At 48.4% G+C, this 68,843-nt stretch overlaps 5 protein-coding genes across 6 annotated transcripts in view; 4 read left to right on the forward strand and 1 right to left on the reverse strand.

Moving 5' to 3' along the window:
• TMEM50A (transmembrane protein 50A) overlaps positions 1 to 356 on the forward strand; it is a 4,263-nt gene extending 3,907 nt beyond the window's left edge. The window contains exon 7 of the mRNA XM_079325461.1: positions 1 to 356. This exon is cut by the window's left edge and continues 21 nt beyond it. Within this exon, the coding sequence (XP_079181587.1) occupies positions 1 to 25 (25 nt within the window). The 3' untranslated portion in view covers positions 26 to 356.
• A 239-nt stretch (positions 357 to 595) lies between these two features.
• Positions 596 to 6,871, reverse strand: RHCE (Rh blood group CcEe antigens; the record flags this gene model as incomplete). Its single annotated transcript, XM_079325482.1, has 10 exons — positions 596 to 1,418; positions 1,707 to 1,780; positions 2,763 to 2,842; positions 3,154 to 3,299; positions 3,506 to 3,643; positions 4,055 to 4,212; positions 5,615 to 5,756; positions 5,837 to 5,987; positions 6,162 to 6,348; positions 6,736 to 6,871. The coding sequence occupies 10 exons, from the start codon at positions 6,869 to 6,871 to the stop codon at positions 1,392 to 1,394; spliced, it is 1,239 nt and encodes a 412-aa protein (XP_079181608.1). The 3' UTR covers positions 596 to 1,391.
• Positions 6,872 to 11,338: 4,467 nt separating this feature from the next.
• On the forward strand, positions 11,339 to 39,535 carry MACO1 (macoilin 1). Of its 2 annotated transcripts, none has more exons than XM_079325446.1 (11): positions 11,339 to 11,631; positions 18,544 to 18,685; positions 19,445 to 19,571; positions 21,055 to 21,178; positions 21,367 to 21,545; positions 21,910 to 22,408; positions 30,488 to 30,646; positions 32,025 to 32,207; positions 34,131 to 34,251; positions 36,907 to 37,081; positions 38,724 to 39,535. In XM_079325446.1, exons 1-11 carry the CDS (start codon positions 11,552 to 11,554, stop codon positions 38,924 to 38,926), a joined length of 1,992 nt encoding a protein of 663 aa, XP_079181572.1. In that variant the 5' UTR covers positions 11,339 to 11,551; the 3' UTR covers positions 38,927 to 39,535. The 2 variants fall into 2 exon arrangements, with proteins under 2 accessions (XP_079181572.1, XP_079181573.1); XM_079325447.1 differs by having other exon boundaries at positions 11,403 to 11,631; positions 21,913 to 22,408.
• Positions 39,536 to 44,342: 4,807 nt separating this feature from the next.
• On the forward strand, positions 44,343 to 54,453 carry LDLRAP1 (low density lipoprotein receptor adaptor protein 1). Its single transcript, XM_079325735.1, has 9 exons — positions 44,343 to 44,437; positions 45,610 to 45,752; positions 46,343 to 46,455; positions 46,925 to 47,039; positions 49,590 to 49,662; positions 49,907 to 49,990; positions 50,506 to 50,633; positions 51,931 to 51,965; positions 54,165 to 54,453. The coding sequence occupies exons 1-9, from the start codon at positions 44,353 to 44,355 to the stop codon at positions 54,307 to 54,309; spliced, it is 921 nt and encodes a 306-aa protein (XP_079181861.1). The 5' UTR covers positions 44,343 to 44,352; the 3' UTR covers positions 54,310 to 54,453.
• Positions 54,454 to 59,755: 5,302 nt separating this feature from the next.
• Positions 59,756 to 68,843, forward strand: part of MAN1C1 (mannosidase alpha class 1C member 1) — a 45,613-nt gene continuing 36,525 nt past the window's right edge. Inside the window, exon 1 of the mRNA XM_079325753.1 lies at positions 59,756 to 60,336. Coding sequence (XP_079181879.1) covers positions 59,773 to 60,336 — 564 coding nt within the window. The 5' untranslated portion in view covers positions 59,756 to 59,772. The remainder of the gene's footprint in view (positions 60,337 to 68,843) is intronic.

Below are 68,843 nucleotides of genomic sequence, written 5' to 3' on the forward strand. Positions count from 1 at the left end.
TCGTACAGAGGATTTGTGGCAGTGAACCCCCCCTGGCTTTACCTGCACCCCCAGAGTTTTGTAAAAGCATTTTGTAAAACCTTCCATTGTGTCTAAAGAGAAATCAAGGATAGCTGGGAGCACTAAATCCAGCTCTATTCTGGTGATTTTTTTTTACTCTTGTACGTCCACTTGAGTGTTGTGGTGTTTTTGGGAGATGTAAAATTGCTGTGAACAAAGTGGGGTCACTTTTCTAAAATGCTGTTTGTTACAAATGAAAGGAGAGTGGAATATGGATGGAGGTAACCAGCTGTTTCTATGATGTTATTTACAATCCAAGACTTACTAAAACTGCATTAAAACAACCTTTGAACAGATATTTATTAACTATTTCCTATATCTGGGCAATATAACCATTTCTTCAATTGCAAAACTTGCTGGTGTCTGGCTTTTCTTGTGTAATTCAGAACTGGGGTGGTTTGGGATTTTTTTTTTTTCCCCATCCCCTGAATATTTAATTTTTCTTGGTGATAAAGAAGAAGGAACTCACAATTATGTGTAGAAGGTTTGGGCAGCTGCTGAACTGCTGCTGGAAAAAGGAAAAAAATAAACCAGCCAGGTTTTCACTCCTTTATTAGCTAAGCACTGCTGGAAGATTTTCTGTGTCAACTATTTTTGAAAGGAAGAAACACTGAGGGTGACAATCCAATTAAAAAATAAAGTTCAGTGGCAGAGAATCCAAGTCCTTGCATTTCCAAAATTGGCTGCTGGCTCAGAATTGGAGCACTGGGCTCATTCCCCCTGAGCTCTGCTTGACTTTTACATTTGGCAGCCCCCAGGGGTTTCAGGAGCACCATCCACAACTAAACTATTTTATTTTAATTTTTTTTTGCCATCTGAACCTCTCAACACATCCAGCCCCAGCCAAGTAATGCCAGATTTATTTTATTTTTTTCAGTCTGGCAGGATGCAGAGTTCTGGCCCTGCTCCAGCTTCACTCAGCAAATCCTGGCTTGTCAAGGCCTTCAGCAGAATCAATTCAACTTAAAAACTTGAGAAATGACTTTCCAATCCATCCTTTTGCCTTGTAAACTTGGGAGCTAAAAATAATTTCATGTTTCCAAGCATTGGGGTTGATAAGCCATGAATGCAGCCAGATTTTTTTGTACATGTCTTACAAAAAAATATTTAAGGTAAGGGCAAGAAAGCAGAAAAGCTGATTGCATCTGAAGTTTGCAGCTGTGAATTCACACTCTGGATATTCAAGAATAACTGGAACAGTTCAATTTTTGAGTGTCCATTTGGCTTTTGAGGGCCTGAGAATTGGTGTTTCTCTGAACACACCACAGCTGTTCAGTTTTTCTGGTGATAAAGAGGAAAATCTTATCTTGCTCCTGTCTGGGATCCTCCACTCAAAATCCAACAGACAAGTGAGGAAACTGTGAACACAAAACATCCTTGTATCAGAACACATCAAATCATCACAGGAAACCCCCCCCAAACCAATGGAAAAGCTGATTAAAAAGCTTTTCACCCATTTGTTTTTTCCTGTCATTCAGACTCAGCCTCACATCAGCACCTAAGGGTGCCCAAGGATTGTCTGTGCATCAGAATGTGCTGGGAAAAGGAATAACTTTTTTTTTTTTTTCCCTTCAAATACCTGGAGTTCTTCATCCAGGTGCTAAATGAATTCCCCCCAGGGAGTCTGAAATCATTTGGAAACTCACCTCCCAATAAAACTGATCATCAAAGTACTTGGAGACATGCACAGCTTTAAGCAGTTTGATGTTTAAGATTAAACCTGTTGGTTAAAAAAATCCAAAATAAACATAAACACCAGGGCAAGGGGAGGGTTGTGTGCAGCAGGAGTTTCTTGGCAACATTTGTGCAAATATAACAGCTCAAAACACAAATTCAGACCTAAATCCTCCAGCAGAGCCCCCTGACTCAAGCTGGCCTTAAATACAAAAAGAGGATTGTCAGGATACTAAAAATGAATTACTTTAGGTAAAAGCCCATTAAACAGCTGCTGGATTATGAAAACACAGCAAAATGATGAATTTCTTCATGAGAAGTGCCTGTATATTTAAAACAATCTGTGTTGTTAGTTTGGGAATCTCTGGATTTGTAAGCAATTGAATGTTTTGTTGTTTCAGCTGGATGTTTTCTAAAAATCTGTTCCTTCTTCATGACACTCCAAGTAATGCAAAGGTTTCAATCAACTGAAACACTCCCAAATCACTGTAGGGTGTGTTTCCAGCAATTTTCATTGCCCATTTCTCTGTTACTCCAGGCAGAATTTGGGGCTGGGGAAAAGCAGAGCATCCCATGGGAACCACGTGAGTGCTGCTGCTCCCAAAGCAGCAAAAAGTCCCAAAAATCCCCAAATCTCCTGATCAAAGGGCTGAGCTGGGCTGAGGCAGCTCCTGATTTATTGAAACTTTGCTCCAAATGGCCTAAAAAGTGACAAGCCCCAGATTGGGGCATCTTCTGTCACTGAGACAACATCCAAAAATGGAAATATTTTCATCTTCACACTTCTCCTGCCTGCAGGTTGAAGGCAGCTGTTAAACCTTGGTTAAAATAAAACTCCTGCACTGAAAGAATGGTGCTGCTGGGTTATTTCTGTGCAAAAAGCTCTTCTTCTGAAGCCAGGCTGGGGAGAGTCCTGGCATTTTGTTTCCATTTATTCCACCAGTGATTTACCCACAGAAATCACTGCTCCCACAGAAATTCCTTGCTCCAAGGAAATAAAGGAATTCCTGGGATGTTTCAGTACTGACCTGTAATCAAACCTGTTATCAAGGCAGTGCTGATGGTCTGGCAGAAGGCACCAACTTCAAAAAAGATCAAATAACCCAGCCTGAAAAGCAAAGAAAAAAAAAAAAAAGTTCACCTTTTATTTAGCATCAACACTATGAATGAATCTGCATCTATCAAAGTTTCTCATGGAAATTTAATTCCCAAATCTGCAGTGAGATGTTTTAGGAATATACCAGAAGCCTAACGCAGAATTCAGAGGATTTATTTATTTTGTCCATCCCTTTGGTATTAAAACTTCATTAGATTTGTTTCATGAAGAACACAATGAGAAGTGTCAGGCCCCCATGCTGCACTCTGATTTCTCCCTCCCTGATTCTCCATCTTCATTATTTCACACAAGAATTTCTGTACCTGGGTAAATCACTCCATTGTTCAACCATCCCTTGTTGCACCACACGGAGAAGAACAGCAGCCACAGCTCCAAGCACAGCAGGCAAACCAAAAGTGAAATGAACTCCAGAAGTATCCTGAAGCTTCAAAGGGGGATTAAAGCACCTCTGGGAAGGAGGAAAGCTTGAATTGACACCCAGAAACACAAGGTGGTAATTGCAGATCAGCTGCTGCACACACAGAGGATGGATTTGCTCTCGGGAGCTGCAATCCTGCACTTTGCTCAGAAAAAGAGATTTCCCTTGGGATATCCTGAATAGGAAAAGGAATTTATTCAGCTTACCCAAGAACCATTCTGGGCTTTGAGCATTACCTGTAGGCAGTGAGATCCCAGGATGGAGATGACACTGCCAAGCAGCCCCAAAATCATGGCAATCCAGGGGTGCTGGATGATTTGTGCTGTGGAGCTCATGGTGACCCCTCCAGCCAGGACTGCACTGTGGATGTGAGCCTGTACAACAACAACAGGGGGTTAAAGGGCTTTTTAAAAAGGGATACAACAGGGGAAATGGCTTTAAGCTGAAAGAGGGGAGGTGCAGGTTGAGTATTAGGAAGGAATTGTTCCCTGTGAGGTGGGAGGGCCTGGCTCAGGGTGGCCAGAGATGCTGGGGCTGCCCAGGCAGTGTCCCAGGCCAGGCTGAGCAGGGTTTGCAGCAGCCTGGGACAGTGGAAGGTGTCCCTGCCATGGCAGGGATGGGGTGAGGTGACCTTTGATGCCCCTTCCCATCCAAACCCCTCTGTGAGTCTGTCAGCCCCTGGCCTTGGTGGCAGTTCACAGCTGTTGTATTTCCAGTATTCCTGAGGGAACCAGAACATTTCCCTGAACAGAAAAAGCCCAGGCAGGGTTTTCCCTGGTCCTTACCATTCTGAATTTGCCATCCTTGGAGGTCAGAGCAGACAACATGAAGGCAGCCACAGCACTGACAGCGAGGGCCAAGTAGGTGTTGAGCACTGCTTGCCACCTGGACTCAGCCAGGAGGGAATTGAAGCTTGGCCAGAACATCCAGACAAACACAGTGCCTTGGGGACAAGGACAAGAGACCCTCAGGAGCTGCTCTGGAGCACAGGAGCCATCCCTGCCTGTCTGGAGGGCTCCAGGCTGCAGTGTGAGTCCAGAGCTCCCCCAAGAGCACTCCCAGTGAGCACACAGGCTTCTCTAACAGGATGAAAACAGAAAACAGCTTCTCCTGCTTCTGTGCCCCTCCCAGGCAGGATTTGGGAAGGCCAGGCTCCCTGGGGGCAGGCCCTGCCTGCCAGGATGCAGCACCCAGTGCTCAGAGGCAATTCCAGCCAGCAGAGGGACGTGGTGGCCTCAGAGCAGCTGGGGCTGATGGCACAGACACCAACACAGCACAAAGCAGCTCCTGGCCATTCCCCAGCTGCTGGATTTTGTGTCCAGCCCACTCCCATCACTGATGCTGTGCCCCCCACCCCACAGAGGTACCAGACCCTGTGCAATCCACCTGGCAGGGACACTGGTGTGTTCCTGTCCCAGAGCCCTAACAGGTGACACAGGCATTGTCACTGTGAGGCACAAATGCAGCTTCCAGCAGCCCTGGCAGGCACTGATTTATACCAGCTTGTCTTGGCTCTGTGAAATCCAGTTTCCATTGCTAATATCCAGTTTCCATTGCTAATATCCATGATTTCAGTGCACCAAGGCAGAGACAACCCTGCCTCAGACAGGAGAGGCCATTCCAGCAACTCTAAACTTATGGTGGCACTGAGGACCTGTGAGATGATCCATCCTATTCCCATGCTATATAAATATAGATCTAAAATCTACTGAAGCATTCTTATGAGTATCTGCTCAGCTCTGGAAATAAGCAGCAAACAACTCCAGGGACACAAAAGAGCAGCATTTAAATTTTGTATTCCCTAAACTGGGCAAAGACAGAGTGAGAATGATCTCTGTGGACTCAGCTGGTGGCAGTTGGGATAATAAAGCCACCAAGTTGCTTCCACAAGGAAAGGAGTGAAAGCCCCAGACACTGAGCCTGTTCCCCCCAGCTCTTGTCTCCTGGGCCTGCCTGTATCACACTCCCCACCCTCCACCAGGCTTTATCTTTTTATTTATGTCAGCAGCAGGGACTGCCCCTTTCTATCTCTGTGCACCACCTGCAGAAACAGCCTGAGCTCTGCTGAAATACAAGTTATGAGCTCAGCTCTGGCACTCAGCCCCTGAGCAGCAGGCCTGGGGGACAACTTGGCCAGGAAAGGGAGTGGTGACCCTGAGGGAAGGACTGTGAGCCTGGAGCAGCCTTCATGCTGAGGTGACAAAAGCAAAGTGAGCCCCCAGTGTGGCCTGTGACAGAGCAGGAGGCAGAGCAGCAGCTGCTGTGCATGGCTGCATCAGAGCTGCATTCTGCACTTCAAGCCCTGCAGCCCCTGGTGCAGCTGAGGATCCCAGGCAAGCACTCACCCAGCACTGAGAACAGCTCTGACTTTGGGCTGCTCCTGTTCTTGTCCAGCCCTGGGGCAGCCTCAGGGAAGCGGGAGGTCACTGCCAGACCAAAGTAGGCTCCAAAGAGGTGCACGTGCATCAGGGTGAGGTTCTGTGGCACCTGCACCAACACAACATTCACCTCTGGGGCTGCACAAAGCTCCAATTCCCCCCATATATCTGAAAATCCCACCAGGGTACCTGCAGGACTCTGATGTTGATGCATCTGCTCAGGTGGAAAATGATTAATTCCACCAGGCTCATCACAATTAACTGCACAGGATTGGCCTTCCCCAGCACAGCTCCAGTGGAGATGACCACAGCAGTCATGCTCATCACAGCCCTTGCTAGACTGCAAGAAAGGGAAGAAAGAAAAACAACTCAGTCTCAGGGTGACAGCAGGGCCAATAAAAAGGAACAACACAGAATAATGCAATTAAAAACCTACAGCCCTCCAAAATGGCTCCAAATGTGCCTCTCTCACCCCCAGCAGGAGCAATCAGCAGCTCTAACATGAACTCATTACCTTTTTATACCAAATTCACTGGGCTGTATGTTAAGGAGATCTAATAAATCTTGTACCAGCACAGAGCACTGGACACCAAGAACAATGAGCAAGAAGTTGAATCCCGTGCTGCTAAAGCCATATCTTCTCAGAACCATCAGGAAGAAGCCAAATCCAAAAATCACCATGTGGTTGACATCTTGAAAGACTGCAGGACAGAAAAGAACAAGGCAGCAGTGAAATTATTACTGCAGATTTCTGGTTTAAAAAAATCAATTTAAAATTACCATCAACTAAGAAGCCTTCAGATAAAAATGTAAGTGCCACTATAGTTTAGAGCTTGCTAAGAATTCCAGAGCTTTCTTTCCAATCTATAACCAGAGAAAAAACACCCTTAATGCCGAATTTATTTATACAGTGATCTGAGTGGATGCCACAGGATGAGGGGTCAAAAAAATCCAACAGATACAATTTAGTCTCAGATCCCCATAAAACCTGTGATATTAAGAAACTCCTGGGGAGTTCAAAGAGCAATCAAACCATTGATCTCCTGAGCGGGGATCACCGCTCCTTTCCCAGCAGGGTGCAGGCTCACCTGGGTACAGCTCGGATGGCGAGGAGCTGGCGGGAGCCCCGGGGAAGGCAAAGAAAGCTCTGGCGAGGAGCAGCGCCTGCAGCAGCAGCAGCAGCCAGGGCAGGCGGCAGCGGGAGCTCGGGTAGCGGGGCGGCATCGCGGCGGGACAGCCCCGCACCGGCACCGCACCGGCACCGGCACCGGCAGTGCGCCGAGAGGAACCGCCCGGGCAGCGGCGAGCAGCTCTTATCTGGGCTGGGACACACAGCTCACTGCAGCGCCCCTGGGCTGAGCTCTGAGAGCCTGGGGGCCAGCACAGACAGCAGTGCTGCAGGGACAGTCACACTGCTCCAGGGACAGTCACACTGCTCCAGGCACAGCCAGCACAGACAGCAGTGCTGCAGGGACAGTCACACTGCTCCAGGGACAGCCACACTGCTCCAGGGACAGTCACACTGCTCCAGGTACAGCCAGCACAGACAGCAGTGCTGCAGGGACAGTCACACTGCTCCGGGGACAGTCACACTGCTCCAGGGACAGTCACACTGCTCCAGGTACAGCCAGCACAGACAGCAGTGCTGCAGGGACAGTCACACTGCTCCAGGGACAGCCACACTGCTCCAGGGACAGTCACACTGCTCCAGGTACAGCCAGCACAGACAGCAGTGCTGCAGGGACAGTCACACTGCTCCGGGGACAGCCACACTGCTCCAGGGACAGTCACACTGCTCCAGGTACAGCCAGCACAGACAGCAGTGCTGCAGGGACAGTCACACTGCTCCGGGGACAGTCACACTGCTCCGGGTACAGCCAGCACAGACAGCAGTGCTACAGGGACAGTCACACTGCTCCGGGGACAGTCACACTGCTCCAGGGACAGTCACACTGCTCCAGGTACAGCCAGCACAGACAGCAGTGCTGCAGGGACAGTCACACTGCTCCAGGGACAGTCACACTGCTCCGGGGACAGTCACACTGCTCCAGGTACAGCCAGCACAGACAGCAGTGCTGCAGGGACAGTCACACTGCTCCAGGGACAGCCACACTGCTCCAGGGACAGTCACACTGCTCCAGGGACAGCCACACTGCTCCAGGGACAGTCACACTGCTCCGGGTACAGCCAGCACAGACAGCAGTGCTGCAGGGACAGTCACACTGCTCCAGGGACAGTCACACTGCTCCAGGGACAGCCAGCACTGCTCCAGGTACACCCACACTGCTCCAGGTACAGCCACACTGCTCCAGGTACAGTGACACTGCTCCAGGGACAGCCACACTGCTCCAGGGACAGCCACACTGCTCCAGGGACAGTCACACTGCTCCAGGGACAGCCACACTGCTCCAGGGACAGTCACACTGCTCCAGGTACAGCCAGCACAGACAGCAGTGCTGCAGGGACAGTCACACTGCTCCAGGGACAGCCACACTGCTCCAGGGACAGTCACACTGCTCCAGGTACAGCCAGCACAGACAGCAGTGCTGCAGGGACAGTCACACTGCTCCAGGGACAGCCACACTGCTCCAGGGACAGTCACACTGCTCCAGGGACAGCCAGCACTGCTCCAGGTACACCCACACTGCTCCAGGTACAGCCACACTGCTCCAGGTACAGTGACACTGCTCCAGGGACAGCCACACTGCTCCAGGGACAGCCACACTGCTCCAGGGACAGTCACACTGCTCCAGGGACAGCCACACTGCTCCAGGTACAGTGACACTGCTCCAGGGACAGCCACACTGCTCCAGGGACAGCCACACTACTCCAGGTACAGCCACACTGCTCCAGGCACAGCCACACTGCTCCAGGCACAGTTCATGGATCCATGGCACAGTGACACTGCTCCAGGCACAGTTCATGGATCCATGGCACAGTCACACTGCTCCAGGTACAGCCACACTGCTCCAGGCACAGCCACACTGCTCCAGGCACAGTTCATGGATCCATGGCACAGTGACACTGCTCCAGGCACAGTTCATGGATCCATGGCACACACCATGGGCTGGCTGGGTGGGAAGGACCCTCAATGGCACCAGTGCCCCCCTGCCATGGCAGGGACCCCTCCCACCATCCCAGGCTGCTCCAGCCCCATCCAGCCTGGCCTGGGCACTGCCAGGGATCCTGTGCCAGGGCCTCACCCCCTGTCAATAAAGAATTTCTTCCTAATATCCACTCCAACCCTGCCCTCTGGCAGTTCAAAGCCATTCCCCCTTGTCCTGCCACATAAAAATCCCTCTCCTCCCTTTATCAGCCCCTTTAGGCACTGGAGGAACATTTGTCCCTCCTCAGTATTCACTGTGCCTCTGTGAACTGAGCCCTCAGTGTCCGGGCAGCTCAGATTAAATGAAAATTAAAATTGAAATTAGAATTAAAATTGAAATTAGAATTAAAATTAAAATTAAAATTAAAATTGAAATTGAAATTAAAATTAAAATTAAAATTAAAATTAAAATTAAAATTAAAATTAAAATTAAAATTAAAATTTAAATTTAAATTTAAAATTACACCTCAGGCTCTGCTCACAAACCCAGCTCTGAGCTGGCACAGCACAGAAATGAGGAGGAACTGCTCAGAAAAGGGGATAAAGCCACCTGCTGGTGACAGGGACATTCATCAGGCAAAACCACACAGAAAACTCCCAGGTCACTTAAATCTGAGGAGATTTAAGTGCAGGGCACAATAACAGTGTGCAAAACATCTGTGCAAGGTTTGCATTTGTGGTGATGATGAACCTTCCTCCCACCCAGTATCAAACTGCTTTATTATCAAATCACTTTAATATCAAAGCCTTTTCCTAATCTAACAAAAATATCTCTACACCCATTGCAGAAATTCATAAATAACATTAAAATAAAAATATTTCCTAGCCGTGCCAAGCATTGCCCTGGCTTCAGGAAAATCCTGCTGCAGAAAGATCTACATCAGGTCCTTTTGCTGGGAATTCTGAGGAATTCAGACAGAACCAGAACTTGGTGAACTTTCTCCAGACTGGGTAACAGCTCAAGGAGCAATTTAAGAATTCTGATAATTGATAAATGATTCGTGGTAGTCGTAAAAGTTTTGGAGTTTGTATAAACCGGAATACTTAAAATAATTAAATAACATGGATCTATATAAAGGGAAATATATGATTAAACCTACTCTGTTTAAATCCCCCTGTTATGAATATTGTGTATACCAGTTTGTAAAAAAAAAAAAAAGGGGTTTCCATATTCTGAAAGGTTTTTTTTTTCAGAATCCGATTTCCTGCCTTTGTGTGATCAATCACAAACTCTCTGCTAAAGGTCAGAATTACAAATTCTCCTGTTTTTATCTACCCAGACCAGATGGTTACAGGACAATTGTCCCAAGAGCTGTTCCACAAAGTTTGTTAGTTTCTTTGACCAGCACTGCTGACCTTGCAGAATTACTACAACAAAATAATCACAATTATTGATTAATATAAGGAAAACCAGACTATGAAAAGGGAGCTGCAAACCAATTTGGGTGGAATCGTGGAGCGGGCCGTAACCCCTCTGCCTCCCCAACGCTGCATTGCTCTGTCTATATAAAACAAATCTAAATTGTGCTGAATATCGAGTTTTGTTTCTCATTTATAACCACTCACGGCTCCCCCACACCCCATGAGGGGCGGGGGCTCCACAGAGGGTGCGGGGGGGGGCTCAGCCGGGCGGTGCCGGTGCCCGGCCGTGACTCGGCAGCGCCCGGCGACGGCGACAGCGACACCGACAGTGACAACGACAATAACGACGACAGTGACAACGACACCGACAACGACAGTGACAGTGACAACGACAGTGGCACCGACAGTGACAGTGACGGCGACAGCGACAGCGGGACCCGCCCAGCACCGCCCCTCACAGAAAGCCCGCCCCCTCCCCACAGGCCGCCCTTAGGGACTGCGCTCCCATTGGCCGAGCGCAGCTGCTGCCGGCCTCTGATTGGTCTATCCCCAGCCCCAGCCGCGCGTCCTGCACTGCGATTGGTCCGCTCGCATGTCACTCAGCGCCGCGCGCTGTTCATTGGCTGGCGCGGCCCGTCAGTCACCCCCGGGGGTTATTTTGCCCTCGGGTGAGCCGGCAGCGCAGGCCGCGCTGTGGGGGCGGCAGCGGCCCTCACGGACTGTCCGTGCCTGGCTTTGCAGCTGAGACATCGCGCCCCCGTCCCCAGCTGCCCATTTGCCAGCGAGGCTGTCAATCAAGCGGGAGAGGTGGCACCTCGGTGCTACGGTGACAGAGGAAACTGAGCCCTCCTTTTTCCGTTTCCGAGTGGATGGCTGAGCTGTCCTTTTATTTTTCTGTTCCTCTTCCATTGGGCAGTTTTGCTGTCGGTCACCGCGAGGGGCGGGAAGCAGGCTGCAGCGCAGCAGGCGGGAGGAGACGGAAATGTGCATCGTGATTGGTTGTCAGGCCATCAATCACAAATCACGCTCTCTGATTGGGCTGTAGGGCTGTCACTCACAGCGGTGGGCGAGCCACGCGCCGGCACGAGGCGGGCTCAGCTTTTCGGCGCTGCGATTGGTCCGTTCCAGCGTCTGTCTGCCTTTCCCCGCTAGCGATTGGTCAGAGATGCTGTCATTCAAATGGAGTCAAGCGTTTGATTGGCCGGTGTCGGGGAGGCGGAGCACTGCGCGGCGGCTGCGCGGGGGACACGGCGGGGAGGGACGGACCAGGAATTATTTTTATTTCTTTGTTTCCCGGGGAAAAAAAAAAGGCAAAAAAAAGGCAAACAAGCAAAATAAACCAAAAATAAAAAAATCCCCGCGCTCGGGAACCCCCGGCGGGGGCGCGGATGGTGCTGCCGTGAGCGGGGCGGGCCGGGCCGGGCCGGGCCGGCGGGATGAAGCGGCGGAGCGCGGACTGCAGCAAACTGCGGCGGCCGCTCAAGCGGAACCGCATCACCGAGGGCATCTACGGCAGGTACCGAGCGGCCGCCGCGGCAACGGGAGCGGGCGGTTGGCGGCCGCGGGGCCCCCGGCGCCCCCCGGCCCTGGCACCGTCATGGCGCCCCGGCTCCCCTCAGGCGCTGCCCCGCCCCGGCTCGGCGGGCCCGGCTGCTGCCCGAGCTGCTGGCCAAGGTGCTGCCGCCGCGGGCCGGGGCTGCTCCCGCCGGCAGGGCTCGGTCTCTCACCTGTGTGTCCCCGCGGAGCTTTGCCCGGGTTTTATTGATTCCAAACGCTTCAGCGGCCGGGCTGCTGGCTCGGCTCCTCGCGCAGGCTTTTGCAAAGTTGGTTTTGCCGTGCTGGGAGAGCCGTGGGAGCCAGGGGGGGGTTTGGGAATGCGGTGGGAGCCGAGTCAGCCGCGGCCTGGGGGCTGAGGGAGAGCAGCGGGAGCTGTTGGCGTGTGGGATGTGGCCCACGCTGGGCTGAGCGCTGCCCGTGTCCCCGCGCCGCTGCCACCGCTCCCAGACTATTCCCACCTCACCCTTGGGGTGCAGCGCCATCGCTCTGCCTCTCTCCGTCAGCAGGGCTCGGCTCAGCCAGCCTTGTGCCAGCTGGAGGAAATGTGCTGCTGGCCCATTTCTGTTTCTAGTTCAGTGGGGTTGATGAATGCAGTGCCCTGAAACCTGAGCGAGCTCGTACAATTCAGATGTTAACTTTGCATGAGGGAAGCAGCTGCTGGGGAGCTGTGACAGAAATAAAATTGTCCCAGCGTGCTGCTTATCCCTCTTGTAGTGAATCTGGGAGAGAAGAGAGCTTTTCTGCTTTAGACTTTCAGATTTTGGGAAAACGCTGCCTGGAATGGTAAAGACAAACATCTCTTGTGTAGAAATGATAATTCAAGGTGGAGAATAATTCAGATATATCAGGAATTGCTTCAAACTGGGTTGTGTGCAGCAGGAGGAGCTGCTGGAATCTGGAACTTTGCTTCTCCTGGCACGTTTGGGCTCAGGAATGGCATTTTCAGCCTTTGTTTCACGTGGTGTTTTGCTAAACAGAAACAATCAGTGTCCTCAACGTGTTATCCCACAGAATGGAAATAGAAATAGTGGGAAGGTTTTTCCCTTTGGAAATCTAAGCTGAGATGAGATCCAATATCTCCTACATAGATTTGGGATCTTTCCCGTTTTTTGTTTCAATATTTTTTTTCACTCTCCACTCCATAATTCAGTGGTTACATACAGGTAACGTCTCACAGTTGTCTAAATTCTTGTAATTACTGCAGTTATTTATTCAGCTTATCTTAATTGTCCCCATCAGCTTACACAGGCCCAGTAAATGCATTTATCAGGAGGAAGCATCCTGGGTTTATGGGCAGAGCAGCCAGGCTGAGCAAACAGCAGGATTGGGATACTTAACTCTTTGTTTTGTTTGCTCTTTAAATTAAGCCTGATCTTAAATTAAGCCTGGTTCCCTGTCCAGCCTGGGAGTGAGGGCACAGCTGTCACTGGGACACGTGGGGTGGGTGAGAGCTGGGAAAATTTGGAGCAGGGAAGGGATTGTCCTGCAGGGAAGCTCTGGTGGCATGTGTAAAACTGGAGATTCTAAGTGCTAGAAAAGCAGAACAGAGTTAGAAATGTAAAATCCTGGGCTGCACTGAAAGGTGTGGATGATCTGGATCTCTGAATGCTGATTTTTACAGTGATTTGTGCTGTTTAGAAGTATTGCAGGATCTGTGGAAAGAACTTTATTATCATTTAAAATAACTGTTTTCAACAGATCTCCAAACCCACTATGCTCACAGCAGGAATTGGAGGATCTCTTATTTTCACAGTTTATATTTCAAATTTTGCCTTCTCCCTTGTAAAACAATGGGAACAGTTTAAAAATGCTGAAGTGATTTAACATCTACCTTTGGCAGCTTGCATGTGTTAAACCCTTAATTGTTTATTAAAGTATTCATTGCAGCTTGTCACCAGTTCAGCAATAGAAGTTTAGATTTTCCTAAGTTTTCCCAGTCCTCATCTTTGATCTGGTTCAAATAATCTGATTAAAATCCTTGAGCTGCATTTCTGATGTTGCTTTTTGGGGCTCTGCTTGGACCCACTTTGGGGAAGTTTCAATTTGAATTTCCCAGATGAATTCAAATTCCCTGCTTGAACTGCTGCTGTCACATCAGCTGCTGGATGCTGCCTCATGGATTCCCTGACAATAGTCCTGAAATACTCCATGTTCCTCCAGAGCCAGGATTTTTTTAGCTGGGGATGTAAATTGCCCTTTCTTCCCAGGCACTCCGTGGGCTGGCAGCCAGGTGGGGGCTGTCTCATCTCCAAGTGGCCCTGGTGGCACTGGATGAGGATTCCTGGGTGCCACCACCCCTAAAACACTCCTGGCTCCCAAATCCTGAATCCCAAGGGCTGGATTTTTGGACAACCAAATAAACTGGAAAGAAAAACATCAGCACTACCTCCAGGAACGTGACCTTTTTTAGGCTTTTCTTGAAAATCCATAATGATTCCTCCTGCTCATTTATTCTGGCTCTTTTTTTTTTTTTTTTTAACCAGCTTCCTATAGAAGGGAAATAATTTTCTGCTGGAGCTTCCCTGGAGGTCTGGAACAAAGCAGCAGAGCTGCCTTTTATGACTTGAACTTCAGTGTAACTGAGCCCACATTTATTGCAAAATCAGCCCCTGTGCCCTGGCTCTCAGTCCCTGCATAAAGGGGTCCCTGTGCTGGATTTTGGGGTGTGCAGCTCAATTCCTGCATTAAAGGGGCTCCTCTGCTGGGTTTTGGGGTGTGCAGCCCAAGGGGTCTCTGTGCTGGATTTTGGGGTGTGCAGCCAAAGGGGTTCCTGTGCTGGATTTTGGGGTGTGCAGCCCAAGGGGTCCCTGTGCTGGATTTTGGGGTGTGCAGCTCAGGGGGTCCCTGTGCAGGATTTTGGGGTGTGCAGCCGGAGGGGTCCCTGTGCAGGATTTTGGGGTGTGCAGCTCAGGGGGTCCCTGTGCTGGATTTTGGGGTGTGCAGCTCAAGGGGTCCCTGTGCTGGATTTTGGGGTGTGCAGCTCAGGGGGTCCCTGTGCAGGATTTTGGGGTGTGCAGCCCAAGGGGTCCCTGTGCAGGATTTTGGGGTGTGCAGCTCAAGGGGTCCCTGTGCAGGATTTTGGGGTGTGCAGCCCAAGGGGTCCCTGTGCTGGATTTTGGGGTGTGCAGCTCAGTTCCCAGACCTGGCAGTGGTTTTTTTTTTTGTTTTTCCCTCGTGGCTCCCTGTCCTCAGCTGCCCCAGCTCAAGGCTGGCCACGTTCTGTGCCCTGACAAGCCACAAAATCAGGAACTTTCCTGGGATTTTAAAGAATCTCAAGAGATTTTCTGGGATTTTTTACATTTCTTCTCCTTTTCTCACCTGTTTTTGGCAAGTGTTTCACCTGGCCAGTTTTGTGCCTTTCAGACTGGCTGTGCTCACTCTGTTCTGCTTCTTCTGCCCACTAATAATAATCTTAAATATCTCCAAGTCTATTTATTTGAAGGAGAACAAAGAACAAGAGAGAAGAAAAAAAAAACAAAAAAGAGGGGAAAAAAAAAAAAGGAAATGGCATCTGGCACTTGCAGGGGGAGGAAGAATAAGGAGAAAAATTATTTGTTTGCAAATTCAAATGGGGAGCACAGGCACTGCAGGGTTAGGAATAAATCTTTCTATTCAGGAAAGCCATAAAAAAATAATAAATTACCTTTCAGGGAAATTGTGATCCCTGCTCCTCCCATGGCTGTTCCAGGGGAGAGTTTTTGACATGTGTCAGGAAATTGGATAACCCAGATTTTAGGTATTTTATCTGCAAGATTCTTCCCCTGGATTGGCTTGCACCTCAGAAATCCAGTGGAATATATTTATAATTAAAAGGTTTTCCATGGGATTTAATTCCTGGGGATTTTTCAGCTCTCCCTGCTGGGGGGGCAGGAGCTGAAATTTGGGTTCTTTCCCTGCTGGGCCAACACAAGGATTGAGAATTTTAAATTTCCCTGTGTTGGATTCTGAATGGCTTTGGAGCCCTGCAGAAAATAAGAAATATTCTCTTTAATACTGTTGGCAAAACCTCCTTACAAGAGTTTCATTGTTCCAACTGCACTTTAGAAGGTGCTCAGTGTCAGCAGGGCCCTTGGATTGATATGAATTTAATATCAGAAATCACTTTAATGGCTGAGGGACAACATCAGTCCCTCATTTGTGGAGAAATGGGATCCAGGAAAATGAGCAATAACCACCAGTGGCAGGCAGGAAAAACACAACACAACCAATAAAAAAAATTAAAATATTAAAAAAAAACCCAAAAAACAACGAATAAAATGCAGGATTCCTGGCTGGGATGGTTTTATGGCACCCCCAGGCCTGAGGGGCCACAGAGTCTCTGAAGGTTTTTTCCTTTTTCTGCTGAGGATCTGCATCAATTTATAATTTATTGAAATGAATTTTTAATTTATTTAAATGGGCCTGAGGAAGCAGCACCCAGCAGGGCAGGGGGACTCTGAAAGGTTTGGGTGGTTTGGGCTGGCTGGGTTCTGGTTTTTTATTGATTTCAGGGGTTTTGGTGTAGGAGATTTTATTTGGTTTGAGGGATTTTGGTGTAGGAGATTTTATTTGGTTTGAGGGATTTTGGTGTGGGATATTTTATTGGGTTCAGGGATTTTGGTGTGGGATATTTTATTGGGTTCAGGGATTTTGGTGTGGGAGATTTTATTGGTTTGAGGGATTTTGGTGTGGGATATTTTGTTGTTTGAGGGATTTTGGTGTGGGATATTTTATTGGTTTGAGGGATTTTGGTGTGGGATATTTTGTTGTTTGAGGGATTTTGGTGTGGGATATTTTATTGGTTTCAGGGATTTTGGTGTAGGAGATTTTATTTGGTTTGAGGGATTTTGGTGTGGGATATTTTATTGGTTTGAGGGATTTTGGTGTAGGAGATTTTATTTGGTTTGAGGGATTTTGGTGTGGGATATTTTATTGGGTTCAGGGATTTTGGTGTGGGATATTTTATTGGGTTCAGGGATTTTTGTGTGGGATATTTTATTGGTTTGAGGGATTTTGGTGTGGGATATTTTATTGGGTTCAGGGATTTTGGTGTGGGAGATTTTATTGGGTTCAGGGATTTTGGTGTGGGATATTTTATTGATTTCAGGGATTTTGGTGTAGGAGATTTTATTTGGTTTGAGGGATTTTGGTGTGGGATATTTTATTGATTTCAGGGATTTTGGTGTGGGATATTTTATTGATTTCAGGGATTTTGGTGTGGGATATTTTATTGGGTTCAGGGATTTTGGTGTGGGATATTTTATTGATTTCAGGGATTTTGGTGTGGGAGATTTTATTTGGTTTCAGGGATTTTGGTGTGGGATATTTTATTGGGTTCAGGGATTTTGGTGTGGGATATTTTATTGGGTTCAGGGATTTTGGTGTGGGATATTTTATTGGTTTGAGGGATTTTGGTGTGGGATATTTTATTGATTTCAGGGATTTTGGTGTAGGAGATTTTATTTGGTTCAGGGATTTTGGTGTGGGATATTTTATTGATTTCAGGGATTTTGGTGTGGGATATTTTATTGATTTCAGGGATTTTTTGTGTGGGATATTTTATTGGTTTGAGGGATTTTGGTGTGGGATATTTTATTGGTTTGAGGGATTTTGGTGTGGGATATTTTACTGATTTCAGGGATTTTGGTGTGGGATATTTTATTGGTTTCAGGGATTTTGGTGTAGGAGATTTTATTTGGTTTGAGGGATTTTGGTGTGGGATATTTTATTGGGTTCAGGGATTTTGGTGTGGGATATTTTATTGGTTTGAGGGATTTTGGTGTGGGATATTTTATTGATTTCAGGAGGTTTGGCATATTTTGTTGGTTTTTAACTACTCCCCCTGTAGTTTCATTCTTTTCTCCCAGTGATTAGTGGCTGGGCTGGGTCCCTCACAACTAAAAGCTGCACTTCCTTCACTTTTCCAAGTGTGTGCCATGAATTTTGTTTCCATTCCATTAAAATATTTCCTGGAACCTTTTGCTTTGTTTTTCCCCCCACCCCATTGTGTTAAGGACACTCAGGCCCCCCTGATCCCAACAAACCCCAAATATTTTCCCAGCCCTGTGCCTTGCTTGAGCACAGGGGAGACTCTCCCAGCTTCAGCTGTTCCCAAACCAGAATTTCCCTGGAATTTCTGTGTTTTGTCTCTTGCCCAAAGCTCTGCACAAGTTCCTAAAACAGAAATTCGACCCTGGGTGCAAACCCTGGCACCTCCCACCAAACATTCCAGGGCAAAGTTCTGCTGCTGCCAGCCTGGGAGAAGAGGCAAAACAAGGCACTGAGAGGAACATTTCCCTTGGATTTTAAAGAGAAAAATATATTTTAACCCTTTTTTATGTTATTATTCTAACCCAATAAAGTGCAGCAGGTTATTGGGGAGGTGGAGTGACAGATCTGGGGGTGCTGGGTTTGTGGGGAAAAAGTTTGTTGGGGTTTTTTTGGGGGTATTTTTGGGAGACTGGATTGGGCTGATGCCTCAAGTGTCACTTGGTACAAGCTCCAAATGTTTTTGAGCTCTGGTGCCAAGAAGGATCATCAGTGGTTCAGAATGCAGGACTCAGAGGATGGGAATGTGGCTCAGAAATAATTAAAAAATAGAAGTTAGGCTGATGTCAAGCCTCATGTGATCCCATTTTCCTGGGGTTGGTTGGTTTGTTTGTTTTTAAGGGATGTGTTTGCCTTCACTGAAATGTTTTCAAATTTACCACTGGTAACTCAGCACCAAAACAATCTTTAAATTGCTGTGGGCTTAAAATACATCTCAGATTATTGGTGTTGTTTACTGTCATCCTTAGTTTTAATTCTGAATATTTTAATTAAAAAAAAAAAAAGGGGGAAATAAATCAGTGTGTGTGTTGGAAATGCTGAAATTTCCTTTTTCTCTCCCCAGCACCTTCCTGTACCTGAAGTTCCTGGTGGTTTGGGCCCTGGTGCTGCTGGCAGATTTTGTGCTGGAGTTCAGGTTTGAGTACCTGTGGCCATTCTGGCTCTTCATCAGGAGTGTCTACGACTCCTTCCGCTACCAGGGGCTGGTGAGTGCAGCAAATAATCCAGAACCATCCCAGAAACATGCCAAAAACATCCCAGAACCATCCCAGAAACATCCCAGAACCATCCCAGAACCATCCCAAAAACATCCCAGAACCATCCCAGAACCATCCCAAAAACATCCCAAAAACATCCCAAAAATATTCCAGAAATATTCCAGAAATATTCCAGAACCACCCCAGAAACATTCACAATTCCAGAAACATTCACAATTCCAGATACATTCCAGAAATATTCACAATTTCAGACCCCAGGGCCTGGTGAGTGCAGCAAATAATCCAGAACCACCCCAGAAACATCCCAAAAACATTCACAATTCCAGAAACATCCCAGAAATATTCACAATTCCAGAACCATCCCAAAAATATTCACAATTCCAGAACCATCCCAGAAATATTCACAATTCCAGAACCATTCACAATTCCAGAACCATCCCAGAAATATTCACAATTCCAGACCCCAAGGTTATATATATTTAAATATATTTTAATATGTTAAACTCCATTAAAATTAAACATGTAATAGTAGAAACATTGCTGTGATAATAGAAATATTGCTGTGATAATAGAAATATTGCTGTGATAATAGAAATATTGCTGTAATAATAGAAATATTGCTGTAATAACAGAAACATTGCTGTGATATAAAATTAGAGCCATTAGATATTTAATATAAAATGTATTTTAATACACATTTAGTTCTAAATGACCAAACCCTGTTTTTTTTCCCCTCTTTTTTTCCAGGCCTTCTCAGTATTTTTTGTGTGTGTAGCATTCACCTCCAACATCATCTGTCTGCTCTTCATCCCAATCCAGTGGCTGTTTTTTGCTGCCAGCACCTATGTGTGGGTACAGTATGTGTGGCACACAGGTGGGGCTTTATTCTTCATTCATTAACTTAATTAGAGCTCCTTTCATTACAGTTCTTCCTCACTGACAACTTCCAGCATTTATCTCCCATTTTTTAGGGACAAATCTCCTCTGCTGGTACCTCACTAAATGCAGTTTGGGGGGTTTAAAATGTTTTTAAAATTTTTTTTGTTTTGCAGTTTTATTTGATTTTTTGTTTGTTTGTTTGTTTTGTATTTACCTCTCCACTAAGCAGGAGCTGGAGGGGAATAAACAGGAATTCCAGAGCAGTTACAAGAAAATTCAATTTCCTGATTTTGAAACTCTCCTGATTCAACAAATACAGAACACACAGAAAAAAATTGTGACAGTGTTCTGTTCTTGCTCTTAATTTAATTAATAATATTAACATATCAGTTATTTCATGTTCTTGCACATTCAATTGCTGTGCTCTTAATTTAATTAATAATATTCAAATATCAGTTATTTCATGTTCTTGTACATTCAATTGGTGTGCTCTTAATTTAATTAATAATATTAACATATCAGTTATTTCATGTTCTTGCACATTCAATTGGTGTGCTCTTAATTTAATTAATAATATTCACATATCAGTTATTTCATTTTCTTGCACACTCAATTGGTGTGCTCTTAATTTAATAATATTCAAATATCAGTTATTTCATGTTCTTGCACATTCAATTGGTGTGCTCTTAATTAATAATATTCAAATATCAGTTATTTCATGTTCTTGCACATTCAATTACTGTGCTGTTAATTCAGTTAATATTAAAATATCAGTTATTTCATGTTCTGGCACACTCAATTGGTGTGGTCTTAATTTAATTAATAATATTAACATATCAGTTATTTCATGTTCTTGCACATTCAATTGCTGTGCTCTTAATTTAATTAATAATATTCAAATACCAGTTATTTCATGTTCTGGCACACTCAATTGCTGTGCTCTTAATTAATAATATTCAAATATCAGTTATTTCATGTTCTGGCACACTCAATTGGTGTGCTCTTAATTTAATTAATAATATTCAAATACCAGTTATTTCATGTTCTTGTACATTCAATTGGTGTGCTCTTAATTTAATTAATAATATTCAAATATCAGTTATTTCATTTTCTTGCACACTCAATTGCTGTGCTCTTAATTTAATTAATAATATTCAAATATCAGTTATTTCATGTTCTTGCACATTCAATTACTGTGCTGTTAATTCAGTTAATATTAAAATATCAGTTATTTCATGTTCTTGCACACTTAGTGTGCTGTTAATTTATTTTATAATATTCAAGTATTTCAACCTCGGGAATTACTAATTTCCATGATGAAAACTTGCTTTTTTTCCCCCCTTTTTTATTATTATTTTTTAAATTATGATCTTTTTTAGCTGTAATCTTGTTTCCTTAGACTCCTGAAATATTTTAAAAAAATCACTTTGAAATGCTGTGCTGTGCCTGAGGTGCCTCTGTTCCCCTTCTCTCCACAGAAAGAGGTGTGTGCTTACCAACAGTATCCCTGTGGATACTTTTTGTTTATATTGAAGCAGCCATTAGATTTAAAGATTTAAAAAACTTCCATGTGGACCTTTGTCGTCCATTTGCAGCACATTGGTAAGTTCTTCTCTTTGCCCATTCACCTTTATTTAAAAAAAAAAAAAAAATCACTTTATAGCTCATTTTCTATGGGAGTCATTCACCTCTATATACTTGATTAATTTGCAATCACGGCTATAATTTGCTGCATATAAAATTTGCCAAATAATATTTTGATGAATAACATTTCTTTTTTCCCTCTTTAGCATTGGCTACCCTGTTGTGACTTTGGGCTTTGGCTTTAAAAGTTACGTCAGCTACAAGATGAGGCTGAGGAAGCAGAAGGAGGTGCAGAAGGAAAATGAGTTCTACATGCAGCTCCTGCAGCAGGCACTGCCCCCAGAGCAGCAGATGCTGCAAAGGCAGGAGAGGGAGGCAGAGGAAGGCAAGTTATTCCTTCATGTGTTCTTTAAAAAAAAAAATAAAAACCAGCAAAACTCAGCTTGGTTTGGTGTGGTGAGCTCAGAGGAGCAGCAGTGAAAGGGTTAATGGGACAGGAAAATGGAATTATTTCCCTCTGCTCAGCTCTTCATTATCAATCTGCTCTCTCAGTGTTGGTGGAGCTCTAGTATTTATTATTAATGAGGCAAAAAGCCTTAAAATAAAACTTTGGGTTCTCTTTTCTAGAGAGTCTCCAGTGCTGGTTGTTTCCTACATGACTCCATAATGATTTTTTTTAACTTTCTGTGGCTTGGTATTGATGGATTTAATGAACTAAGTTGAGTTTTTTTTTCACTTTGGTGTTGCAGCAGCCAAAGGATTATCTGATATGGATTCCTCAATACTCCTGCAGCACAATGGAGGAATTCCAGCCAATAAAAAAATCTCTGCAACGTTGCCAGAGCTGGAATATCGAGAAAAAGGGAAAGAAAAGGACAAGGATGCAAAGAAACACAACCTTGGAATAAACAACAACATTTTGCAACCTGTAGACTCTAAAATACAAGAAATTGAATATATGGAAAACCATATCAATAGTAAAAGATTAAATAATGATCTTGTAGGAAGTACAGAAAACCTCTTAAAAGAGGACTCATGCACTGCCTCGTCCAAAAATTACAAAAATGTCAGTGGGGTTGTGAACTCCTCACCCCGCAGCCACAGTGCAAGCAATGGGAGCATCCCCTCCTCATCCTCCAAAAATGAGAAAAAACAGAAATGTGCCAGCAAGAGCCCCAGCACACATAAGGACTTAATGGAGAACTGTATTCCTAATAACCAGCTAAGCAAACCAGATGCACTGCTCAGGTAAGTGGGGCTGAGCCTGCCTCATCCTCCTGGGTCCAGGTTTTATTGGGGTTTTTTTAATTAGGAAATGTCATTTTGTGCTAAAGAAGGTAGAATTGTGTGGGGTGAGATCTCCAGGAGATGTGTGGAGCTGTGTTCCTGCTTTTTGTTGGAGCTGCAGCCTGGAGCAGATGGTTTCATTTCTGCCTCAGGATCTGCTCCTTGTGAGGTACCACAAACACTCTGGGAAAGGATAAAAAGATGAGAAAATTAAAAAATCAGCTGATGTGTCCTTGGCTCCTCTGAGGAGCCACCCTTGCCTCTCCAGGAGCTCACTGGGGTGTCTGGGTGCCTGAAGAGGTGGTTGTGTTTTGGTTTTGGTTTGGTTTTGGTTTGTTTTTCCTCTGAGGTGTTTGGCTCTGCTCTCAGCCCAGCTGCCAGGGGTCCCTGGGGGGGATCTGCAGCCTGGACAAGCCCAGCTTTCCACCTGGCACTTTTTGGGGAGCTGCATTTGGGAGCTGCAGTGGCTCACCCTGACACAGATGGTGCTTCATGTGCTGCCAGGAAAAGCAGCAGTGAGGGAAGTGAAGAGAGATATCTGCAACAAAAACCATTTCACTTTTGCCCTTCTCCAGCATTTCCCACCTCTCTTGTTCCTTATTCCACCAAATCAATGTTGGCCAACTCCATTGGCAAATCAGGCTTGTTTTCCCTGCAGGTACCTTTGATAATTGGGCTTTTGTCCCTGAGGATTTGTGCTGGGGGAACACAATCACTTCAATGGAAATATTATTTTCTCCTGTGAGAATGGCTCTGCCCCTGATTGACACACCCCTGCCAATTAAACACCCGGACTAATTGCTGCCTAATTCCTGTAGAGAACTTGTGAGAGGCAGATCAGGGAGCAGCCAGTCAGTCTGAGCTGGGAATGCCTGGGATGATGGGATGCAGATGGCTCTGCCTTCAGCAGAGCTGCTCCAGCCCCTGTTCCAGCTGGGTTAGAAGGATTTTTAAAACTCTCTATAAGGCACAGAAGGGTCAGCTCAGTTTGAGAATGGTTTTTTTTGGGGGTTTGTTTTGAGAAGAGGGAAGGGAATTGCTTTGGGTGTGAGCTGTGTGGCTGTGCCTGGCACTGGGATTCCAGCCTGGTGTGTTTAAAACTTCAATTCTGTGTGAAATCCTCAGGTGGGAGCTTAGGGCAGGTGGTCAGGGTGAGTTTGGGGTCCCAGAAATGAGTGTACAACAAAAGAGATTGGTGTTTTTAGGGAATTGCAGCTCCTGAACTCTCAGGGGAAGGACAGAGCAGAGCTGCACTCTGGAAGTGCCTCACTCTGCCCTGACAGGGAGCTGAGCTCCTTCAGCCAAATTTTGGGATGTGTGGCTGTGGAGTTGTGCTGCAAATCCCTGGAGCAGCAAAGCCCAACATCCTGAAATCACTGATGAAATCTCATTTCTGCTCAGCCTGGCTCTGTAACTCCCCACCAGTGGTAGCACAAACTCACCTGACAAATTGGATGGGGATGGCTGCACTTAAATTTAAAAATTCATGGTGCTTTTTTATTTTAACCTTGTCAATTATCCCATCCCTGGAGTGCCAGGCATTTGTTCCATCATCTTTTCCACTTCCAGCAGTGTTACTCATTGCTGTTATTAAACCTTCACTCTGCACATCTCTCAGCTTCTAAATAAAGCTGCTTTTCCTAACTCAGTGTCCAGCAGGGTGGCAGCCCTGAGCTGCTTTCCTTTTGTGTCCACAGCTGAATAACCAGGAGCAAATGTAAAATATTCCTTCTGCTGCTGGGCCCTGGGATCAGCAGGCTGGAGTTTTACAGGGTTTTTACCTTTGGCACACTTGGCCTGGTCCATCTGGAATGGCCCTGCTAGTTCAGGGTTATTTATCTGTTTTATATCTACAGCTCTGCTCTTATTTGAAGCTAAGTTTTTATTTTTGCTCTGGTGGGATGTCAGTGCTTGGTTTTGTGGGGAGGAATTTCCTGATGCCCATCCCTGGTAATTGACTCAGGGATCCCAAAGGAACCTCTGGAGTTTTCTGAGACATCTCCTGAGGGTGCTGGAATCTGAAAATCAGAGTTTTCTCAAACCCTGAATCTCTGGGATCTGATGCTTCTTTCCCAACCCTGCTAACTGGAAGGATCCATTTGGGATCAGCCTTTTTCAGGAGGTACAGAGCAAAAATCACCTTTTACCATTTCACTCATTTCTGAGTTGAAACAGATTTAGAGCCTCAATATATGGAACAAATCCAAGCTGTAATTGCTGCAGAATGATTTTATTGTTGTTTATTGCCCATTAGACAGCAAAACCCATGGCCTGCCCCTTCTTTTGAGCACCCTTACAAATCCCTGCAGTAAAACCACCCAAAAAAAACCCAAACCTTGGCAGTGCAGTTGGCAGAACTGTGTCCACACAGGTCCTGCCTTGGCACACGAGGTGATTAACAAGCTGTCTCCTCTACTAATTATTCCCACAGATAACAAGGACATCTTCTGGCAATTGGGCTGGGAAAATTCTTGGGTGAAGCAAAAACTGCTCTGCCACAGCTTATTTCACTTTTCTAAAATGTTGTTACCTGCAGAGACAGAACTGGGAGGTTTTCATGTGGATTTCTGGTGCTAATATTGTAAAATTTGGTGGCAGCACTGATGGGCAAGAGGTGCCATGCCAGCTTTTCTTACCCTGGGAAGGCAAGAAAATCAGAAGGATTGGGAAAAAATGAGGAATGTGGGAGGCAATTCCTCCCAAAGCCTTGCCAAGGCAGCAGAGTGCTCAGCAACAGAATGGGAGCTGTTAATTCCAGCAGGGAAAAGAGAATTTCTGGATTTTTGGGAATGGGAGCTGTTAATTCCAGCAGGGAAAAGAGAATTTCTGTGCATTCCTGGATTTTTGGGAATGGGAGCTGCTAATTCCAGCAGGGAAAAGAGAATTTCTGGAATTTTGGGAATGGGAGCTGCTAATTCCAGCAGGGAAAAGAGAATTTCTGGATTTTTGGGAATGGGAGCTGTTAATTCCAGCAGGGGAAAAGAGAATTTCTGTGCATTCCTGGATTTTTGGGAATGGGAGCTGTTAATTCCAGCAGGGAAAAGAGAATTTCTGTGCATTCCTGGATTTTTGGGAATGGGAGCTGCTCCTCAGAGCCTGATAATTCCAGCAGGGAAAGGGGGATCCAGGCCCTCTGGGCTTTTGGAGAGCATCTCAGGGCCTGGTGGGTACTTTAAAATAATCATTTTTATATAAACTGTGTTTCATCGAGTGCAATCACCAGGTGATTATGGGATGGAACAAACTGAGCAGCCAGGCATCAATACTGGGGCCATTAAAGCAGAATTGAGCTGGTTTTGAGTTCCCCCATCAATCTCCCCCAGGCATTTGGGGAAAATCTCCCTTTCCAGGTGATCCTGATGGATTCTCCTCCCCAGGAATGGGAGGAGGTGCTGCTCAGCCAAGGAAAAAGGAAAATCTGCAGCTGGGAATGACAAACTGGAGGAATTGAGCTCACTGGTACAAACAGCACAACATAATCTGCAACTAAAGCCTCATTTAAAGAGCAGCAGGGAAAAACATCTTCCAAAACTCAGCTTTCCTTTGCTCCCCCTCCTCTGTAAATCATTTTCTCCAATAAGCCTGGAAATAAGAGATTTAAGCAGCAAATGGAATCAGAGGAAGAATAGAAATAATCTGAACAACTCTGCTTTGGGTTATTTATCACTGTGCCAGCAGTGCAGCCCTGCTTGCAGCAGGTTTTTTTTTTAATGGTTTTGTGTTGTTTTACCTTGCTGGGTTTTTCTTCTCTCCTTAATTGGGGCAGGTCTGGCAGAGGAACCACCCAGGACTCCTCTGCAGGGTGATGGATTATTTATTATTATGATTATTATAAAATCATATTATGATATTCCTCATTTTAGGGAGACAGGAGCCTGCCTTTGCTCTGTAATTGGCAGAAAACAGATATTCTCTGCTCTGCTGTTAAAAACCTCCAGCAAAAGCTTCAATGTCATGAAAAGGGATAATTAAAACCTGCTAAAATCTCATTGTGGAACCTCCTTCCAAACAAGACTGTTGCTAAAGTAATTTCCAGTGGTTTTCTGTGGCATTGACTGGAAAGAGAAGAATTTTGTGTTATTTTTTTACAAGTGATGTCTGGTGGCTGTTCCACCTTCTCCAGCCCCACAAATTCAGTGTATTTAGAAGGAAAAGCTGTGGCTGTTCCACCCTCCCTGACCCCACAAATTCAGTGTATTTAGAAGGAAAAGCTGTGGCTGTTCCACTCACCCTGACCCCACAAATTCAGTGTATTTAGAAGGAAAAGCTGTGGCTGTTCCACTCACCCTGACCCCACAAATTCAGTGTATTTAGAAGGAAAAGCTGTGGCTGTTCCACCCTCCCTGACCCCACAAATTCAGTGTATTTAGAAGGAAAAGCTGTGGCTGTTCTACCCTCCCCAACCCCACAAATTCAGTGTATTTAGAAGGAAAAGCTGTGGCTGTTCCACCTTCTCCAGCCCCACAAATTCAGTGTATTTAGAAGGAAAAGCTGTGGCTATTCCACTTACCCTGACCCCACAAATTCAGTGTATTTAGAAGGAAAAGCTGTGGCTATTCCACTTACCCTGACCCCACAAATTCAGTGTATTTAGAAGGAAAAGCTGTGGCTGTTCCACTCACCCTGACCCCACAAGTTCAGTGTATTTAGAAGGAAAAGCTGTGGCTGTTCCACTCACCCTGACCCCACAAATTCAGTGTATTTAGAAGGAAAAGCTGTGGCTGTTCCACCCTCCCCAACCCCACAAATTCAGTGTATTTAGAAGGAAAAGCTGTGGCTGTTCCACTTTCCCCAACCCCACAAATTCAGTGTATTTAGAAGGAAAAGCTGTGGCTGTTCCACCTTCTCCAGCCCCACAAATTCAGTGTATTTAGAAGGAAAAGCTGTGGCTGTTCCACCCTCCCTGACCCCACAAATTCAGTGTATTTAGAAGGAAAAGCTGTGGCTGTTCCACCCTCTCCAACCCCACAAATTCAGTGTATTTAGAAGGAAAAGCTGTGGCTATTCCACCCTCCCTGACCCCACAAATTCAGTGTATTTAGAAGGAAAAGCTGTGGCTGTTCCACCCTCCCTGACCCCACAAATTCAGTGTATTTAGAAGGAAAAGCTGTGGCTGTTCCACCTTCTCCTGACCCCACAAATTCAGTGTATTTAGAAGGAAAAGCTGTGGCTATTCCACCCTCCCCAACCCCACAAATTCAGTGTATTTAGAAGGAAAAGCTGTGGCTGTTCCACCCTCCCTGACCCCACAAATTCAGTGTATTTAGAAGGAAAAGCTGTGGCTGTTCCACCTTCTCCTGACCCCACAAATTCTGTGTATTTAGAAGGAAAAGCTGTGGCTGTTCCACCCTCCCTGACCCCACAAATTCAGTGTATTTAGAAGGAAAAGCTGTGGCTGTTCCACCCTCCCCAACCCCACAAATTCAGTGTATTTAGAAGGAAAAGCTGTGGCTGTTCCACCCTCCCCAACCCCACAAATTCAGTGTATTTAGAAGGAAAAGCTGTGCCTGTGGCCTCATCCCTGTGGATCCTGCAGGATTTTTGCTGGAGCAGCTCTGGGAACACTCAGGTGCAGGAATGGCCCTGAGCAGATGTTCCACATCTGAACTCAGGGCACTTCCCCTGTGCCAAAAATACAAATTCAGCCCCAGCCAGGTGCTGTGCCAGCACCTCAGAGCTGTTCAGGCTTTTTCTGGAGTGCTCAACACCCAAAATAAATCCTGGGGTATCTTAGTTTGGTGTTGAAGGGATTCATGCACTTCTCTCTCAGCTGGGTATTTGCTTTCTGCTGTTGCCATTTGCCTGTAAGTTGATTTTTAATTTTTTTTTTTTTCTGTTTAAAGGTGTTTGTGCTGATTTCTAGTGCACTGAAGGAATTTATTTTCCCAGGAGGGCACTTGCACAGAGCTGCTGGGGCAGGAGGGGCTGAGATTTGATTTGTCTGAAGTGTCTTTTTTTGTTAAAAACTGTTCCAACCCCACTTTTCTGCATTCCCACAGCTTTGGTGACTCCACACTCCCCCCTGCATTCAGTGGCACAGGATGTTCTCCCTGCTCATCTCTCAGTGCTTTTACCTGAGATTTCCCTGCACTGAAGCCCAAAAATGTTTCCTTAGGAACTCAAACAGCTCCAGCCATTCATCTGCACTGCTGAGTGTCACCAAGGGCAGCTCTTTTTGGCTTTTTTGTGATTATTCTCATCTTGATGTCCCACTGCCACTGATTCAGAATGGAACCTAGGAAATAAAACCACTTTTTTTTTTTTTATTTCTGGCCATTTGAAAACTCTCCAGTCAATAGCTGGCAGAGCTAAGGAGGGTTGTGTGAGAATGGCTGGGGTGTATTTGCTTTAAATAAGTGTTTAAAAAGGTTGATTATTCACCTGTGATGGGTTTTTACTCTAAGAATCAATAACCTTATTGGTGGGGGTAAAACTCAAAGTGAGCTGAGTGCCTCTATTCCAAAACGTGTGTTTTATTTAACAATATTTTAATTAATAAGATTACATGAATCTTCAGGAACTTTCCAAAGCTACAATTTCAAGTGGAGAGCAGATGGTCTGTGTTCAAGAGCAATTAAAACTAAATTTACTGACTCCTGAGCTGGGGATGACTTAACACATCCTCCTTACTCAGCATGCACATCATGTGCTGCAAGAAAATACCAACATGTTGAGGTGACAATCCAGCTCAGCTCTGGGTAGCAAATCAAACCCAGCATTTGTGGAACAGAATGAAATCTGTTGTATCCTGCTTTAGAGCTTCTCAGATTTCAGAGAAAATGGAATTTCTGGGGGGGGGGGGTGCTCTGAGGTGTGTGTAGCTCTGCATGGAATTACAGAAAATTTTATATGATTTTTTATTTTAATTTTTTTATTTTATATCCAATTTTGGTTTAGAATTGTTATTTTCTATAAAATTTTATATAAAATCTGATTATTTATCTAGGACACAATCAGAGAATTTTGAGAGTCTGAAGCTTTGTTTGGGGGGGCTGAAGCTTTGAGGGTTTGATCTTTATTCTAATTTTTTTACAGAGCACACCTGAACCTTGGGGGTTGAGAGGTGTCTGGGTTTGAAAGACAGGTGACTGCTAAGAAAGGCAGGAGCTTCTGTTTGAAATGGAAAATGTAAACCCCCTCCTTCCAAATTATTATAATTTTGAAATTAAGGAACTCTCAGGCAAAGATATGGGAATAGGAATCACAGTTCTTCACTAGGAAAATTAAAATAGAAATGCAGTATTACACAGAACAATCCAGTGGAAAGAAGGTCCCTTGGTGTCCCAAATCTCAGTTTTTATCTGGGTAGGAAATGTTTGGCTCCTCCCCTGGCTGGAGCATCTCCCAGTGGGATGATGGAATTTTATCAGTCATGCACTGGGACTCACTGGCCATGAACAGGAGATATCTCCTGGAGATCAGGTTCACTGCCCACCAGGTTTCTAACACCTGTTCCATTAACAGCAGATATTTCTAATGGAACTAAGGATCACTGCCCCACCTGGTTTAACACCTGTTCCATTAACAGGAGATATATCCCAGAGAGATAATGAACAGATGCCCCATTAACAGGAGATATATCCCAGAGAGATAATGAGCACCTGGCCCATTAACAGGAGATACATCCAACAGAGATAATGAACACCTGCCCCATTAACAGGAGATGTCTCCCCTGGAGATAAATAGCACTGTCCCACCTGGTTTAACACCTGCCCCATTAACAGGAGATGTCTTCCACAGAGATAAGGAACACCTGCCCCATTAACAGGAGATATCTCTCACAGAGATAAGGAACAGCTGCCCCATTAACAGGAGATATCTCTCACAGAGATAAGGAACAGCTGCCCCATTAACAGGAGATATCTCTCACAGAGATAAGGAACAGCTGCCCCATTAACAGGAGATATATCCCAAGGAGATCAGGATCACTGCCCAGCTGGTTTAACAGCTGTGACAGAATCCAGCCTTTCACTCACATCCTGTATGCCATCTAAGCCATCCCAGGGGCAGGAGGCTGAAATGTCCTTGTGTTGTTGGCAGGTTGGAACAGGACATCAAGAAGCTAAAGGCTGACCTGCAGGCCAGCAGGCAGGTGGAGCAGGAGCTGCGCAGCCAGGTGAGCTCGCTGAGCTCGGCCGAGCGCGGCACGCGCGCCGAGATGGGGCAGCTGCGCCAGGAGAACGAGCTGCTGCAGACCAAGTAGGTGCCCACACACACCTGGGGGGCTGAGGTTTGTGTCCTGCTGCTTTGGGCTTCAATCTTTGCCAAAGGTGGCAAAGTTGGAGTGGATGTCTTGGGGTGGTTTTACAATGTTTCTGTTCTCTGCGGGTGGTGTTAATAAATAATAAGTTCTGCGGCTTTAAAACCGGTTTTAAAAGTGAATATAAAATAAATAAATTTATTTTTATAAAATAAAAATGAAGAGACAGAGCAGAGGTGAAGAGTTTGTTATTAGAAACTGCACTTGCTCCTCCCCACGTGCTTCACACAGAAGACAGAAAAAAAAATCCCACTCTCCTTTGCTTTTAGTTATTCTGGCTAGTTGGAACAAAAAAGTTCCCTGGACTATAGTTCTAATTTTTTCTTAAAATTGTTCAAACCTTCTCTAAACTGAAAACCCAGAAGAGCACCAAGAGCTCACACCCATTAAAACCTGGCCTAGGCCACAGCATTTCCCAGCACCAAAAGAACTAAAACCAAACTAACTAAGCCAGGCTGCAACCCATGAACAAAAACTCTTCTGAATTTGTCATCTCTTCAGAGCACAGAAAAGTTTTACTAATTAGTATTGTTCATTTTTGTGCTAAGAAGCACTTGGCCTGTTAGATAAACAGGTTTTTTTTCCACAATATTTTCTCCAAACCAGTTAAAAAAGAAACTGCTTAAATTTGTTTCCTAGAGAAGCCCCGTTCAAAATTTCCTCCCAAATTTGCCCTGAACCAAGACAATGATAAAAAAATGTGATCATCAAGAAATGATCAAAGACAGTGATCAGAAATCAAAATCACAGGTGTGAAAAGAAGTGTGTGCTTTCACATGGTAAAGGGTTTTAAATTTGAAGTTTTTATAGTATAGTGGTAGGTATGGGACAGAAAGAAAAAATTTGGGTGGTGTTTTTTTCAGTGATCATCTTCCTTCTTCTTCATGGGTTTCAGGTGGGAGTTTCTGGTTGGTCAGTGTCACACTGAGGGTCATGGGAATGTAGTTATTGAGTTAAAAAGATAAATAATATAAATGTTAATTCTCTGTTGGACTGTTTGGTTTTAAAGAACTGGATCTGGCTCCATTTCCCTCACTTCTAGCAGGTGCTGGAAGTGCTGCTGAACTTTCTGTACTTTAGATAAGATTTGATAAACAACCAAACCCCAACATGAGAAAATCCATTTCCATTTCCACTCCTATCTCTGAGTGAAGGCAGAAGAGACAAACCATAACTAAGTGGTGCAAAACTCTCACTGCTGTTAGTAAATAATCCTAAAAATGGGAGGCAAATCCAGGCGGGGGTTGGTTGGAATCAAAGCTTGATTTGGGTTTGGGAGCAGAACCCTGCACTCACTCCTGTCCTGTCCCCCTGCAGATTGCACAACACTGTACAGATGAAACAAAAAGACAAACAAATGATCAGCCAGCTGGAGAAGAAGCTAAAGGCAGAGCAGGAGGCAAGAACCTTTGTAGAAAAACAATTAATGGAAGAAAAGAAAAGGAAGAAGTTGGAAGAAGCAACTGCTGCACGAGCCGTCGCCTTCGCTGCTGCCACCAGGTGCTGTGGCCCTGGGGAGCCTTGGGGCAGGAGGGAGGGCCCCTGATGGATCTTTTATTTCAAAAATCTTTTATTTAAAGAAAAATCTTTTATTTAAAAGAACAACCCAGCTTTATTTGCTCTGAGAGGTTGGTTTGTGTTCAAACAAGGGAGATGTCCTCCCTTGAGCTGAGCCTCAGTGCCTGCATGACATTTACACATGTAAAGGATGAGTGTGCTCTGAATTCCCTGCTGTGCTCTCAGACACTCTGTCCTGCTCAGAGGGGCAGCTCCTGTCCCTGGGGGCTGGGAATTAAGGATCTGTGCAGTGCCATTGGCCAAAATGCTGAGATTCCCTGCTCAGGGCAGTGGCTCCCAGGGCTTGCTGTGGTCCCACAGCTGAACACTTGAACCTAACAAATGTCTGAACAGAATCATAATGAAGAGAATCATAATGAAGAGAATCATAATGAACAGAATCATAATGAACAGAATCATTCTGCTTTCCTGCTCTCCCCATTTCACCAAACCCCAAATCTCCCAATTCTCAAGGTGTAACACTGAGCAACTTTCTGCTTTGCTGCCGTGAGCAGAATCCTTTTGCTGAGAAGCCCAAAGCTGGTTTGTTCTTTGCATGCTGCAGCTCTCTGTGTTTGAGATGGTGCAGTGCAGGCTGAGGTGTGCCTGCTGTCCCTGCTGTCCCTGTGTGTCCCTGTGTGTCCCTGTGTGTCCCTGTGTGTCCCTGTGCCTGCTGTCCCTGTGTGTCCCTGTGCCTGCTGTCCCTGCTGTCCCTGTGTCTCCCTGTGTGTCCCTGTGTGTCCCTGTGCCTGCTGTCCCTGTGTGTCCCTGTGCCTGCTGTCCCTGCTGTCCCTGTGTCTCCCTGTGTCTCCCTGTGTGTCCCTGCTGTCCCTGCTGTCCCTGTGTGTCCCTGTGCCTTCTGTCCCTTGTGTGTCCCTGTGTGTCCCTGTGTGTCCCTGCTGTCCCTGTGTGTCCCTGTGTGTCCCTGCTGTCCCTGTGTGTCCCTGTGTGTCCCTGTGTGTCCCTGCTGTCCCTGTGTGTCCCTGTGTGTCCCTGCTGTCCCTGCTGTCCCTGTGTGTCCCTGTGCCTGCTGTCCCTGTGTGTCCCTGTCCCTGCTGTCCCTGTGTGTCCCTGTGTGTCCCTGTGTGTCCCTGTGTGGCCCTGCTGTCCCTGTGTGTCCCTGTGTGTCCCTGCTGTCCCTGTGTGTCCCTGTGTGTCCCTGTGTGTCCCTGCTGTCCCTGCTGTCCCTGTGTGTCCCTGTGTGTCCCTGCTGTCCCTGTGTGTCCCCTGTGTGTCCCTGCTGTCCCTGTGTGTCCCTGCTGTCCCTGCTGTCCCTGCTGTCCCTGTGTGTCCCTGTGTGTCCCTGTGTGTCCCTGCTGTCCCTGCTGTCCCTGCTGTCCCTGTGTGTCCCTGTCCCTGCTGTCCCTGTGTGTCCCTGTGTGTCCCTGTGTGTCCCTGCTGTCCCTGCTGTCCCTGTGTGTCCCTGCTGTCCCTGCTGTCCCTGTGTGTCCCTGTGCCTGATGTCCCTGTCTGGCCCTGCTGTCCCTGCTGTCCCTGTGTGTCCCTGTGTGTCCCTGTGTGTCCCTGTGTGTCCCTGCTGTCCCTGTGTGTCCCTGTGTGTCCCTGTGTGTCCCTGCTGTCCCTGTGTGTCCCTGTGTGTCCCTGCTGTCCCTGTGTGTCCCTGCTGTCCCTGCTGTCCCTGCTGTCCCTGTGTGTCCCTGCTGTCCCTGTGTGTCCCTGTGTGTCCCTGTGTGTCCCTGCTGTCCCTGCTGTCCCTGTGTGTCCCTGTCCCTGCTGTCCCTGTGTGTCCCTGTGTGTCCCTGCTGTCCCTGTGTGTCCCTGTGTGTCCCTGCTGTCCCTGTGTGTCCCTGCTGTCCCTGCTGTCCCTGCTGTCCCTGTGCCTGATGTCTCTGTCTGGCCCTGCAGGGGGGAGTGCACCGAGACCCTGCGCAGCCGCATCCGCGAGCTGGAGGCAGAGTGCAAGAAGCTGACAATCGACATCAAGCTGAAGGAGGATCAGATCAGGGAGCTGGAAATGAAAGTTCAGGTAATGCCACAGCACCAGGGGCTCAGGGCAGTGGTCCAGGGAGAGCTCCCAACCCTCCCAGATCCCTGCATCTGCATGGGGGCAAGGGCCAGGGAGGGCAGTGCCCAGGGTGGGGGCACGAGGGGGGCCAGAGGCTCCATCCAAACCATTCCAGGATCCAGAGGCTCCATCCAAACCATCCCAGGAGGGGCCAGAGGCTCCATCCAAACCATCCCAGGATCCAGAGGCTCCATCCAAACCATCCCAGGAGGGGCCAGAGGCTCCATCCAAACCATCCCAGGAGGGGCCAGAGGCTCCACCCAAACCATCCCAGGAGAGGCCAGAGGCTCCACCCAAACCATCCCAGGAGGGGCCAGAGGCTCCACCCAAACCATCCCAGGAGGGGCCAGAGGCTCCACCCAAACCATCCCAGGAGAGGCCAGAGGCTCCATCCAAACCATTCCAGGAGAGGCCAGAGGCTCCATCCAAACCATTCCAGGATCCAGAGGCTCCATCCAAACCATCCCAGGAGGGGCCAGAGGCTCCACCCAAACCATTCCAGGAGAGGCCAGAGGCTCCATCCAAACCATCCCAGGAGAGGCCAGAGGCTCCATCCAAACCATTCCAGGAGAGGCCAGAGGCTCCATCCAAACCATTCCAGGATCCAGAGGCTCCATCCAAACCATTCCAGGATCCAGAGGCTCCATCCAAACCATTCCAGGATCCAGAGGCTCCATCCAAACCATTCCAGGATCCAGAGGCTCCATCCAAACCATCCCAGGAGGGGCCAGAGGCTCCATCCAAACCATCCCAGGATCCAGAGGCTCCATCCAAACCATTCCAGGATCCAGAGGCTCCATCCAAACCATCCCAGGATCCCAGGAGGTTCCACCCAAACCATTCCATGGTCCCAAGAGCCAGAACATCCATCCAAACTGTGTTTTTTCTGTCATTTTCCCCCCAATCCCACTGCTCTGTGCAGGCTGAGGCTGGAATCCCCTCCACAGCATTTTCCTCCTCATGCAGGGATCCTGAGGCCAAGCTCATTACAACAAATCCTAAATTTCACTCAAGGTTGCTGATTCAGAGCACTCTGGAGCACTGACCAGGCTATTTTTAATTTTTTATTTTTTGTGAAAGTGCCTGAATATTACAAATCCTTCCTGTAGGCATGCAGCAAACAGGGTTGGGTTTGTTGGAGCTCCAATGTGCCCTTTCCCTGTGCTAAAGATGTGCTCAGACTGAAAATCTGCATGGAAATGGATTTTAATGCCCTTCAAACCCCACCTGCTGCTGCTCTGGACTCATTTCCCATCACAGGTGCAGCCCTGGATTTACCAAACCCTTGACAACAAGTGTGGTTTATCCATGGAGTGCTTCAGCATGGCTTGCAGATAATTAAACCCTGCTCTAATTAATTTTAGGAGCATCTTAGAGAAGCTTTTTGTTGCAGGCATTAATATTTCCCCCTTTGCACTGCTGTCCCTCCATTTGAATATAAAATAATTTTGTGTATTTTTCACCCCCAGCTACATCCAGGATAATTAATTACTCCCTGTTTTTCTCTTTCTTTCATTTCTGGCATTGTGAGATTAAAATAATCATTTTAATCAGCCACTTAGATTGGATTTTAGGATTTTCCATCCTGATCTAAAGCACTGGAAGGAGCTGCCCAGTGATTCCACATCCCTGGAAATGCCCAAAAAACCTGCATGTGGCACTTGGGGATGGGTTTGAAGTGGATTTTTTGCTCTCCAAGGCTTTTCCCAACGTGAATTTGTGAGATTTGTGTCAATGGAAGTGGCTCCCACCCCTCCAGCCTCCTGGGGTGCTCTGGAGCCTCTTGAAAAAGGGATTTGGGGATTTTTGGGTGGAGGCCCAGAGCAAATGGTGCTGCAATTACAGCTTTAATCACTTGCAGGGTAATTACTGGAAGTGATACCTTAATTAAGTATAATTTTAATTAATATCAGGCCCAGTGTGGGGAAGGGGAGACTCCTGGGGCTCTGTGCTGTGTAAATCCCCCCAGGATGACATTTTTGCCCTACAGGTTGGTACTTTTTGTCCACAAAATGACATTTTTGGTCCCCAAGATGGCACTTTCTCCCCCAGGCTCACTTTTTTTTACTCCCAGGCTCATATTTTTCTCCCCCAGGATGACATTTTTATCCCCCAGATGACATTTTTTACCCCCAGGGTCACAATTCTCACATTTTTTACCCCAAGCTCACATTTCTCACATTTTTACCCCCCAGACTCACAATTCTCACATTTCCCCCCTAGACTCACAATTCTCACATTTTTCCACCCCCAGACTCACATTTCTCACATTTCCCCCCCCCAGACTCACATTTTTTTGCTCACATTCTCCCCAGACTCACATTTCCCCCCCAGACTCACATATTTTTTGCTCACACCCCCCCAGACTCACAATTCTCACAATTCTCACTTTTTCCCCCCCCATACTCACATTTTTTTGCTCACATCCCCCAGACTCACATTTTCCCCCCAGACTCACAATTCTCACATTTCTCACTTTTTTCCCCCCCATACTCACATTTTTTTGCTCACATCCCCCAGACCCACAATTCTCACATTTCTCACTTTTCCCCCCTCCCCACACTCACATTTTTTTTGCTCACATCCCTCAACTCACATCTCCCCCATTCCCTGCAGGAGCTGAGGAAGTACAAGGAGAATGAGAAGGACACTGAGGTGTTGATGTCTGCACTCTCAGCCATGCAGGACAAGACCCAGCACCTGGAGAACAGCCTGAGTGCAGAGACCAGGATCAAGCTGGACCTGTTCTCTGCCCTGGGAGATGCCAAAAGGCAGCTGGAGATTGCCCAAGGTACCCAGGGCTTGCCAGGGAGCAGCAAAAATCTCAATTTCAGCAGAGTTCAGATTGGTTTATTTTATACAGACAGAGCATGGGGGAGGGTGAGGGGTCTCAGCCCACCCCACACTGCACCCAAGCTGGTTTGCAGCTCCTTTTAACAGCCTGGTTTCCTTGCAGGAATCAATCATTGTTCTGGTTTTGTTGTCAGAGCTCTGCCAGGTGAGCAGTGCTGGTCACAGAGCATCCCTGGACTGCTCTGCTGGCACTTTGTCAGGTCCCACAAATGTCCACCAGGTCCTGGCAGATGAAGAGCAGCACAAGCCTGGTCTTGGCAGATAGGCTGCAATTGATTGCACAAAGGTGCTGATTTCAGAATATCAGGGGATGATTTCAAGAGATGATTTCAGGATATCAGGAGATGATTTCAGGATATCAGGAGATGATTTCAGGAGTATCAGAAGCTGATTTCAGGATATCAGGTGATGATTTCAGGATATCAGGAGATGATTTCAGGGATACCAGGATATGATTTCAGGAATATCAGGAGATTATTTCAGGATATGATTTCAGGAATATCAGGATATGATTTCAGGAGATCAGGATAAGATTTCAGGGCTGTCAGGGCTGATTTCAGGAGTATCAATATAAAATTTCAGGATACAATTTCAGCACCATCAGGATATGATTTCAGGAATATCAGGATATGATTTCAGGAATATCAGGATATGATTTCAGCACTGTCAGGCTGCACAGAGATTTCCAGCAGCTCTCAGGCTGTGCTGTGCTGTTCAGGGCAGGTCCTTCAGAAGGATCTCCAGCAGCTCTCAGGCTGTGCTGTGCTGTTCAGGGCAGGTCCTTCAGAAGGATCTCCAGCAGCTCTCAGGCTGTGCTGTGCTGTTCAGGACAGGTCCTTCAGAAGGATCTCCAGCAGCTCTCAGGCTGTGCTGTTCAGGACAGGTCCTTCAGAAGGATCTCCAGCAGCTCTCAGGCTGTGCTGTTCAGGGCAGGTCCCTCAGAAGGATCTCCAGCAGCTCTCAGGCTGTGCTGTTCAGGACAGGTCCTTCAGAAGGATCTCCAGCAGCTCTCAGGCTGTGCTGTTCAGGACAGGTCCTTCAGAAGGATCTCCAGCAGCTCTCAGGCTGTGCTGTGCTGTTCAGGGCAGGTCCTTCAGAAGGATCTCCAGCAGCTCTCAGGCTGTGCTGTTCAGGACAGATCCTTCAGAAGGATCTCCAGCATGTCTCAGGCTGTGCTGTTCAGGACAGGTCCTTCAGAAGGATCTCCAGCAGCTCTCAGGCTGTGCTGTGCTGTTCAGGACAGGTCCTTCAGAAGGATCTCCAGCAGCTCTCAGGCTGTGCTGTTCAGGGCAGGTCCCTCAGAAGGATCTCCAGCAGCTCTCAGGCTGTGCTGTTCAGGACAGGTCCCTCAGAAGGATCTCCAGCAGCTCTCAGGCTGTGCTGTGCTGTTCAGGACAGATCTCAGGCTGTGCTGTTCAGGACAGGTCCTTCAGAAGGATCTCCAGCAGCTCTCAGGCTGTGCTGTTCAGGACAGGTCCTTCAGAAGGATCTCCAGCAGCTCTCAGGCTGTGCTGTGCTGTTCAGGGCAGGTCCTTCAGAAGGATCTCCAGCAGCTCTCAGGCTTTGCTTTGCCGTTGCAGGGCAGGTCCTGCAGAAGGACCAGGAGATCAAGGAGCTGAAGCAGAAGATTGCTGAGGTGATGGCAGTGATGCCCAGCATCTCCTACACTGCAGCCACCAGCACCCTCAGCCCCGTGGCCCCCCACTACTCCTCCAAATTTGTGGAGCCCAGCCCCTCTGGACTGGACCCCAACGCCTCTGTCTACCAGCCCCTGAAAAAGTGAAACCATGCCAAGGCTCTCTGTGCCCTCAGGGCCCTCTTGCAGTCAAGATGAAAAAAATTCTTTTGTGTGGGAACTGTGTTTGTTGTCATTTCCAGCAGGAGAAAAGAGCATTGAGCTAGAACTGCCCATCTGTTTTTTGGTTTTTTGGGTTTTTTTTGGGTTTTTTTTTTTTTTTCTTGTAAATTTTTAGAAAACCTCACAGAACTTTGAGATTTGTTTTCCTTGGCCAACGCATTAAAAAATAATTCTTGGTTTTCAAGTAGCCAATTTTGCCTTTTTATGTACTCTTGCATGGTTTCCTCTTGAAAAAAAATAAAAAACCCACAGGGCTTTGCTTGGTTTTGAACCCTTTCTCCTCAGTTTTTTTATTTAATGGTCAAATTGGATTTTCAGAATCACCCAATGAGGAAAACCCTTCAGTTTTCCCAGTGAAAGGGTAAAACAATCCAACAAAGCTTTGATTTATAAATGTATTAAATACAAACACGTGGATGTTACAGAAGATAATTTGATTTTTTTTTTTTTTTTTTCTCCCCCTCAAAGGACCAAACAAATTCCAGGGCCGTTGTTTAAGGGAAGGAATAAAGAATAGCTGATGATGTGCTGGTGCTTGTTGTGTGAAATATTTCTATTTATATTTTCACTCATTGACAATTGCTACAGAGTCTTGTTCACAGTGCCTTGGAAAAAAAAAAAAAAGAAAAAAAGCAACAAAAAAAAATTCATTTCAAGAGGAAACTTGAGGGAAAGCTGCACTGGGGGGGTTTATTCTGATTTTATTCTGATTTTACACCCTGAGCTCTCCTCCTGCCAAAGGGGATTTTTTGGGTTAAGGGGAAAGGAATAAATTGGAGAGAGTTAAAAAAAGGGGTTTGTAGCCAAAAAAAGGGATTTATACACACACAAAAAAAAATGTGTTTATATCCAGAAAAAGGGGGATTTATACACACAAAAAAATATGTTTATACCCAAAAAAAGGGGGATTTATACTCACAAAAATGTGTTTATATCCAGAAAAAGGGGGATTTTTACCCAAAAAAGGGGGGGGGGGGTTGTACCCAAAAAAAAAAAGGGGATTTATACCCAGAAAAAAACTGGGTTTACCCAGAAAAAGGGGGATTTGTACCCAGAAAAAGGGGGGTTTGTACCCACAAAAAAATGTGTGTTTACACCCAAAAAAAATGTGTATTTATGGCCACAAAAAGGGGGATTTATATTCACAAAAAAGGGGGGTTTGTACCTACAAAAAATGTGTGTTTACACTCAGAAAAAGGGAAGTTTACACCCACAAAAAAGGGTGTTTATACTCACAAAAATGTGCATTTATAGCCACAAAAAGGGGTGTTTATATCCTCAAAACGTGGGGGTTTATATCCAGAAAAATCTGTATTTATATTCACAGGAAGGGGGGTTCACACTCACAAAAAATCTGTATTTATACCCACAAAAATCTGTATTTATACCCACAAAAAAGGGAATTTATACCCACAAAAAAGGGGATTTATAAACACAAAAATCTGTATTTATACCACAAAAAAGGTTTTTTTGCACTGGTGATTTCTGCCCTGGCTCAGAGTTTGGGAGAATTGGGGATTTGGGGAAGGGGATCAATTAAAAATCCAACTCCACCTTCAGCTTTTTGCAAACATTGCAGTGGAAATTCTGAAAAAAAATTTATTTGCTTTTTTTTTTTTTAATTATGCTGTTAATTGCCAGGTTGCCTCATGGAACAACAACAAAAAAAGGAGCAAAACACTCAAATCAACAGAAAAAAATCACAAATTTCATCCCCTGGGATCCAACTCCAGCTGCTTTTGTGCTGTGATTTTGGAGAAAAAATTTAATTTTTTTTTGTTTTGTTTTGTTTTTTGGGGTTTTTTTTTTTGCCTTTTTAACTGCCCTGATATAGAAGCACAAAGGAAATTTTAATTTTTTATTCCAGGTAAGTTTTTTCCTTTTGGGCTTTAGATTTTTTTGGCTCCAGGTAAAATCCTTCAGGAAATTCCAAACTGCCACTGCCAGAACTTCCCTGAGGAAATATCATTATTTTTATTTTATTATATTTATTTATTATTATATTTTTATTATTATCTATTTTCCCCTTTTTCCCCCTATTTTTTCCCACTTTTTCCCTTTTTTTTTTTCTCATTCTCCCCCCACTTTTTTCCCTTTTTTCTTCCTTTTTAATTCAATTTCTGAAATTATTTTCCTGCCCTCACTTTGCCTTCAGCACCTAAAAAAAAAAAAAAAATTTCCTTTTTTTCTTTTCCATTCCCATGCCCAGAAGCTGCTCCAAAAATTTCATTTTTCAGGACATCTGGATGTGACAGGTGAATTTTCTGCACTCCAAACCCCAAAAATCTCCTTCCAATCCCACAAAATGGGAGTTGGAGAGAAAATTAAATTGAAATTATTTCCTGTCCTGTCCCCAGCAGCCACGAGAGGGCTCAGGGCTCCTGGGGGATCCACAGGCTGGAAAAAATTAATTTTTTTTTTTTTAAATATGACATTTGAATGTTTCTTCCTACCCTTGTTGTTGTGTGGAGGAAGAGGAAATTTAGAGGAAATTTAGAAATTCTTGGATTGTGCTCAGGGTTTGACTCAGAGCAGCCAAACTTCAGAAAAAAACAACAAAAAAAATTTAAATTTCACCAGTTTCCTATCAAATACTCTGATACCTCCTGCTCTGGATTATTTCTGATATCAGATCAAACATCTCCTGTTTATTTGGGTTTTTTTTATTCCAGACATTTCCCAGTCCCATGAAGCAGAATTATTGATAATTATTTATAATTATTGATAATAATTGATAATAATTGATAATTATTGATAATCATTGATAATCATTGATAATCATTGATAATTAATGATAATTATTGATAATTATTGATTCTCCCCTTTGGGGTTTTTGGGTTTCAGTGCCCTGACCCTGCTGAGGAGGCAGAATTTTGGGGTCACCTCCCCCAACCCATATCCATAAATATTAATTTTAAAAAAGATGTAAATTCTCTTGAAAATAACAAAAATGCTCTTAACTAAATATCAAACCCCCATCTGTTAAACCTGACTTTATTATCTTTATCTCCTATTAATCTTTATCAAACTTTGATGTTTTACTAAAAAATTAAATCTCATTTTTGGCACCTGGGTCCCAGGCTGGGTAAGGGGATTATCAGCATTATCAAGGAGATGTTTACAATTATTATTATTATTATTATTATTATTATTATTATTATTATTATTATTATTATTATTATTATTATTATTATCTCCAAAATCTGCCCATCTGCTGCTCCTGGCTGAGTTTATTCCAGAATATCCAATTTAATTGGGGGGGACACCAAGGGGCAGCAGGAAAAAAAAAATTCAGCTTGGAGGGAGAGAAATCACAGCAGAAATGCAGAATAAAACAGGGGAGAGGGCAGAGCAGCACTGCTGGGTTTAAAAAATAATAAAAATAAATAAAAAGGAGTTTTATAAAGAATTAATTTTTAAAAATTCAGATGTTGTGGCTCTCACAGGTCAGGAAGGTGCCAGCAGCTCCTCCAGGGCTGAGATGAAAATGAAATTTTTCCAAAGGATGGGGAGTGCAGGTTCTTCCCAAAAAAAACTCAGCACTTTAATTTCAATATTTCCCTCCCCAGGATGAGTCTTTAAATCAATCCTGGTTTGTGCAGTGCTTTGATTTTTGGAATCCCAGTGGAAATTCCAGCACTGGTTTTCAGCTGATATTTCCCCTGCTGTATTTTTATCTTGGCCGTGTTATATAACAAGATGTGCTGGTGTCAGTCTGAGCTCCAGCACTGCCAGTGGAATTAATCCAGTTTAACAGGAGGTGAGGGCTGGACTGCCCGTGATAAAAAGCAGAATTAACCCAAATAACGGCTGGGAAAAATTCATTCCTGGAGTTTGCACCTCCCTGAAGGGAGCTGCAGAACCCACAGCCCTCCCTCGAGCCTGAGCAGCTTTTTTGCTGAATGAAAAATTCCCAAATTCTCCCCAAAACAATTCATCAAATTCCCAAAAAAACCCCCAAATTCCTGGGCAGCTCAGGAAACTCAGAATTTCCTGGGCTCAGAGCTCCAAGGGAGGAGCCAGGGGAGGAATTTGGGATGTGGAGAGAAACAGGGACCCCCCGGGACCCCCGGCCAGGCTGTGCCAGCACCGGCGGTTTCCCATCCAGCCCCTCCCAGTAACATCCCAGCCCCTCCCAGTAACATCCCAGCCCCTCCCAGTAAATCCCAGCCCCTCCCAGTAACATCCCAGCCCATCCCAGTAACATCCCAGCCCCTCCCAGTAACATCCCAGCCATCCCAGTAACATCCCAGCCCCTCCCAGTAACATCCCAGCCATCCCAGTAACATCCCAGCCCATCCCAGTAACATCCCAGCCCCTCCCAGTAACATCCCAGCCATCCCAGTAACATCCCAGCCCCTCCCAGTAACATCCAGCCCCCTCCCAGTAACATCCCAGCCCATCCAGTACATCCCGCCCCTCCAGTAACATCCCAGCCCCTCCCAGTTAACATCCCAGCCCATCCCAGTAACATCCCAGCCCCTCCCAGTAACATCCCAGCCCCTCCCAGTACATCCCAGCCCCGCCCGTTCACAGCCCAGCCATCCCAGTACATCCATCCCCTCCCGTAACCATCCCCAGCTCATTCCCAGTAAACATCAACAGGCCCCAATCCCAGTAACATCCCAGCCCCTCCCAGTAACATCCCAGCCCCATCCCAGTAACATCCCAGCCCCTCCAGTAACATCCCAGCCCATCCCGACAGCGAAGGACCCCAGTGATGCTGCAGCTTTTGGGATTCCGCACAACTTTTGGGACCCCACACAATTTTTGGGGACCCCGAGAAACTTTGGGGACCCCTCACAGCTTTAGGGTCCCTTGCTGAGCTTTTCGGTCTGTGCACAACTTTAGGGTCCCCGTGGAGTTTTGGGTCCCTGCACAGTTTTTGGGACCCTGCACAGTTTTTGGGACCCTGCACAGCTTTAGGGTCCCTCTGAAGTTTTGGGGACCTCGCACAGTTTGGGGACCCTGTGAAACTTTTGTTTCCCTGCAGAATTTTTGGGACTCTGCACAACTTTTGGATCTCTACACAGCTTTAGGGTCCCTCCGAAGTTTTTGAGACCCCACAGAGTTTTTGGGACCCCGCACAGTTTTGGGAACCTCGCGGAGCTTTTGGCTCCCTACACAACTTTAAGAACCGCGCAAAACTTTTGGAACCCCGCACAACTTTTGGTTCCCTGCACAGTTTTGGGACACCGCGGAGATTTTGGGTCCCTGCACAGTTTTACGTCCCGGGAAGTTTTTGGGACCCCGCGGAACTTTGTGCCCCGCCCCGCGCGCCATGGGCGTGTCCCGCGCGGGGCGTGTCCCGTGACGTCACGGCCATTCGCATCCCGCGGCGCCGGGCCGGGATGGAGGCGCTGCGCTCGGCGGGCCGGGCCCTGCTGCGGAGCCCCGGCGGGACCCGAGCGCCCTGGGCGGGCGGGCGGCACCAGAGTGAGCGCGGCCCCGACCCCCGGACCCCCGGACCCCCCGGACCCGCTCCCGCCACTTTCCCCGCTCTTTCCCCTTCTTTCCGCTGTTCCCCGCCCGCTCTCCTCCTCCCTCCCAGCCCTGCACTCGCTTCTCGCCGCACTTTGGGTCTCTCTCGCCGCTCTTTTTTGCACTTTAGCTTCGCTTTCAGTCGCACTTTTAGCTTCACTTTTAGCTTCACTTTTAGCTTCACTTTAAGCCGCACTTTTAGCTTCACTTTGGCTTCACTTTAAGCCGCACTTTTCGCCGCACGTTTTGCTCCGCCCCTTGCGCGCCGCTCGCGCCGGGCTGGGGGTGGCCCTGTCCCCGTGTCCGTCTGTCCCCGTGTCTGTCCCTCTGTCCCAGTGTCCCCCTGTCCCCGTGTCCCCCTGTCCCCGTGTCTCTCTGTCCCAGTGTCCCCCTGTCCCCGTGTCCGTCTGTCCCAGTGTCCCTCTGTCTCAGTGTCCCCCTGTGCCCGTGTCCGTCTGTCCCAGTGTCCCCCCTGTCCCCGTGTCCGTCTGTCCCAGTGTCCCCCCTGTGCCCGTGTCCCCAGGCAGTGCTGTTGTCCCTCCGGTCACTCCGTGACCCGTTCCCGCTGCTGGCCCCGTCCCCGCGATCGATGGCCCCGCGGGGCCACCGCGCCCCCGAGGCGACAGCAGAACTTGTGCCTGTGGCTGCTCCCGCTGCTCTTCCCCTCCCAGGGCTCTGCTTTGGCCTCCTGCTCCTTCAGCCCATCCCAGGCTGATTTTGATTTTGCTTCTACTGTGGAATTTGAGGTTTAGAGCCCCCGCCTGCCCTTGGCTTTGTCCCCCCCTTGTCCCCTGTGCTCGGAGCCCCCCCAGCAGCTCGGGGAGGTTCCCGAGGGGACAGCAGTGACCTCTTCTGATTCTCCTCACCTGGATCCCAGCAGCTGCCCGGGCTTAGCAGCAAATCCCATTTGATCCGTGCAGGGTCAGGTCGCTGCCCTGGGGGCTCCTGGAGGGTCCCTGCCTTTTTCTGGGGCTCGTGGGAAGCATTTGGGGGTTTGTTTTTGCTGCCTTGGAGGCTGCAGGGGAGGCTCCCAGGTGAGCTCCTGTGGCTCAGGTGCTGCTGCCTCCCCTCTGAGCCCTTGGGGCTGCTCCTGGCTCTGAGTCCAGGATCCTCCCCCGTGTCCCCAGAGCTGCCTGAGAACTGGACAGACACGAGGGAGACGCTGCTGGAGGGGATGCTCTTCACCCTCAAGTACCTGGGCATGACCCTGGTGGAGCAGCCCAAGGGAGAGGAGCTCTCTGCAGCTGCTGTCAAGAGGATCGTGGCCACTGTGAGTGTCCCCAAGTGTCCCCGAGTGTCCCCTGATCTTCGGGGGAGTCTCACTGGGAAGGGTTTCAGAGCTGCAGCTCCAGGGGATTTGGGGATTTCCAGATGTGGTGGAATTGCAGCTCCAGGGGATTTGGGGATTTCCAGATGTGGTGGAATTGCAGCTCCATGGGGTTTGGGATTTTCAGGGCTGTTGGAGTTGCAGCTCCAGGAGTTTGGGGTTGCAGACAGTTCCACCCCTGGCTCTGGCTCCCCTGATAAGCCAGGGTGTGTGAGGAGGCTCTGACCTGCTGGGCTCAGCCTGCCCTGGGTCTGGGAGAGCTTTTGGAGCGTGGCCAGAGCCGTTTTGGGGGTTCCTCCCAGGATCTGGGGGGTTGGAAGGGGCAGGGATTGGGGCAGTTCCCAGCCAGCACAGCCACTGTGCCACTGCAGCCCCAGAGGGGGGATTTCCAGTCACCCCCTGATTCCCAACCTCCCCCTGCACATTTCCAGCCATCCCCTGTCCCTCCCCATCCCCCAGGTGTGTCCCCAGAACCTGCTCCCACCCCTGTGGAGGTGGCACTGGTCAAATCCTGTCTCTTTTCCCTCCCAAAGGCAAAAGCAAGTGGCAAGAAGCTGCAGAAGGTGACCCTGAAGGTGTCCCCACGGGGGATTGTGCTGAGGGACAGCAGCACCAACGAGCTCATTGAGAACATTTCCATCTACAGGTCAGCTCTGGGGGGGCTCTCCTGGCCCTGTGCCCCAGGGCTGCTGCTCTGGGATGAATTCAGGGGCATTTACAGATCATTTGCACTCTCTTCTCTTTCTCTTATTTTGCTTTTCTCTCTCCCTTCTCTTATCTTCTCTCTCTTCTCCTCTTTATCTGTCTTCATCTCTTCCTTTTCTCTTCTTTCTCCTCTTCCTTTTCTCTTTTCTTCTCTCTCCTCTTTTCTTCTCTCTCTTCTTCTCTTTCTCATCTTCTTCTCCTTCTCTTTTCTCTCTGGTGCCTGTGGGTCTCACCCTGCCCTCTCTCCCTGCCCAGCCTGTGCCATCACCTCCTGCACTCTGGGAGGGATTTGTGCCACCCTGTGCCATCCCCGTGCTCCCTGCTGGGCCCTGCAGCTGAGCAGCTGCTGCTGCAGCCTGGGGAGCCTCTGCAGGGCCCAGCCCCTGTCCCCAGCCCTGTTTGCCTTGCAGGATTTCCTACTGCACAGCAGACAAGAGCCATGACAAAGTCTTTGCCTACATTGCCCAGAACCAGCAGAACGAGAGCCTGGAGTGCCACGCCTTCCTGTGCTCCAAGAGGAAAATGGTCAGTGCAGGGCCAGGGGAGGAGGAGGAGGAGGAGGGGGCTGAGGGGCTGCAGGAAGGCTCAGGGGGAGCTCCCAGGCTCTTACCCTGCTGCTCATCCCATTCTTGTGCTGGCTGCAGAAATCCTCTCTGGAGTGAGGCTGAGAGCACCTGACCCTGCAAGGACCTGACCCTGCAAGGACCTGCCCAGACCCTGCTGTGTCAGGGATGGGGCTCAGAGCAGAGATTTTGGCGGGGGGGCTCTGGCTCTGAGCCCTCCTGGGACCTTTCCCTGCTGGTTCAGTGCTCCAGGAGGGGAAAGGACCTGGGGAGGAGAGAGAGGAGCAGGGCAGGAAGAGCCCTGGGGGAGCCAGAGCTGGGGATGAGCCCCCTGCCCACACCAGGAGGGGCAGCCCAGCCCCCTCTGATCCCAGAAATCCTCCCTGGTGCCCCTTGCATGGGGAACAGGGTGTCCCAAACCCCCCCTGTGGCCATTCCCACCCTGGCCATCCCCAGTGTCCTGGTTTAAGGACAGGTGTCTGCCAATAAAGGCAGCAGCTTCTCTTTGAAATGGAGAATGCAAACCCCCTCCCTCCAAATTATTGTAATTTTGAAATTAAGGGGCACTCAGGCAGAGATATGGGAATAGGAATAACAGTTCTTTACTAGGAAAATTAAAGTAGAAATGCAGTATTACACAGAACAATCCCAGCCCTGCCAGAGTCAGAATCCAAGCTGGCACAGTCAGTCAGTCAGGGTGGTGGCACAGTCCCATTCCATGGTGCTGCATCCTCCTGCAGGGGCAGATGTGGCTCAGCTGGAGCAGTGCTCCTGGAGAAGGTGCAGTTTGCTCTGAAGCTCCAGGGATGATGTGGAAAGGTCTGGTTTTCCTCTGGAATCCAGTGGAAGGAAAGTAACTGCTGTCCAAAATCTCAGTTTTTTACCTAATTAGGAAATGTTTGGCTCCTCCCCCTGGCTGGAGCATCTCCCAGTGGGATGATGGAATTTTATCAGTCATGCTCTGGGACTCACTGGCCATGAACAGGAGATATCTGCTGGAGGGAGGATGGGCTGTGGAAAGATAAAGATGATTGCCCCAGCTGGTTTAAAGATGGCCCATTAGCAGATAATGTGTGCCAGGAGATAAAGATCACTGCCACACCCAGTTTTAAACAATGGCCCATTAACAGGAGATAATTTCCACAGGGATAAGAGTCACTGCCACACCCAGTTTAAAACAGTGGCCCATTAACAGGAGATATCTCCCACAGAGATGAGAATCACTGCCACACCCAGTTTTAAACAATGGCCCATTAACAGGAGATATCTCCTGGAGGGAGGATGGGCTGTGGGAAGATAAAGATGATTGCCCCAGCTGGTTTAAAGATGGCCCATTAGCAGAGGATATCTCCAGGAGATCAGGGTCACTGCTCCACCTGGGTTAACAGATGGAGATAAATCCACATTTCTGGCCACATCAACCCAACACACCCACCCTGCCCATCCCAGCAGCTCAGCCCCCACAGCTCTGTTCCTATTCTCTGCCTCCCCCAGCTCATTTTTTATTAGTTTTTTTCCTTTTGGAGAGAATAATGGCATCCATAAGTTGTCCCCCCTCTCCTCAGCCTGTGCTCTCATCCTTGCATAGCCAAGATAAGCCTCACTTTGCAAATTAAAATTTAAATCTTCCTGCTGCTAAAAGAATTATCTCAGTGCTGCATCAGCTCAGTGCATTCCCCCCTGCAAATAAAGTTCTCCAAAGCCTTTTGGTGGCAAAAACTCTGAATAATTTTATTTTTTCTGCTCTGTAGAATGCAGGAACTCTTGCTGCTGAGGTGATCCCTGCTCCCAGTCCCAGGCAGCTCATGAATCCATATTTTCAGTTCCTGGGTAATTCTCAGCAGTAGCTGGGTCTATTAAACTTGATTCAGATGTGACAGCTGAAATTGTAAACAGCTGTGAGGAGTTTCATCCTTAATTACCATATTTAAGGGGTTTTTTGCCATAAAGCATTTGCACTTCCATCAGGGATGGAAATAGCTCTGACATTCAGATGAGCTCAATAAAACCCTGTCAATAAAATCAAATTAGCACTGCTGGCTCTTGGGGGGGGTGTTTGTGGATTTTGGGGGTGCTGGGGCCCCCCCACAGCCCTGGGAGCTGCTCTGGGTTGGTTCTGCTGGGAAAATGAACTAAAGAGATTTCAGAGAGATTCCATTTATCTCAGTTTTTCAGTGATTTCCACGATTTCACATATTTCAGTGATTGATTTCAGTGATGTATTTGAGATATTGCAGTGATTTCAGTGATGCATTTCACATATTTCAGTGATGGATTTCAGATATTTCAGTGATTTCAGTGATGGATTTCAGATATTTCAGTGATTTCAATGATGTATTTCAGATATTGCAGTGATTTCAGTGATGGATTTCAGATACTGCAGTGATTTCAGTGATGGATTTCAGATACTGCAGTGATTTCAGTGATGGATTTCAGATATTTCAGTGATGTATTTCAGATATTTCAGTGATGCATTTCAGATTTTTCAGTGGTTCCCTGTTCCCCCCTGCAGGCTCAGGCTGTCACCCTGACTGTGGCTCAGGCTTTCAGGATTGCCTTTGAGTTCTGGCAGGCAGCAAAGGAAGGTGAGATCCCTCCCCCTGCACAGGCAGCTCAGGGGCTCTTGGGTTTTTTCCCACTTTTTTCCCTGCCTCAAATTCCCAGATTTCTTTGCCACCCCTGTAAGTCCAGCCAGATTTTGGCTTCCTGCTCCCTGTTGGGATTTTTGCTCTCACCTTCCCCCAGGTGATAAAAGCACCTCCCATCCCTCCTCCCTAAAAGCTGCAGGCACTGGTGGGATCTTTTTTTTGGGGTTTTCCTCCTTTGCAGAGAAGGAGAAGAGGGAAAGATCCATCCTGGCAGCAGAAGGGACCAACAGCCCTGGCTCAGGCAGTTCTGCTCACCCTGTGCCAGGTGAGACAGCAGGGGAATGTCCTGGGGGGTTTGGGGTGTCCCTAAACAGGGATGGGGAATGTCCTGGGGGGTTTGGGGTGTCCCTAAACAGGGATGGGGAATGTCCTGGAGCATTTGGGATGTTCCTGGGGGATTGGGGATTGTCTTTGAGGGGTGGGGAACATTCCTGGGGGATTGGGGATTGTCCCTGGAGGAATTGGGGATTGTCCCCTGAGGAATTGAGGATTGTCCCTGATGGATTTGGGATTGTCCCTGATGGATATGGGATTGTCCCTGGGGGGACATTCTGGCTTTGTCAGATCTGAGCTGGGGGTGCTGCCCTGCCCAGGGCTGGGCACCAGGACCCTTCCCAAACCTGCTGGGCTTTGGGGCTGCCCTGCCCCCCTGGGTCCCCAAAGCTGAGATTTGGGGCCACCCTGCAGGAATTTGGGGTCCAGCCCTGCAGGAATTTGGGGTCCAGCCCTGCAGAGCTCTGGGCTGTGCCTGCTCCTCACCCCTCCCTGCTCTGCCCACAGCTGCAGCCATGGGGACCCTGCTGGATTTGGGGGACCCTGCCAGGTCCCCCCTGGGCAGCTCAGAGTCCCCAGAGCTGGACAACAGCAGCTTTGGGCCCAGCCCCTCAGTCAACAACAACGTGGAGTGGGTAAGGGGGTCACTGGGATAACTGGGGTCACTGGGAATGGTCACTGGGAATGGTCAGTGGGGGTTCAGTCCCTGCTGCCCTTGGCTCAGGGGGTCACTGGGGTCACTGGGAATGGTCAGTGGGGGTTCAGTCCCTGCTGCCCTTGGCTCAGGGGGTCTCTGGGGGTTCAGTCCTTGCTGCCCTTGGCTCAGGGGGTCTCTGGGGGTTCAGTCCCTGCTGCCCTTGGCTCAGGGGGTCACTGGGGGTTCAGTCCCTGTTGCCCTTGGCTCAGGGGGTCACTGGGGTCACTGGGAATGGTCACTGGGGGTTCAGTCCCTGCTGCCCTTGGCTCAGGGGGTCTCTGGGGGTTCAGTCCCTGTTGCCCTTGGCTCAGGGGGTCACTGGGGTCACTGGGAATGGTCACTGGGGGTTCAGTCCCTGCTGCCCTTGGCTCAGGGGGTCTCTGGGGGTTCAGTCCCTGCTGCCCTTGGCTCAGGGGGTCTCTGGGGGTTCAGTCCCTGCTGCCCTTGGCTCAGGGCTCAGTGCAGGGGTGCAGGTGCTGCTGTCAGGGTTTGAGCTCTGCAGCTCTGTCACTTCACTGGGGGCACCAGGGCTCTGCTCAGGGCAGGAATCGTGGCCCTGCTGCTGTTCACTCTCACTAAACCAGGTTATGTTGATGCTCTTTGTCTCTATTTCCCTGCTCCTCTGGGTGTCCTGGGTGAATTGTTCTGATGGAAAAGTGATGATGGTGCAGCCCTGGGAGCCTCTCCCTGCTTCAGGCTGGGATTTTGGGCAGGGGCTGGGCTGGGATCCCACCCAAACCATCCCCCTGCCCTGGGGGCTCCTCCCCAGCCCAGCCCAGCCCCTCTCTGAGCCCCCTGCAGGGTTTTGGGGTTTTTGGGGTAATTGCAGCTTCCTGAGGCTTCCAGGTTAACCCTGAGCTCAGCTCTGGGGCTGGATCCATTCCTGCAGTCCCCAATCCCCCTGCTCACAGCTCCCACACTTCACTCATTAACTGATTAACGCTGTGAGTGCACCCCAGGATTTGGGAATTGCTGGGATCTGCTCACTCTGAGCATGGAAAAGCTTTGTCCCAAACAGCTCCAGGAGCAGAGCAGGGATGGAGGGCAAAAAAAAAAAGGGAAAACCCCTTGGACTCACCTTTTCCCTGGAGCTGACTGAGGCACTCAGGAGCCAACAGATACTTTATATTTTATTACTATTTTTTTTTAGTCCGAGTGCAGAGCCAGATCTCTAAATACACTTTTGTGCAGCTCTCTTAGCAACTACTTGTCTCTCTTTTTATCTCTCAACAAAGGAAATGGATGATGGTCTGGACGAGGCGTTTTCAAGGTAATTCCCAGCACGGGGAGCAGCCCCATGGGCTGGGCTGCTGCTGCCTTTTAATAAAGCTCCTTAATCTAATCAGGGCTGGGATCTGACCCAGCAGCTGCCCCAGCACAGCCTCAGCTGCTAATTGAAAGATAGGCTTGGAGGCTGCCTGATAAAGCAAATATTTTGTCAGCCCTTTAAGGCTGTGTGTGATGGGGAGTTGAGCTCCCCCAGCACCTGCTGGGGCTGCTCCCACCCTGAGGCTTTTTCTGGGTGCTGCTCCCACCCTGAGGCTTTTTCTGTGTGCTGCTCCTACATTTGCTCTGCTCAGCCCACAGATTCAGCCTGGGTGGCCATCCATTAATTTGGTTTATTCCTTTTTCCTCTCTAAATTCGAGGCAAAACCAAACAAACCATTTCCTCAGGGGTGCCTTTTCCTGCCTGTGCTGGCAGGGTGAGGCTCCTGAGGGTCCCTTTTTCCTCCTCCTCCCCCTGTGCTGGAGCTGCAGCCCTGGGGCAGGACGAGGCTTTGCAGCAGTTCCTGCTCAGCCCTTGGCTCCTCTTTGGCTCCCAGGATCATTTTCAGCTTCCCCATCCCAGGCTGGGGCTGAGCAGGGGCTGATTTATGTCCTGCTTTCTGTTTTCCTCCTGCTCTCTGTGTTTCCCTCTGTGTTTTATTCTCTTTTCCCACATCTCACCCTGTGTTTTCCTGTGTTTCCCTCTGATTTATTCTCTTTTCCCACATCTCACTCTGTGTTTTCCTGTGTTTCCCTCTGATTTATTCTCTTTTCCCACATCTCACTCTGTGTTTCTCTCTGTGTTTTATTCTCTCTTCCCATGTCTCACTCTGTGTTTTCCTGTTTTATTCCCTTTTCCTGTGTTTCCCTGTGATTTATTCTCTTTTCTTATGTCTCATTCTGTGTTTACCTGTTTTTCTATGTTCATTCTCTTTCCCCATGTCTCCCTCAGTGTTTATTATCTTTTCCCATATCTCCCTCTGTGTTTTCCCATGTTTTCCTCAGTGTTTTATTCTCGTTTCTCATATTTCCCTCTGTGTTTTATTCTCTTTTCCTGTGTTTTCCTGTGTTTCCCTCAGTGTTTATTCTCTTTCCCCATGTCTCCCTCAGTGTCCATTCTGTTCTCCAGTCTCACCCTGTGTTTTATTCTCTTTCCCCATGTCTCTCTCTGTTGTATTCTCTTCTCCAGTGTCTCCCTCTGTGTTTTCCTGTGTTTCTCAGTGTTTATTCTGTTCTCCAGCCTCACCCTGTGTTTTATTCTCTTTTCCCATGTCTCACTCTGTGTTTTCCCATATTTCTCTCTGTCTATTCTCTTTCCCCATGTCTCCCTCTGTTGTATTCTCTTCTCCAGTGTCTCCCTCTGTGTTTTCCTGTGTTTCTCAGTGTTTATTCTCTTTCCCCATGTCTCCCTCTGTTGTATTCTCTTCTCCAGTGTCTCCCTCTGTGTTTTCCTGTGTTTCTCAGTGTTTATTCTCTTTCCCCATGTCTCCCTCAGTGTCTATTCTCTTCTCCAGTGTCTCCCTCTGTGTTTTCCTGTGTTTCTCAGTGTTTATTCTCTTTCCCCATGTCTCCCTCAGTGTCTATTCTCTTCTCCAGTGTCTCCCTCTGTGTTTTCCTGTGTTTCTCAGTGTCCATTCTGTTCTCCAGTCTCACCCTGTGTTTTATTCTCTTTTCCCATGTCTCACTCTGTGTTTTCCCATATTTCTCTCTGTGTCTATTCTCTTTCCCCATGTCTCCCTCTGTTGTATTCTCTTCTCCAGTGTCTCACTCTGTGTTTTCCCATGTTTCCCCTCAGTGTTTATTCTCTTTCCCCATGTCTCCCTCAGTGTCTATTCCCTTCTCCAGTGTCTCCCTCTGTGTTTTCCTGTGTTTCTCTCTGTGTCTATTCTCTTTCCCCATGTCTCCCTCAGTGTCTATTCTCTTCTCCAGTGTCTCCCTCTGTGTTTTCCCATGTTTCCCTCAGTGTTTATTCTCTTTCCCCATGTCTCCCTCAGTGTCTGTTCTGTTCTCCAGTCTCACCCTGTGTTTTATTCTCTTTTCCCATGTCTCACTCTGTGTTTTCCTGTGTTTCTCTCTGTGTCTATTCTCTTTCCCCATGTCTCCCTCAGTGTCTATTCCCTTCTCCAGTGTCTCCCTCTGTGTTTTCCTGTGTTTCTCAGTGTTTATTCTGTTCTCCAGCCTCACCCTGTGTTTGTGCCCCCAGGCTGGCCCAGTCCAGGACAAACCCCCATGTGCTGGACACGGGGCTGACAGCCCAGGACATGCAGAGTGCAGATTCCCTGTCCCCTGTGGACTGGAACCAGCTGGAGCCCAGCAGGGCAGAGAGGGACGAGCTCTTCATGCTCTGAGCCCCCCCAGGGACCCTCCAGAGGATTCCTCAGCCCAGTTTACACCAAAGCTTCACAACCCCAACAGGGATTTCTCTACCTTGCTTTTCTCTAAGCCACCAGCAGCTCTTGGATTTATTTATTCAGAGTTTACAGAGTTCCTGGAGGTGTGGGGGGCTCCTCCAAAGCCCCTCTGGGAGGCAGGGGCAGCTCCTCCTCCTCCCATTCTCAGCCCCCAGTGGGAACCCACGCTCTTTTTAACCCAAAGACTCCAAAGTTTTGCACTTTAGAACTTGAACTGAAAGCAGTGGTGTGAGCTGTCAAGGTGAGCAGTGCCTGGAATGGATTCTCTTGAGAAGCTTTTAGCCAAAAAGAGCCCCCCTGGCTCCAGGCTGAGCCTCTTGCAGCCCCTGGGATCCCAAAGCTCCCCTGGTTCAGCAGCAGGGGGGGATTTGTTCTGCTGGGAGAGGCAGAAATCCACATTCCCAGGATTTATTCCTGCCCATCCCAGCCCCCCTCGTGCTGGGGGCTCAGGGGGCTCCATCCCCCTGGGCTGGGATCAGCAGTGAGGGGTGAGGCTCCTGCTAATTAAAAGGTGGATTTAACCATCCTGGGTGGATCCCTGACACGTTTGTGGCCTTATGTGAAGTGTGCTAATCTGTTTTATAGATTTGTAACTCGGGTTGGAAGCACAAATTCATTCCCCAGGTAGATCTTCAGAACTCCTGGCAGAAAGGGGGGGAAAAAAAAATAATAAATCCTTCTCTGTCAGCTGTAAGAATTCATGAGGAAGCAGCTGAGTGACTCTGACTTGGCTTGGGGATGTTTTTCTCCCCCTGAGTGTGAGGAGGATTTGGAGGATTTGTGACTCATCAGGTAAAACCTGTGCTGGGAGCAGAGTCACATTTTGGGATTGCTGACCAGCTCAGATCCCCCCAGGAAACTGGGATGGACTGGGAGGATTTCCCTCTGAAATTCACTGAAACAACACTATGTGTGTCTAGAGTGGGGTTTATTTGTTAAGAAAACCTGATGCTGTAATACTTTATCCAATTAAAACTCTGCCATTTGGGTTTTTTTTGGAGCCTCTGTGCTGTGTGGGTTTATTTTCTTTCATGTGTGGCAGCTTTTGGTGTCTGGGTTCTTCAGGATGGGATCAGGAACATCCTGGGGAGGGGATTCAGGAGATTTGATCAACAACTAAAAGTGACAGCCAGGAATAAAACATTTGCATCTTTGGCTTTTTTTTTTTTTCTTTTCCCTGTGAGTTACTGGAAATTTAAATTATAATGGTATGCTTCACTTAAAGAAAGTAGCCATAGCAACAGGAACATCTAAATTATTGCAGGCTGATTTCTCCTGGAGTCTCATCCTTCCTTTCAAAGGCACTCCCAGAGGGGCAGGGTTTTCACAGAGATTTTTTTTTTAACCTTTTTTTGCAAATAAACCAGTGAACACTTTCTCCATCAGTGCAGAAGGATCTGAAGTGAGGAAGTGGCAGCTCAGTTTGCACCAGGAGAGGAGAATCCTGACTCAGACTTTCTGCTCTGACTCAGGGGTTATTCTGTGTGAGAATTTCTGTCCAGTTCAGCTGCTGGAAATTCTCTTTTCTCCTGAGCCTGCACCAGGAATGTTCTTTTTTTGCTTCCCAGCTAGCCATGGGTTTATTTCTGTTTTATTCTTTCCAAATTTCAGAAATATTATTCATTTCAGGAATATTTTTTCAGGAATATTATTCATTTCAGAAATATTATTCATTTCAGGAATATTGTTCGTTTCAGGAATATTATTCATTTCAGGAACATTTTTTCAGGAATATTATTAATTTCAGGAATATTATTAATTTCAGGAATATTATTAATTTCAGGAATATTATTTCAGGAATGTTTCATGGCAGGAGCTGCCAGCCTGACCTGTGATTTGTCACCCATGGGGCCAGGGTTGATTTTTTTTCCTTTCTGTTTGAGGCTCTGCTGGGTGCACAGGTTGGTGAAATGGGGTTGGGGTGGGCAGAGGCAGAGCTGGGCAGCAGCAGTTTGGGGTTTTTGGGGCTGTCACAGTTTGGCCTTTGGTTCTCACTCTGTTGGACTCAGATCCAGCAGCTGCTGCTGCTGTGGGTCAGGGTTGAGTTGGGGAAGGTGGGTCAGGGTCTGGGTCAGGGTCAGCACTGGGACTCACCCCACAGCCAGAACAGGAGCATTTTCTGCTCTGAGAGAGGAATAAACATCTGTAAAAGATGCTCTGGAAGCTCCAGTGCAATAATTGGCCCAAACTCCTTTGCCCTGTTATCTATCACTCTGTAGTTTGCTTCCTCACAGAAAGGTGGATATTAAATTCTATTTTTCTTATGCTCATAAAAAAAAAAAAAGAAAAAGTAATTTTCTGTAAATTATTTCTTCCAGAGCTGCTAAAAAACCAAGAATCATAATGCAGCAGGACCCCCATTTCCCCAGTAATTACACTCTGCCTCCCAACTCCTCCAACAGCAATTTCTCAATTTATTTGGTTTCCATCTGGAACTGCAGTCACGGGCAGAGCTGGGCTCTTTCTTATTATTGCACAGACAAAATTGTCTTTAAAATGTAATTAAACATTTACCTTGAAGACAATGCTTTGTCTTCTTTAAGAAGCATAATATCTTAATTTAACCTAATCTGGAAAACCTTCCATTTGCAAGCTTTTACCTCCAAGACAATGTTATGCTAAACACAGAGCAAAACAAAAAGATTTCCTAATTTAACCTAATTAAAAGATAAGCCTCCAACTTTTCTTCCACCACTGCCTGGAAGGAGGAGCGAGGCAGTGGAAAATTCTGTTTTATCATCCCTCTGCTTTGCTCTCTGCTGTCCATTTTTATTTATTTTTATTTATTATCCTCCTTGATACCCCAAATCCTCTTAGGAAATCCAACCATTCCCATCCTGGATCTTCCCTAAGAAGATCAAGGGACCACACTGGAGCAGGGTGGGGTTTTGTTCTGTTGGTTTGGGGTTGGTTTTTAAATTTTTTTTTTTTTTTTTTTTTTTTTTTTTTTTTTTTTTTTTTTATTTAATGAGACAAAATGTGTGGGGTTTTATCTTTTCAATTTTTCACATTCTGTGCTGCTTGATGTGTGACTGTTGGTGAGGTCTCTGCACAGGGTAGACAGAACAATCATTTTTCTAGAAAATCGAGGACAAATGTTACCCAAAAAACACAAACAATGAAGGGAAGAAGCTGAGACTTCATAACTGGAGCTGTGCTTGGATAATTAACCCAAATATATCGATGAACCAAAACTTATAAAACTCATGACTGGGATGATTTTGGATTCGGTTTGGGTTGAATCCTGGCTGGGCTCTTGCATTGCCCAGAGTCAATCCTTTGCAATAAATACATTTTATTCCTTCTAACTCTGTTCAGATCCAAGTCCTGTTGTGCCACCTGCACCCTTTTCAATATTATTGGTGTCTGTGATTTTCAGGGAGCTGTTTGTCCCCCTGGTGCTGGTTGTTGTGCACATACACACACACACACAAAGATCATTTCTTTCCTTGCAGCTCCTTTCCAACCTATAAAATGTTCCCTTTTAGCTCTTCCACGTTTAGGCACAGCCATTCTCCAATGGCTTCGTTTATCCTTTCTGGGATAAACCTGCCCCTTTCACCCTCCAGTAATCCCTGAGGGCCTTCAGATGATTCCTCCTTTTTATTGCTAACTCTGCAGGTTTTTTGAGGGCGTTTTTGGTAACATTTATGAGCAGAAGGGCTGATTCACCATCTCCCCCTCTGGTGCGGTATTATCTCAGAGGCTCACTCAAATTACGGGGTGAGGTTAAGTGTACGGGGCCCCTCGTGGGGTATCTGAAGGTAAATCGGGCCCTCAGAGTGCGTGAGAACCGAGAATGGCGACAGCGCCCCAACCTCCCCCACCGAGCCCTCACAGCGTCTGGAGCCGCCGCGCGCCCGCGGCCCCTTTTAAAGTATCGGCGCCCCCCCTCCGCCAATCACAGCGCGGACGGGGCGCTCCTCTCAGCCAATGGGAGGCGGTGGCTGCAGGAAAGGGGCGGGGCCAGCGCACCCCGAGCGCGAGCCGCGCAATGTGGTAAACAAGAGGGCGGGGCCGCGGCTGCCCTGGCGCAGGCAACAGCCAATGGGCGCTGCCGGGTTGGGAAAAACAGCCAATAGCAAACGAGGGCGGGCAGAGCGCTGCTCGCTGATTGGCTGGCGCGGCGGCGGAGTGACCGTTGGCGGGAGGGGCGGGCGCGGGCGCTGTCGCAGTGAGCGGCGGCGCGGGCGGGGCTCCGTGAGGGCAGCGGGCAGCGCCGCCCCGCCGCTCCCCGCGCCCGCCGGTAAAACACAGAGCCGGGCGAGCGGCTGGGCGCTCCCCTGCTGGATGCTCGGCTGGGCAGCGAGAGCAGAGCGCAGCATCTTTGCTAACTGAGCGCTGGCAGCAGCCAGGGGTTTTTGGGATGAGCGGGCAGCAGTGAGAAGGTTTTGCTCACTGTAGGAGAGGCTTGGATGTGTCGGCGGGGTGAGTAAAGAGCGCTGGGGAAGCGGGTGAGGCGCTCGGGGCAGCGCTGGCCCTGCCGCAGGACGCGGAGCCGTCTGGGGGTCGCCCGTGGGGTTTGAGCCGGTTCCTGCTGCCTGCGGGCTCTGAAAGTTGAGCTCTGTCTCCTCCGCAAGGAGACGATTTTGAAGGGAAGTAACTCTAGCAGGCAGAGATTTGGGAGATATTTGCCGGGATCTATTAAGCAGACCCAAACCCCGTAGATTAGCTTTTTTTTTTTTTTTTTTTTTTTTTTTTTTTTGGCCTCAAGAAGCTCAGCCCGACCCGAGCTTTCCGCATGGCTGCGTTTGCAGCCCCACGGTCCCCAGCCCGGCGCGGGCGAAGGCAGCGGAGCAGCCGCGTCCCTGCCTGCCCGCGGTGTCCCGGGGCACCGGCTCCTTCCCGGGTGTCCCTCGTCCCTCCCGGGCGTCCCTCGTCCCTCCCGGGTGTCCCTCGTCCCTCCCGGGGTTCTCCCTCTCGGCCCCCGCCAGCACAGCCCGGCATCCCGGCGCTGGACGGGAGATGCTGCAGAGCCGGGCGCTGCTCGCTGACCGCAGAGTTGATGCCAAGTCCGGGCAGAGGGAGCCGATCCCGTTCCGCTGGAGGAGGGTGGGGGTCCGGCCGCATCCCCGGCCGTGCTGAATGACCTGGCTCTTGTCTCTCTTGGTGCCGCAGCATGAACCCACGGCCGCCCAGACAGCCGGGCTCGCACCGCCCCGGCGCCGCTGCCTGAGCCAGCCCCGCAGCACCGGGAGCCCGCAGCGGCAGCAGCGCAGCCCAGCCCAGCCCGTTCCCCGGCGGGATGCGCTCGCCGCCGCCTTCATGCGGGCAGCGGGGACGCTGAAGCGCCGCTCCGCCCGGCCCGGAGCCACCCACGTGCGGTCCCCGCTGCAGGCGGCCGGCGCTGCCCAGGGCTGAGCCTCGGCCGCGGGAGGCAGCGGCGGCCCCCGGTGCCCCATGGTGGTGCTGCGCAAGCTGCCGGGCATGCCGGGCTGGCCGGCGGCGCTGGGGCTGCGGCTGCCGCAGAAGTTCCTGTTCCTGCTCTTCCTCTCGGGCCTGCTCACGCTCTGCTTCGGGGCCCTGTTCCTGCTGCCCGATTCCTCCCGCTTCAAGCGTCTCTTCCTACCCCGCCGGGCCACCGCCTCCGCCTCCTCTTCATCCTCCGCCTCCTCGTCCTCAGCCTCCTCCTCCTCCTCGTCCAGCCGCGACGCCGAGCTGCCCCGCAGCCCGCCCGCCGCCGCCGAGCCCCGCCACGCCAGCCCGGCCGCCCCGCGCCGCCCGCGGGAGAAGCTGCGCACGGCCGCCCGCATGGCCGGGCCGCCGAACCGGGCCGGGCCGCCGAACCGGGCCGGGCCGCCGAACCGGGCCGCCGGCAGCGAGCCCCCGGCCCGCCAGGCGCAGCAGCGCGCCCCGTTCCGCTTCGACTACGAGCGGTTCCGCCGCCGCCTCCGGCACCCGGTGCGCGGCGAGCGGCGAGCCGAGGATCCCGAGACCCGCGCCCGCAGGATGAAGATCAGAGAGGTGGGTGAGGAGAGCAGGCAGCCGTGTGCCTGCAGGGAAACCTCCCCTCCCTCCATCATGCCCTCAGGCAGCCATCGCCTCCCCTCAGGTGTGCGTGCCCCCAGTCAGCCCTTACACTGTGTCCCCTCCCAGGTGTGTGACCCCTCAGTCCTCGCCTGCCATCAGCAGCCACATCTCCCACTCAGTCAACCCTTGTCCCCTCTTAAGGCCGTGACCCCCTTCAGATTTTGGGGCTGTGTCCACCTCAGCCCTCAGGTTTGGATCCCCCCCTCAATCAGCCGTCACTGTTCCTCACAGCCATGTCACCCCCTCTCACAGCTATGTCACCCCTCATTGTCCCCACTCTCATTGTCCTCACCCCCATTTCTCCCACAATCTCCCTTGCTCTCTCCTTTCCCCAAGCATGGTGGCAGATTTGGGGTGTCCCTGTCACTGAGCACCCAGGGTTGGCTGCTGGGCTGGGGCTGCAGTTGGAGAAATGTGAATTTCAGCTTGGTTGTTGGGGGGAAAAAGCTCTCTCAGGGAGAGATGTCTCTGCTTGGGCGAGTCTCCATCCTGGGAGGGATGCACAAAAACCAGGAGATGACAGAACCTGGCTGGTCCATGGGGATGGAGGGGCAGGATGCAGGAGTTGGGGGCAGCAGGAGGCTCTGTCCCTGGAATTGTCACCATGCAGGGAGGTGACAGTTCCTGCCCGGGGCTGCAGGGGTGTCAGGGCTGTGCAGGAGAGGCTGCAGGCAGCTGTGACCCAGTTCAGCAGGTTTGTGTGGGATTGCAGCCTGGCTCTCGGGTCCTTTGCTGTGATGGATAACCAACTTGGAGGGAATTCTGCTCCTGGAAGAGGTGCCAATACGTAGAAAGCACAGATTTAATTAAGCAGAGTATAAATTCCCTGGGTCTGTGCCCTCACAGAGGTGCAGGCATCCAGCAACATTGCTGCCCTGGGTTGAGGAAATAACACACTGAGTGCTTTCATCCTCTCCAACCTGCACATGAAAAACAGTTCTTAGATCTCCCCTCCTGTATCTTTGTCAGGCACTAAAACAAAGGCTGCACCACTGTTAAAATTCCAATTCCTGTGCCAGGCAGGCAGACACAACACACCCAGGGGTGCTGGGCTCCTCTCAGCCCAGGCTGGCTGAGCCATCCTTTCCTGCTTTGGAACATTCCAGTTTGCAGCCCTCAGGTGTGCCTGGATCTCTGCAGGTTCCCACCTCCAAGGTGTGCCAGGGAGCACCAGAGACCCAGCAACAGCCCAGCTCCCACCCTGTGCAAACAAATCCAATTGAAAAATCAAATTTAGGGGAAGCGAGTGGCATTCAGTCCTTCATTTGGAGTTAATTATTTTTTAAATATAGCATTATTTCAAGCTGTATGGATTCAGCCCCATCTGTTTCTAACAGCCATAATCAGTGCTGGGTAGCAGAGTTAGAGTTTTCAAGGATGAGAATCCATAAATATTAGTTTTATGCTGACAGCTAATTACTCTTCAAACAGAGCCCTTATTTCTTAAAAGTGCCTACACTTGTGTTTATTCAGAGAGAGAGAAACAAATATGGTGCTGAGATATGAGGCTGAACATGCAGAACAAGGGAGGGTGGTGCAGCCTGGGGAAGAGATAAGGTGTGTCTCTCTTTGTTAATCAAAAAGACAAGAAGAAAACAAACCAGGAAGGTTAGAAGACAAATGCTGCATAAAAAGAAACAGATGGAGGGGAAAAAAAAAATAATAATTGCAAGGAAGAAGTGATGATCCAGCCTTTGGATTAGCAGCATTGCTCACATGGTGTGAGATGCCAGCAGGGCAGGTGGTGGCTGTGCCTGTTCTGTGTTTGCAGGAGCTGCAAGTGCTTTTTGTCTCCTTCTTCCAGAGCTGTCAGTCCTGTGTCTTGCTAAAACCAGTCCCAAACCGTCCTTGTAGGGAAGTTTTGTTATTTTCTTTGCCTGCCCTCAGGCCATTCTCACAGGTCAGCACCTCCAACAGGGAGGGTGGGTGTGGATGGGATTTGTTGAGTTTTTTCCAAAACTGCTGCACGATCAGAGATTGCCAGAGGTGATCCCAGCCTAGAGAGCTGGAGCTTTGTGTTTGCCACAGACCCTCCAGAGTGAGGAATTGCAGTCAGGAATCCCAGCTGGCCCTTTCCAGCTCTGAGTGCAGCTCAGGCAGCCCTGCTGCACTTCCCTGCTTAAAAATCAGTTTACAATGGGGAGCCCATGGCCTCTGCTGCTGTTTGAGAAAGCCCTTGCAGAGTGAGCTGGGCTCTGTGTGTGTCTGCAGGTGCTTTAACCAGCACAGACAAGTCCAGGGTCACTGAGCAGCTGTTTTCTTGAGAAATAAAAAAGAGAGCACCTGCATTGCACAGAACAGCTGCAGAACAGTGTGGGATCCACTGCTGTGTGTCCCCAGGGCTGGGCCACTCTGACCTTTCCAGGAAAGGCAAATAACAAATCTGCAGGTTGGGAAATTTTGGAAGGGATTATTCATCTCTTAAGATGACCTCTGGAAAAGGTGTTAGTTGTGTAATTGATCAGTCAGGCATGGCTTTGGGGATTAGCTGGTTTTTTACATGTGACAAATACAAATCACTGATGTTCAGGGAAGAAAAAAAAGAAGAAAAAAAGAAGTGGTTGTAGCTGGAGGGTGACTGCAGCAATACCACGGTGGGATTCCATATTTATTTGCTCTCAACAATTTCCAGATCAAATTGGCTCAGGGAAAAGTCAGAATTATTTCCCCTCTAACTGCTGCCTCTGCAAACTCAGCCTCAGATGTGAGGAAATGAGAGTGTGGTTCCTGCATCATAAGCACTGATCAAGGTGTGCTGGTGGAGCTGAGCTGACACTGCTGATGATGGATGGAGCCCAACTTGCTGCACCCCTGTGGATCTCACAGGTGGGGACACAGGGAAGAGCAATTCTTTAAAGTGGTTTTATACCAACCAGTGCTTAAAGACAACCACTGGAACCAGCCAGAGCAGAAAGTTCATCATTAAATACTTCAGCTCAGTCGTGGGATGGGAGAAAAATGTGAGCACAGGAGGAGATTTACTCATTTTTCTTTTCTTTTTTGGGTGCAAAAGGCACATTCAATGCCTGGGGTGTGGGAATGCCTCATGCCTGAACCTGGCAGTGTCCTTGTCCCTCTCAAATGTCAAATGCAGGCAGGGATGGTTCCCTTGGGGCTCACACCCACATTCATTTCTCTGCATATTGTTTCACAGTTCAGCTCTCCTCATCCTGCCTGTCCCCTGCCCTGCCTGTCCCCTGCCCTCTCTGACACAGCTCTAAGGCTGGATTTGCTCTCCAAAATCAGCCCCTGGGGGAAAGAGGCACCACAGCCACTGCACAGCAGCAGGATCAATCTTCCAGACACAAATACCTCCACAGTTTATCACTAAAAGATAATTAGCAGTGGTATCAGGAGCTCAGGCTCTGCTGGAACCCCCCTGGTGTTGGTTGCTGAGTTCCTTTGTGTGGTTTGGACTGTTTGTGACCTCAGTGAAAAATCTCATTTTTGGGGCAGAGCTGGTGAAGTGCTGCAGGTTCTCCCAGTTTTTTCCAGAGCCCTGACCCCTGCCAGGAGCAGTCTCAGCTGTGCTGTGTGGGTTTGGGTGGTGCCCTGGGCTGGGATCACAGTTTGCCCAAGCCAGGCTCAGAGCTGGGCTGTGAATCCCATTGTTGGGATTTCTGAGCATCTCCTTCCCAAAGCCAGCAGGATAAAGGTGTCACTTCTCCCTGTGCCTGCACTGTGCAACTTTGAGTTCTGGCATTTGGAGAAAATGCCTTTTCTTGCTGCAGTCTGGGGCTGAGCAGCTCTGCAGGCCAGTCCTGTAAAATCCATCCCAGCACACTCAGCTCCAGCTGGAAATGCTCCTGCCCTGCTCACCTTCCTCTGGGCACAGGGGCACCCAGGGGATTCCACCAGGCTGCTCTGGCTGCTGGGGGAAGGAAACCAGCTCTCAGTCAAATATTTACTATGCTGGAGTGGAATTACAGCCTCACACCAGTCAGATGTGCTGTGATCAGACTGTAATTCTTTCAGAATTTCTCTGCAGTTTGAAGCACTGGCTGGTTCCAGCCTTGCTGGAATTTTCCTTTGCTCCACACTCATGCATTTATTTCCTGAACCTGTGGTGTAAATCCCACAAATGGTGCATGCAGTGGGTTTTTTGCTTCAGTGGCCTCTGGTGGATTGATGCAAACAGAATTGAGGCCTGACCTGGAGCCTGTATGAGCTGTAGGGGATGCAGTTAATTGACTAAGGATGTTTTTGTTGTGTGGAGCACAGGAGATGTGTGCTGAGGTCTCTGACCCAGCTCTCCAGGCTGAGGGCACTCTGGAATTTGGGAGTGCTCTGCAATTTGCAATCATTTGCTCTTCTCTGCCCAAATCTAGCAGTGAAAGCACTCGTTCCACAACAACTAAATTTGATGCTAGACTGGTTTCTGAACTGCCACTTACAGCCAGCACTGCAGAGGGATGAGTGGGGAAATGACTTTCTAGATGAGTTGTGCTGAAGGACCTGCACTTCCCTGATCAGGAAATGCTCCTGGAAATCCTTTTGGGGGGAGGATGGGTTTGGGGCAGGGGATGGAGCCTGGCTGGAGCTGTCAGTGACATCCTGCTGTCACCTCCCTGCTCTTCATCACTCTGTGCACATCCAGCTCTTCAAATATTTACCATAAAGCAGTCACCTGCATTAAGATTCCATCTTTCCAGCCCAAATTTTTATGGACTCGTGATTAACTTTTAATCAATGATTAAAGCTGCCCCTTAGTGGGAGAAGGGTTTTTGTGCTCAGTGTTCTTTCCTTTGGTTCTGTGTGCAAGACTTTGCCAGATGAGCTTCATCCATCAACTTTGGCTTACTCTGATTCTGCCATTGTACAGATTGTTTATCACTTTGATGGTTTTGAATATGTTCTCCAGTATTGAAAACAATTCAGATTTTAGAGGGGGCAGCTGAGAGGGAGGAAGAGAAATGTACCTTAGTACTAAATGGGAGACTGACCTGAATGTAAAACTGACACAGAGCTGCCAGGAGGAGAAGGCAGGAGGGAATATTCACTGTGGTGCTGGCAAGAGGAAATCTGATTGTTAACTGGAGGAAGAGACTGCATTTACATTGCCCAGAAAAATACTTTTCAGTGGATGCTGTGAGTGGATTTGGCATGAGGAGCACACACTGCCATGATTGCTGTCTTTGCTCCCAGTCCCCTGGCACTTGAGTTCATCATCTGACAGCACATTTTGGAAGGGCTCCAGAGGAGCTGTGCTGGGCAGTGCTGTCTGTGAGCTGCACATAATGGGAGGGCTTTGTGCACCATGGCCCCAGAGCACAGTAGGAGCTGGGATGGAGCAGTGGGAAATGAACATCCCCTGATTGTGGCACAGGGTGGCATGTGGAGGTGGGCAGCAGGAAAAATGGGAAATGGGCAGCAGGAAAATGTGGGAATGGGCAGCAGGGAAATGTGGAAATGGGCAGCAGGAAAATGGGAAATGGGCAGCAGGAAAATGGGAAATGGGCAGCAGGGAAAATGGGAAATGGGCAGCAGGGAAAATGGGAAATGGGCAGCAGGAAAATGGGAAATGGGCAGCAGGGAAAATGGGAAATGGGCAGCAGGAAAATGTGGGAATGGGCAGCAGGAAAATGGGAAATGGGCAGCAGGAAAAATGGGAAATGGGCAGCAGGAAAATGGGAAATGGGCAGCAGGGAAAATGGGAAATGGGCAGCAGGAAAATGTGGGAATGGGCAGCAGGGAAAATGGGAAATGGGCAGCAGGAAAATGGGAAATGGGCAGCAGGGAAAATGGGAAATGGGCAGCAGGGAAAATGGGAAATGGGCAGCAGGGAAAATGGGAAATGGGCAGCAGGGAAAATGGGAAATGGGCAGCAGGAAAATGTGGGAATGGGCAGCAGGGAAATGTGGGAATGGGCAGCAGGAAAATGGGAAATGGGCAGCAGGGAAAATGGGAAATGGGCTGCAGGAAAATGTGGGAATGGGCAGCAGGAAAAATGGGAAATGGGCAGCAGGGAAAATGGGAAATGGGCAGCAGGGAAATGTGGGAATGGGCAGCAGGAAAATGGGAAATGGGCAGCAGGGAAATGTGGGAATGGGCAGCAGGGAAATGTGGGAATGGGCAGCAGGAAAATGGGAAATGGGCAGCAGGGAAATGTGGGAATGGGCAGCAGGAAAATGGGAAATGGGCAGCAGGGAAATGTGGGAATGGGCAGCAGGGAAAATGGGAAATGGGCAGCAGGGAAATGTGGGAATGGGCAGCAGGGAAAATGGGAAATGGGCAGCAGGGAAATGTGGGAATGGGCAGCAGGAAGGTGTGAAAGTCTCAGCAGGTTTGGGAAGGGGGATTGTCTCCTGAGGCTGCTCCTGAGCTGGAAGGTGACAGTGCAGCTTTCTAGGAGTGGGGGCCCTGTGTGCTGGAACCCTCCCAGACATCACACATTTTGGGAATTCCCTGTGTGTCACCCACCCTGATCCTGGAGGAGCAGCCCCTCCCTGGGGCACTCTGGGCTGTCCCCACACTGAGCTTTGGTTTCTCTGTGACCTCTGCCCTGTGTCAGAATGGAAGTTTCCCAGCTCAGAGTTTCTGGGGAGGGCAGGCAGAGGCTCCCTGGCTTTATCTGAGCTAATTGCTCCAAAGGCTGGGATTGAGTGGGAGCCAGCAGCTCATTAGTTCCAATCTGGCCTCCAGCACTGGCCCTGCGTGGCCCTGGGGCTGTTGTTAGATTTCCTCTCTTAGATATTGCAAGAATAAGAACATTAAATGCAAGAGATGGGGAAATCCTGCAGCATCTCTGCCAGCAGCAGCAGCACAGGGTGAAAACACACAGGGAGTGTTTTGCTAGAGAGTGCAGGGGGCTCAGGGCAGAGCTGCTGCTGGTTTCTGGAGCAGGAATCTCATTGTCTGTGCTGATTTCTGGAGCAGGAATCTCTCACACTCTGATTTCTGGAGCAGGAATCTCATTGTCTGTGCTGATTTCTGGAGCAGGAATCTCTCACACTCTGATTTCTGGAGCAGGAATCTCTCACACTCTGATTTCTGGAGCAGGAATCTCAAATTATGCTGGTTTCTGGAGCAGGAATCTCATTGTCTGTGCTGATTTCTGGAGCAGGAATCTCACTCTGTGCTGATTTCTGGAGCAGGAATCTCACTCTGTGCTGATTTCTGGAGCAGGAATGTCTCACTCTGTGCTGATTTCTGGAGCAGGAATCTCACTCTGTGCTGATTTCTGGAGCAGGAATCTCTCTGTGCTGATTTTTGGAGCAGGAATCTCATTGTCTGTGCTGATTTCTGGAGCAGGAATCTCTCACACTCTGTGCTGATTTCTGGAGCAGGAATCTCATTGTCTGTGCTGATTTCTGGAGCAGGAATCTCTCACACTCTGTGCTGATTTCTGGTGCAGGAATCCCTCACTCTGCTGATTTCTGGAGCAGGAATCTCATTGTCTGTGCTGATTTTTGGAGCAGGAATCTCTCTCCCTCTGCTGATTTCTGGAGCAGGAATCTCTCTCACTCTGTGCTGATTTTTGGAGCAGGAATCTCTCTCCCTCTGCTGATTTTTGGAGCAGGAATCCCTCACTCTGTGTTGATTTCTGGAGCAGGAATCTCACTCTGTGCTGATTTCTGGAGCAGGAATCTCTCACTCTGCTGGTTTTTTGAGCAGGAATCTCTCTCTGTGCTGAGGGTTGGAGCTGTGTTAGCAGCCCTGCTCTGAGCAGAGCTCTTGCTCCAGTTGTGTTAACACGATTTCCCTGGGCAGGGAGGGAAGTGCAGAACCATGTACATTGAGAATAACAAAGGATAATTAATAAAGTAATCATGTTTCATCCATCCTGAAACCCTCCTGCTGCCTGGGTTAGCCAGCAGGAGAAAATACAAATGAAATACTTCCAGTACAAATGGGAAGTTTGTGGCTCTCCTTCCATCTGAGGTTCATTTTTCTCTGCAGTTTTCTGGAAAAGACACATATTTACATTGCAATTCAGCTCTGATGAACCCAGACAAACCCTTGGCTGATTTCTGGTGCTGTTTTGGCTTTCCTGAACTCCTTTCTCCAGCACCAAGCCCTGTCAGGATTGCTGAGATTGTCAGGATTGTTGGATTATCTCATCTCAGAGGTTTGTGCTGGGTGCTGAGCCCACACAACCAGAACACTCCTGCTGCTGGCTGTGCCTCTGCTCACTCTCATCAAAATAATTCTCACAGCAAAATAATTCCAAAGGGTTGGTTTCAGCTCTGGCTGGTGTAGGATGAAACCACAAGCAGCTCTCTTCTCTTGGTTTTTCATTTCTGGCTTTCAAAGGCTTAAATCCAATTTTGAGTTGAGTGTTAGGGTGGGGTTTGGTGAGTGGAGCTCCTTCCTTAGCCTGAGCAGTTCTGGGGGGCCACTTCTGCCCTGCTGTGGGGTCTGTGAGCCTGGAGCTGCCTCTCATTTTGATGAACCTTTGTGTCTCTCCCCTGTAGTTCATCACCCAGAGCTGTGCTGACAGC

Source organism: Erithacus rubecula (genome assembly GCF_903797595.1).
Source record: "Erithacus rubecula genome assembly, chromosome: 23".
NCBI lineage: Eukaryota > Metazoa > Chordata > Aves > Passeriformes > Muscicapidae > Erithacus > Erithacus rubecula.

What these genes read in the sequence shown, in the direction of transcription:
- MACO1 (XM_079325446.1), top strand. Translation starts at nt 11,552, where the DNA reads ATGAAGCGGCGGAGCGCGGACTGCAGCAAACTGCGGCGGCCGCTCAAG. An exon ending in AACGAGCTGCTGCAGACCAA is followed by an intron (nt 30,647 to 32,024) that starts GTAGGTGCCCAC and finishes GTCCCCCTGCAG; the next exon opens with ATTGCACAACACTGTACAGA. An exon ending in GCAGCTGGAGATTGCCCAAG is followed by an intron (nt 37,082 to 38,723) that starts GTACCCAGGGCT and finishes TTGCCGTTGCAG; the next exon opens with GGCAGGTCCTGCAGAAGGAC.
- LDLRAP1 (XM_079325735.1), top strand. Translation starts at nt 44,353, where the DNA reads ATGGAGGCGCTGCGCTCGGCGGGCCGGGCCCTGCTGCGGAGCCCCGGC. An exon ending in TCAAGAGGATCGTGGCCACT is followed by an intron (nt 45,753 to 46,342) that starts GTGAGTGTCCCC and finishes TCCCTCCCAAAG; the next exon opens with GCAAAAGCAAGTGGCAAGAA. An exon ending in GAGAACATTTCCATCTACAG is followed by an intron (nt 46,456 to 46,924) that starts GTCAGCTCTGGG and finishes TTTGCCTTGCAG; the next exon opens with GATTTCCTACTGCACAGCAG.